Source organism: Anomaloglossus baeobatrachus, chromosome 8 (genome assembly GCF_048569485.1).
Source record: "Anomaloglossus baeobatrachus isolate aAnoBae1 chromosome 8, aAnoBae1.hap1, whole genome shotgun sequence".
Lineage (NCBI taxonomy): Eukaryota > Metazoa > Chordata > Amphibia > Anura > Aromobatidae > Anomaloglossus > Anomaloglossus baeobatrachus.
Window position 1 is genome coordinate 17,273,608 of NC_134360.1, and position 72,089 is coordinate 17,345,696.

A 72,089-nucleotide genomic window follows, 5' to 3' on the forward strand; every position below is an offset into this window, starting at 1 on the left:
TTACCTCACAGTAAGATTGTTCTGGTTGTTTATAGCCACTGCAAAAGTAACTGGGGCTTCATTTATGAAGATTACCTCACAGTAAGATTGTTCTGGTTGTTTATAGCCACTGCAAAAGTAACTGGGGCTTCATTTATGAAGATTACCTCACAGTAAGATCGTTCTGGTTGCCTATAGCCACTGTACAAGTAACTGGGGCCTCATTTGTGAGTGTTGCCTCACAGTAAGATCTGCAAGTTAAAAAAAAATGCTTATTTTGTGTGTTGGATGAAACTCGCCAATTCAAGTCTATGGTGTCCCCAAAAAAATCAGCCACAGTATAACTGTGTTTAGTCTTGTATATTTTTAATAACGGCTGATATATAAAACTTGACTGCACACGGATGACAAACGAGAAAAAACAATCGCCTGAGTTTTCTGGATGGAAAGCGGACCATCTTTGCATTTGCTCATTTATACTTATAATAATAATACTTTTGTTATATAGTGCCAACATATTCCGGAGCGCTTTACAATGAAGCAGAGACATGTACCAGCAAAAAAAACCCCCAAAAAATAAAAAACAAGTAACAAATAGTTCAATAGTTATAGGAGCGAGGGTCCTGCTCGTAGGCTACGGTCTATGGGGGAAAGCGGGGGGACACGATGGGTATATGCTCGCCATGTATGGTCCGGACATCAGTATGATAAATAGGGGTATTCATCTGAAGCTGCAGGACCCGGTCATCAGCCAGGAGGTGCACGGAGGACGTGGAGAAAGAGGAAGAGGAGGGAGCAGATTATGATTAACATCTCAAAAGAGATGTGTTTTTAGAGCACACTTTAAGACATGGTGGTTGGATATTAGTTGGATCGTTTGGGGTAGTGCATTCCAGAAGACTGGAGCAGCACGAGAGGCGTCTTGAAAACGGAGATGCGAGGTTCGGAGTATAGATGATGTGTCAGTCTTAGATCAGTTGCAGAACAAAGGGCACAGGTTGAGTGACAGATGAGGGAGGGATCATCCTTTAGAACTGATTCGTTGGCAAAAAGTTCTGCAGACACTTTTTTGTCCGTTTTGAAAATAATTGATTTTTGCAGGATACGTTTTGGTTTTTTTAACAATGGAATCCAGATCTGTTACCTGATTGTTATGGCTGCTTTCACACATCAGTTTTTTGCCATCAGGCACAATACGGCAAAAACCTGAAAAAACAGATCCGGCGTCTGTTGCCGCCGGATCCGTTTTTTCCCCCGATTGTGCCGTATGGCCTTGCGTTCCTTCCGGAAAATTTGCTTGTCCGGCAGCCGTATAGAACGCTGAGGGGAACGTTTTTTGTCTCCGGCGAAAAACCGTACGGTGTATTTTATAATGGAAGCCTATGGATGTTGGATCCGGCGTAATGCGGCAAAAAAACAGATATGGCTCCGGATCTGGTTATTTGAACTGAGCATGCTCAGTATCACAACGGATTCGTCAAAAAACTGAAGGAACTGATAGAAAAAACTGATGCAACTTTTTTATTTTTCCGTCAATATTGCCATATGAGGGCTTGTTTTTTGCGGGACAAGTTGTACTTTTAAATGAAACCATAGGTTTTACCATATATTGTACTGGAAAATAGCAAAAAAATTCCAAGTGTGGAAAAACTGCAAAAAAGTGTGATGGCACAATAGTTTTTGGGATGTTTTATTCACGGTGTTCACTATATGGTAAAACCGATGTGTGGATATGATGCCTGAGGTTGGTGCGAGCTTGTAGTCACCAAACATGTATAGGTTTACTTATATCTAAGGGGTTAAAAAAAATTCACAAGTTTGTCCAATAAAAGTGGCGTACGTTTTGTGCCATATTCCGAAACACGTAGAGTTCTCATTTTTTGGGATCTATGGCTCAGTGATGGCTTATTTTTTGCGTCTCGAGCTGACGTTTCTAAAGTTACTATTTTTGCGCAGATGCTACGTTTTGATCGCCTGTTATTGCATTTTGCGTAAAACTTGCGGTGACCAAAAAACGTAATTTTGGCGTTTGGAATTTTTTTGCCACTACGCCGTTTATCAATCAGATTAATTGATTTTATATTTTGATAGATTGGGCATTTCTGAACGCGGCGATACCAAATATGTGTATATTTATTTATTTTTTAACCCTTTAATTTTCAATGGGGGAAAGGGGGGTGATTTGAACTTTTAGGTTTTTTGTTTTTTTTTATTTTTTAAAACTTTTTTTTTACTTTTTTTTTTTAATGTTACTAGTTCCCCTAGGGGGCTATAGCGATCAGCAATCCGATCGCTCTTATCTATCTGCTGATCACAGCTATACAGCTGTAAACCGCAGATACAGTCACTTCCTGCTTCCCTGGCCTCCGGGCCGGATGAAAACGAAAGTGAAACGTCATAGCTGCAGCCGTCATCACATGACCCTGTGCTACGATGGCAACCACCGAAAGTCACGTGATCACTCACGTGACTTCCGGTGGGGGCGGCAGTAAGTGAAAATCTTCACCGTGCGTATATACATCTCGCTGCCAGACTTTGGTAGCGAGATGTAAGGGGTTAATGTTATGGGTGGAAGCGATTCCACTCGTACGGCTGGAAACACATCTATGCGAGTAAAATCGGTCCGAGTTGGCTGAAAAAAACTCGGCTGATTTTAGTTCACGTTAGGTCAGAGTGCAATGCTATTTCTGAATAAATGATTGATTTTGCTCGCGTGTGTGTCGCGTTAGAGATGCATGTTTCCTGCAACATCTTAACTGAATAAAAATGATTACACGTGTCAGTTAATTTACCTTTGGGAATGTGATGTCACATTCATCTGTTGAATATTTAATGAGCGAAGTTCCTGCCACACTCGCAAATGTGAACGCTGGTGCGCGTGTGTGATCCTACTTTTAATCCCCTTTCATAGGAAATCATTGGGACAAATGGTGCGAGAAACTCGCAAGTGAGAAGCCGCCCTAACATGTAGGCACACGTCAGCTGTTGAAAACAGCTGATATGTGTGCCGATCAAAGCCGCCTGCCCGCGGCAGGGGGCGGGGCTTAACGGGACACGCTCCATGACGGATATAACCGTCCATGGTCGTGAAGGGGTTAAAAACGGATCCGGCAAAAATCAATTTTTTGAAAATGGACAAAGAAGTTGTGTTTGCAGAATGGATCACTGCTGGATCTGCTCTAATGTGTGAACGGAACGTGAAATGTTCCATTTAGCGGCTACGATCTCTGCCGATTTTCCGAGCACAAATATTGAGGGAAACGAGCCGAAGTTTGATAGAAGTTGCACGTCTGGTTAGAAAAGAGTTAATCCGGTGAAATCCTCCTCCCCGCACTGTGTCGCCTCCGCCTCCCACCAACCGCAGTTACAATGCACAGGACAAACCCTTTTAGCTGTTTGTGATCTCTGCCATTAATCAGCAGCTGAGACTTCTCCTGCACTTTCTCCTGGAGAGACTTCTGTGCAAAGTCACAGATCAACCAGTGCAAGACAAGCAGGCAGACAAGCAGGCAGACAAGCAGGCAGACAAGCAGGCAGACAAGCAGGCAGACAAGCAGGCAGACAGACAGACAAGCAGGCAGACAAGCAAGCCCCAGCACACAATGGCCTGGTGGAAAGTGAGCTCTGCAGGGAGAGACGTCAACCCCGACCTCGCCAGTGAGAGGCAGAGCCCCTCCTTCAATGTGGAGACCCTCACCAACATTCTGGATGAAGGCGCGGAGAAGACCCGGATAAAAAGAGCAGTGGGTAAGAGCTCACTTATTCGGCTCAGTTCACATGAGTATTTAGTGCGGATTTTCCGTGCATTAAATCCGCAGGGTTTTCCAGTATCTGCAAAGTGATTTTTTTTTTTTTTATTTATTTTTTTTTTTGCTTATGGGGAGATTGTGCAAAATCCACTCCATTCTGTTGCAGAGAAAAAACTTTTTTTTATGCAAATGTTACACCTACATTTCAACGGAGACCTTAAATCCGAAGGTTCTTTTGTTCCTGTGGAATTGTTTCTGCAACAAAAGAAATGCACAGTACATGCAAGAGAAAACAAAATTGTTTTATACACCCTCCCCAGGTCCAGCACTCAATCCCAGTCAGCTGCTCTGAGCTGCAGGTGCTGTTAACTTGGCCAAAGCTGCTGAAGTTACTTATAGACCGTAGTATTTCAATGTGACATCAGAGCTTCAGACAATAAACAGCGCTTGACTCACTCTGCCCAGGTCCGGCACAAAGTCCCAGTCAGCTGCTCTGAGCTGCATGTGCTGTTAACTTGGATAAAGCTTCTGAAGTCACTTATTAGCGGCAGCGCTATTGATGTGACATTAGAACTGCAGTCAATAAACAGGGCCTGACTCACTCTGCCCAGGTCCAGCACTGAATCCCAGTCATCTGCCCTGAGCAGTAGGTACTGTCAACTTGACAAAAGCTGCTAAAGTCACTTATTAACTACAGCACTATCGATGTGACAGCAGAGCTTCAGACAATGAACAGTGCTTTACTCGCTCTGCCCAGGTCCGGCGCTGAATCTCCGCTGCTTTTGGTGTCTGTTATTGTCTGCAACGCTGCGGTCAATAAGGGAGTTGAGCAGCTTTGCTCAAGTTGGCAGTACGTGCTGCTGAGAGCTGCTGACTGGGACTCAGTGCTGGACCTGGGGAGGGTGAGTAAAGCGCAGCTTGTTTGTTTGTTTTTTTTTTTTTTTACATTTATGTAAATATAGCAGAACTGATTGTCGTTGGATAAAATTCACGGTGATGTGTTTTTCTATGGTTTTACATACACCAGACTGACCGGTAACCTGCGGAGTTGCCTCCAGCCATGTAGAAGCAAGCCAGTCACATAAGAGAAACGATTATCAGGTGGTTCCTGAACTGCAGGTTATAAATGTGCTGCAAAGACGAAGCCGCAGACTCAAAACAAGTGCAACGGTGCTGAAGTCCAGAGCGCCAAAGTCACCGATAATAACCACATGCACCAGATACAACACAAAGGAACGACACCGCGTACACACAGGAACGACACCGCGTACACAAAGGAACGACAGAATATTTATGACATTAAAACAAATCCCTACTAAAAAAATAATATATATATATATATATATATATATATATATATATATATATATATATATATATATATATATATATATTTATATTTTTTTTTTTTAAATTTATGTCCTCTATTCTATTTAATGGATCCCAGGTCATAACACATTTTGGTGGGGTAAATCATATTGCGCCCCCTGTGAATGAGAGTGGGTAAGGCAGCTGTGCCGGGTGCGGATACTTAAGGGGTTAGTTTAAAGATACTACCTTATCCTCAGTCCATAGATCCCGGCGTTGTAGACCCCCCAGTGATCAGTCAGTAATCTCCCATCCCACGGATAAAGGACCCCTTTCGATCCTGGGAATAAGGCACTAATATACAGAGGAAAGTCTGCGACGCAGGGGGCTGAATGTGGACACAACTGAATAATGATGTGTGTTTTGCTTTTAAGTATTTATACGTCTTGTTCCTTGATCTTGGTCACTAAACTCTCTTATTTTCTCCTCATTTTGTTTAGGTTGGAAAGCTATGAAACTTTGCTATTTACTTTATTGGGAGATTTGTTTTCATTTCTGTTTAAAAAAAAAAATAAAAAAAAAATGTAATGCTTTTTCTCGGGTCTATTTTCTGCCTTTAACTGCACTGATATCAGAACGGAGTACAGATGATGGCAGTGATGGGTCAGCACCAGTCTCTTCCTCTGAATGATCAGTAGTGACCCATCACTGCCATCATCTGTACTCCTGATTTAGTAGGTTCTGATACCTGGAAACTGTGAGTCCTCGCGGGCAGGGTTCTCTCTCCTCCTGTATCCTCACCCATCCCCTGTGACTGTGAGCCCTCGTGGGCGGGCTCCTGTAGACTGTGAGCCCTCGTGGGCTGCCTCCTGTAGATTGTGAGCCCTTGTGGGCGGGCTCCTCTTCCTGTATCGGTCGTCTCTTGTATTAGTCATGATTATTGTATAATAAATATATATAAATTTGTATAACTTCTTTTATTATGTACGCCCCTTTTCACATGCAATGCGCTATCAAGTAAATGGTATAACAATAATATCCGTGCAGGCAACTAACCAGGTGAAAAGTCGGAGGTTAAAAGCCACTTGTATGTAAAATTAATTTTTCATTTTTTATTTTTTTCCACAGAAATAAATTCCTCAAATAATTTTTCAATGTTTCATAACTCTCCCTGCTGGACACAATGATGATATAACATATGCACATATCCTCTCATTTCCTTAGTAAGCGTTATTCACAAGGACCCCGTCTTCAACCGAGAGTTCCTCTACTTCAAGACGCGCTCAGAGAGACATGAAGGAGCCGTCAGGAACAGTTTACACCTGAAGAGGAAGATGAAGGAAATGGGATGGGATGAGAACGGACCAGAGCTGCCGTATATATACAGGTAATATCTCCAGATCCTTAAAGGGACGGCGCAAAAGGAGTCTGTCCTCTAATGTACGGAGGAGCTGCGCCCACTGGACCGAACCGAAATGTGCTTAGGCCACTGACAACCAGAAACCCAAAAGTGACTTTAGGGACTTATATATTTTATTTATTTTCAGTTAAAATAAAAAATATATTTATTTTTTTAATTTATTTTTTTTTAACTGGAAAAAAATAAATAAAAATACAATTTATATATTTTCTTCCAGTTAAAAAAAAATATATATATATATATATATATATATTATAATATTTCTCATGCACACACTTTTTTGCAATTTTAATTAATACATTGTGCTGATATAGTTATAATGAGAAAATAAACATTTATATTTACAAATAACCGAATTAATTGGCAGGACCCTGTTCCAGCGGTCACATCAGTATCCACTTACCACCCTGCAGCCCGCCTCGAACCTGCCCAGCGTCCCTTACTCCTTTTCTGATTAGCCGGCCTGGCATGACTTCATTATTGCAGCGTGACTCACACATGATGTTGTGCCTGGCCGGCTATTCAGCAGAGATGGTTTATTACTGTCTCTGTCTTCTCAATTGCTGCATGCACTAACTGCACTTCCTCCTCCTGAGCCAACGGTTATGTGATCGCTGGTTGCAAAGAGGTAACAGCAGCTGCTGAGTCCTTGGAGAATCGGTCATCAGGAGGCTGCATTTCCACTGTAACTGGGCCTAATATACCAGCACCAGTTACAGGGAAATTTGGATACAAAAATAAAGTGTTGAAATCATCCTTTCCCCAAAAGGTCTTCTATGACATTATGGGGGCACAATGTGTGAAATGAAATTAAAACTAATAACTAACCCCGTCCCTGTTGAGGAGGAGCCTGTAATATAACTGTCCACTGGTGACGCTGTGTTGGTGCGAGGTGACTCTTGATCCTCAAAATTCCATCCTCGTGAAACATTATTTTATTTTATTTTTTTTTTTTTGATGATTTAGAGCGCTGGGAGGAGAAACTGGTTTTTATGTCCATGAGGTTTTCATTAAGACGATCAGTGCCCTGGGCACAGATGAGCAAATCTCTAAATGGCTGCCTCTTGCAAGTAATTATAAAATCATTGGGAGCTATGCACAAACTGAACTGGGACATGGTAAGTTCAAGAATGTCTAACTTTACAGTGTATTTATGCACACACATTATATATATATATATATATAATTTATATTAGTATAATATGTATTTGACCTTAAGAGGCTGGTGTACTTATTATGAAAATCTGTCAATGGCTGTAAAATTCTCATATCAAACTTGCTAAAACGTAAGAGCGCTCATAAGTTCACCAATATTCATTCTCTACCCACCCAACCTCACAGCTGCAGCTTGTACTGAGCAGAGGAAATCTCAGCAGCCGCAGGGAGGAGGAACGCTGAGGAGCTGACTGTTATCATGCATGGGCACATATTGCATTTCGAATAGGCCTTTGAGACATACATTGTAAATTTAAGTACACCAGCTTCATCAGGGTCATCAGGTCTATTAATTAATGTATGCAGTTTGCGATGTAAAATCTGGAGATACATAATGCACACCTTAGACAAAAAAGCCCACAGCAGATTACTAATCCTATTCTCTGCAGATTTCTGTAAATCTAGACTAAAAAGTTTGAAAATGACAAATGTATCACCGTGGCACATGATGGACAATGCATTTGGTGGATTTTTAATTAATGGGTTGTACTTCTTGTACCTAAAATTTGGTGCTTATTGACACATTGAAGCCAAACACGTTATCTGTCTGGAACACATGGATCTAAATCCTGAGAAATGAAGCAAAATGTGGCAAATTTTTACTCTTTTTTTTTTTTTTTTTTTTTTTTATTTAAAGGCTAGAATATAAGTGGGGATATTGGATAATGGTAAAAAATAAAGAAGGGCTTTAAAATATAAAATTTGCGCATCGACGCCTTTTTTTTTTTTCCCTTCCTGTTCAAAACTATAGAAATGTAACAAAATAGATCTATTTGGTGTAGATGGTTCCATAAAAGTCCAATTTATGAAAATATAAAACTAATGCATATTGTAAGCACTGCAAATACAAAAAAAAATGGAAAGACAGAATTTTTTTCTGAGGATCCTCAGCCTTCCCAAAAATGCAATTAAATGTGATCAAACATGACATGTATACAAAAATGATACACAAAAAACAAAGCACATGTTTAGCTTCATTGACAGAATATATATATGTGTGTGTGTATATATGTATATATATATATATATATATATATATATATATATATATATATAAATAATATATATATATATATTTCTCTTTAAAAAGAGTGCATGTATTTAATTATGCAGCATGTATGAGAAATAACTATTGATGCCTGTAAAATTCTATGGAACGTTCAGTAGAATGTCTGTGTTGGTCTCTAGCTCCTCCCCTTGTTCTCTCCATAGAATTTTACAAGCACCAACTGTCGTCTCCTATCTCAGTAATGAGAAAGAATGTCTTCTGTGAATACAGACATTCCCATTACTGACATGACTGATGACTAGTGGTGCTTGTAAAGTTCTATGTAAAGTTCAGTAGAATGTCTGTTTGTGCCTCTAGCTCCTCCGTAGAAGTTTACAAGCACCAACTGTCATCTCCTGTCTCAGGAATGTGTAAATGTCCTCCCTGAATACAGATGTTACCCATGATGAATTCAGAATTACATGATCAGCCCTGGAGGAGAAAGAAGCAGGTTTCTCTGATAAGATACATTATAAAAGTTTCTTCTTTTCACTATTAATGAGTATGACATAATAAAACAATAGCATCATTATTGTCAGAGAAGACAATGGCTGGATTTAAATAAATCCGGATCCTGTGAGGTGTCATGTGTTCCCGGCAGGGTCACAATCTTTGTTCTTTTTTTCCTATATAATAAATCTGTATAGAGCAGACACCTCTGATTAAAGTAAATGTTAACCCTATCAGTGCTGTATTTGCAGGCACATATCTGCGGGGTTTAGAAACCACAGCCACATACGACCCCGGCACCCAGGAATTTATAATGGACACTCCGCAGATAACAGCCACCAAGTGGTGGCCCGGAAACTGTAAGTAATATTTACATTTTAGTAATTGCTCCATTTATTTATTTGATTTTTAAAGTATTAAAAAAATGTTTTTTTCTGTATTTTTGATATGTACAGTAGGAAAAACTTGCACTCATTCGGTGGTGCTCGCCCAGCTATACAGCAACGGGAAGAAGCACGGCATGCATCCGTTCATAGTCCAGGTCCGAAGTCTGAAGGATCACGCTCCACTGCCAGGTAACATCACAAATCAATTTTTCAGTATATAGTTGAAACCAGAAGTTTACATAAACTATCTATAAAGACACATCTGCAGGTTTTTCCCTCTGCTCTCTATACAGACGCATCTGCAGATTTTCCCCTCCACTCTCTATACAGACACATCTGCAGGTTTTCCCCTCCGCTCTCTATATACAGACACATCTGCAGGTTTTCCCCTCTGCTTGCTATACAGAAGCATCTGCAGGTTTTTCCCTCCACTCTCTATACAGACACATCTGCAGATTTTTCCCTCCACTCTCTATATACAGACACATCTGCAGGTTTTCCCCTCCGCTCTCTATATACAGACACATCTGCAGGTTTTCCCCTCTGCTTGCTATACAGAAGCATCTGCAGGTTTTTCCCTCCACTCTCTATACAGACACATCTGCAGATTTTTCCCTCCACTCTCTATATACAGACACATCTGCAGGTTTTTCCCTCTGCTTGCTATACAGAAGCATCTGCAGGTTTTTCCCTCCGCTCTCTATATACAGACGCATCTGCAGATTTCTCCCTCCACTCTCTATATACAGACACATCTGCAGATTTTTCCCTCCACACTCTATATACAACAGACGCATCTGCAAGTTTTCTTAAAGCTTGGGTGGAAATGGGTCTTCCAAATGGACAATGACCAGAAGCTACTGCCAAACTGGTTAAACAGTGGCTTAAGGATAAGAGTCAATGTTTTGGAGTGGCCATCACAATGCCCTGATCTCAGTTCTATTAAAAAAATCCACAAACTATGGTGAGAAGCTTGTGGAAGGATCCATAACGTTTCCCCCAAATCACAGTGTAAGAGCAATGCTACCAAATACTAATAACATGGATGTAAAGACACGCCCCCAAGAATCCTGAGACACGCCCCCTTGAGAACTAAAAACGATTGAAATTAGTCCAAAAAATAAAATCACTAACCGTATGGGAGATTAAAAAAAAAAAAATCCAAAGGTAGCAAAATCTGGTCACGGTTGACCCGCCGACAGGTCATCTTTGAAATTGAAAACTTTTTTTTTTTTTTTGTTCCTCAAATTGCTGCTGCAAGGCTGAACCCGGAGCTGCCAAAGGCCATTTCCCGGATGGAACTACAGTGAAGCTGGCCGTACAGATCACGTCCGTTCGTCTTACGGGTTGCTTCTTCCATGGTGTATGTGGAAGAGCCCTCCCCCCCCCACCTCTTTTAAATTTCAGTAAGCACCAGGACAGATCATGTTACATCACCTGTTTTGCTTTTTTTTCCAGGAATATCTGTTGGGGACATTGGGCCTAAGATGTCCTTTGAGCACATTGACAATGGCTACCTCATCATGAGGAATGTTCGAATCCCAAGAGAAAACATGTTGTGCCGATACTCGCAGGTGAGACGCGGGGGTGGAATACCCCTCACCACATTCTCCGCCCGTCCTGAGCCCTCTATTCTGCTCTTCACCCCATCCATTGTCTTTATATGAGTATGCATCAACTGGAAATTATCTAATATTTACATCAAGTTTATGTTAATTATACCTTACAAATTCAGATTTTTCTTATTGTTAATATGAATATTACAAACAATAGATGGACTCTGACCTATCTGAATTATATCAAAGTATTTAGTGAGCATGCACTAATTGGGGTGAAGGTCGATGTGAAGCAAAGGGGAGGAGGTGAGCTGTGATATCTCCTATTGTGAATGGTGGATTCAGTGTTATGTACTGTATACAGAAGTGTTAGTCATTGTACAGGAGGGGGGAGGTGAGCTGTGACATCACCTATTTGAATGGTGGATCCTGGGTTATGTACTGTAAATAGCTATAATCCTGTCTGTGATGATAATGAAACAGCTAAAAAGCAATCTGTACAGAAAAGGGAGTGTGGGCCTAGTGGACAGTGTGAAAATTGCTAGGTTTGGTTGAAATTATTATTATTATTTATTATTATTATTATTATTTCATTTTTTTATTATAATTGTATCATTATAATTTTATTATATAATTTTTATTTTTTCACAATCTACAAAGAACCTTTCTTTTTTTCTTTTTTTTTTTTTTAGTCCCTTTTAATTGCACTAGTTTTTTTTGTATGTGAAAACATCTTTTAAAACTAAACCTGTCATCTGTTTCTTGCTTTCATTCTGAAGTATTATGGGGGGAGTAAACTGGGTAATTGCTCTGGGCCCATATCCCCAAAAGGGTCACTCCATAGCCTGAACCAGCCTGCAGTAATAACGCCAGTGCTGCGTTATCGGGGCAGGTTACAAGGACCTTTGGTGGTATCATGGTCATGTGACCAAAGGTCCTTCCCCCGGTATTTCACCTGCTGTACGCATGGGATAAGAGGTTCTTTGCTTCTACCCCATCATTTATTGTGAACCTGCAGCAGATGTGACTAAGATGGGGCAATATTTTAGCATTTGGAGCCCCTCTATTTTAATATTTGCTCAGTGCCTCATTTTGCCTAAACCTCCCCTGCCGGCAGTATAAGGCGTTCCAGATTGTGCAGGACGCTGCATTTCCAGGTCTGGAGCTTCCGAGCTGCTCGCTGGATTCATCTATATATCCCTCTGTCGTATTGGAGCTACTGGTGATCTGACAATTACCATGCTTGCTGACTGTTTCCAGGAGCAGCCGGTGCAGACCAGTATAACGATTCATGTAGAATGTTGTGTGATTCGTAATGAAGAGCAAACGTTGTATTGTAAGATAAATATTTGAGTGCAAACTAAATTCTCGTTTCCTCGGGTGTCACAAGGAAACCACCTGTCAGTTCCCCTCCTTGCTGACAGTTTCTATCACTGTAGTGTCACATTGTGAGGCTAATGAAGATCACATGGACGTCCTGTCCTTTCATGACACCATTCTCAATTATGTTCTCCCTCTGGGTGTCACACGGACATTTTTACGAACTTCACCAACTGTCATGGTGGCGTCGGGTTCTGCTCAAACTACAGACTCTGACACTCCGCCCGATAACTTCTCTGCTGTCTGTAATCCGCACAGCCTGACTTGGGCATCAACCATCAAATTGGTAGTTCATAGGCCGGCTAACAAGAGTTAATCTCTGCTAGTCTGCTTGTTAGTCTTTTGATCACATTTTGTGGGGGAACCAATCACATCTGCTCTCTCCTATTTATGCTGGCTGGACACTTCCATCTATGCCAGCTATAGTTAATCTTAGTCGGGATTCCCAAACCTCCACAGACCATCCGGTGTGATACCTGTTGCTGTGTGTGTGGTTGTGATCCCCCTCCTGCTCTTGCTTTTCTCCTGAGTCTCTTTGTCTATTCCTGGGTGTATGTGGTGTGTGAGTTTTGATTTTCCCTTGTCTCTCCTTATCTGTTTATCATCTCACTCCTGCTTTGTCCCTCCCTGGGGGAGGGGGGTATTAGCATAGTATTTCTTTGTCGCTCCTAATTGGGAGACCCAGACAATTGGGTGTATAGCTACTGCCTCCGGAGGCCACACAAAGTATTACACTTAAAAGTGTAAGGCCCCTCCCCTTCTGGCTATACACCCTCCCGTGGGATCACGGGCTCCTCAGTTTTCATGCTTTGTGCGAAGGAGGCACACATACACGCATAGCTCCACTGTTTAGTCAGCAGCAGCTGCTGACTATGTCGGATGGAAGAAAAGAGGGCCCATATAGGGCCCCCAGCATGCTCCCTTCTCACCCCACTTTTGTCGGCGGTGTTTGTTAAGGTTGAGGTACCCATTGCGGGTACGGAGGCTGGAGCCCACATGCTGCTTCCTTCCCCATCCCCCTTCGGGCTCTGGGTGAAGTGGGATTTTACCGGTCTCCAGGCACTGAGACCGTGCTCCATCCACAGCCCCTGGAGAATCTGCTGGAATGGAGCTGAGTATCGTCAGGGACAGGCCCTGCTACGTCAAGGTACTCTGTGTCCCCGTACATATCGCGCGCACACCGCAGCATTGCTGGGTGTGTTAGTGCGCCGGGGACAACAGCGCTGCGCGCTGGTGCCATTCCTATCTACAGCTCTGCTGAGAGGGGACATGTATTTGAAACTGCCGCGCCGGCCGCTGTTGTCAGTTTTTTCGCTGCGGCGCGGCTGGGACTTGTGGTGCGCCGGGGACTTCCGCGCTGGCCGTGCATATATGACGGCCGCGCTTATTACTCGAGTCCCCGGCTTTTTGCGGCCTAGTTTCGTTTTCCTTCCCGCCCCCAGGCCTGCCAGTCAGGGGAAGGGCGGGACGCTGTACAGAACGTCAGCGCAGAGGGCTGGAGTCTGCTTTGCATACTCCAGCCCTCACACTGGGCACAGTGGGACGCCAGTTTCCCGCACTTTGTTTGAGGCACGCCCACGGTCCGCCCCTCTTCACAGGACGCCGGCAGCCATTCCTGTGTGCAGTCTGAGCTGGAGAGAGGAGACTGGGAGACCCAGACACGGGATTCTGGTGCCCACACACCCGCTTTTCAGCGGGCGGTAAGCTGCCCTCAAGGGCTGACCCCCACTGGTGCCGAAGTGTATATTTGTATTTTATGCTTGCAGCTATACATTGCACTGTACGGTCGCGGTGATTCTCTCCTATATACCCTCCTAGATTACTCAGAGGACACAACAGCATGTCGACCGCAAAAAGCAAAGGTGCCAAGGCACAGGCTTTCTATGCTGCTTGTACCGCATGTGGGGCTGTTCTACCGGCAGGTTCCACTGACCCCCACTGTGTGCAGTGCTCGGCCCCTGTGGCACTTGCTCAGCCGGGGCCTCTGCTGGAGGTGACCCAGGCAGAACCTCCTGTGAATACTGTCCAGGTGACAGGGACGAAGTTTGCAGTTTTTGCAGACAGATTGTCTGTGACTATGACTAAAATTCTTGAAACATTGCAGTCTAGACCAGTAACTCAGGCCATGGGCACTGTTAACTCATGGCTCCCTGGTCCCCCTCAGTTGGAACAGCTCCGGGATCCGGGGGTGTCACTTGCATCCCAGGGTGATGGCTCTGACACGGACGACAGTCCCAGACAGCCTAAGCGAGCTCGCTATGAGCGGCCCTCGACTTCATCACACTGGTCAGGGTCCCAGCAGGACTCTCTGTATGATGAGGCGGAGGTAGCTGATCAGGATTCTGATCCTGAGACCGCTCTCAATTTGGATACACCTGATGGTGACGCCATAGTGAATGATCTCATAGCGTCCATCAATAAAATGTTGGACATTTCTCCCCCTGCTCCTCCTGTGGAGGAGACAGCTTCACAGCAGGAGAAATTCCATTTCAGGTATCCCAAGCGTAAATTAAGTGTATTTCTAGACCACTCTGACTTTAGAGAGGCAATCCAGAAACACCACGCTTATCCGGATAAGCGTTTTTCCAAACGGCTTAAGGATACACGTTATCCTTTTCCCCCTGACGTGGTCAAGGGCTGGACCCAGTGTCCCAAGGTGGATCCTCCAATCTCCAGGCTTGCAGCTAGATCCTTAGTTGCAGTGGAAGATGGAGCGGCACTTAAGGATGCCACTGACAGGCAGATGGAGCTCTGGTTGAAATCCATCTATGAGGCTATTGGCGCGTCATTGGCTCCGGCATTCGCAGCCGTATGGGCACTCCAAGCTATTTCAGCTGGTCTTACACAGATTGACACGGTCACACGTACATCTGCTCCGCAGGTGGCACCCTTAACCTCTCAAATGTCTGCATTTGCGTCTTACGCGATTAATGCTGTCCTAGACTCTACGAGCCGTACGGCAGTGGCGTCCGCCAACTCCGTGGTTTTACGCAGAGCCTTGTGGTTAAGAGAATGGAAGGCAGATTCTGCTTCCAAAAAGTGTTTAACCAGTTTGCCATTTTCTCGTGACCGACTGTTTGGTGAGCGCTTGGATGAAATCATTAAACACTCCAAGGGTAAAGATTCATCCTTACCTCAGCCCAGACAAAACAAACCCCAACAGAGGAGAGGACAGTCGGGGTTTCGGTCCTTTTGAGGCTCAGGCAGGTCCCAATTCTCCTCGTCCAAAAGGACTCAAAAGGATCAGAGGAGCTCAGATTCTTGGCGGACTCAGTCACGCCCAAAAAAGACAGCCGGAAGACCCGCTACCAAGGCGGCTTCCTCATGACTTTCGGCCTCCTCTCTCCGCATCCTCGGTCGGTGGCAGGCTCTCCCGCTTTGGCGACATTTGGCTGCCACAGGTCACAGACCGTTGGGTGAGAGACATTCTGTCTCACGGGTACAGGATAGAGTTCAGCTCTCGTCCTCCAACTCGCTTCTTCAGAACTTCTCCACCTCCCGACCGAGCCGATGCTCTGCTGCTAGCGGTGTCCACTCTAAAAGCGGAAGGAGTGGTGACCCCCGTTCCTCTTCAGGAACAAGGTCACGGTTTTTACTCCAACTTGTTTGTGGTGCCAAAAAAGGACGGGTCATTCCGTCCCGTTCTGGATCTAAAACTGCTCAACAAGCACGTAAAAACCAGGCGGTTCCGAATGGAATCCCTTCGCTCCGTCATCGCCTCAATGTCTCAAGGAGATTTCCTAGCATCTATAGACATCAAGGATGCTTATCTCCACGTGCCGATTGCTCCAGAGCACCAGCGTTTTCTACGCTTCGTTATAGGAGACGAACACCTTCAGTTCGTAGCTCTGCCTTTCGGGCTGGCGACAGCCCCACGTGTCTTCACCAAGGTCATGGCAGCAGTAGTAGCAGTCCTGCACTCTCAAGGTCACTCTGTGATCCCGTATTTGGACGATCTACTTTTCAAGGCACCCTCTCAAGAGGCATGCCAACACAGCCTGAACGTTGCGCTAGAGACTCTCCAGAGTTTCGGGTGGATCATCAACTTTTCAAAGTCAAATCTAACCCCGACCCAATCGCTAACATATCTTGGCATGGAGTTTCATACTCTCTCAGCGATAGTGAAGCTTCCGCTGGACAAACAGCGTTCACTACAGACAGGGGTGCAATCTCTCCTTCAAGGCCAGTCACACCCCTTGAGACGCCTCATGCACTTCCTAGGGAAGATGGTAGCAGCAATGGAAGCAGTCCCTTTCGCGCAGTTTCATCTCCGTCCACTACAATGGGACATTCTCCGCCAATGGGACGGGAAGTCGACGTCCCTCGACAGAGACGTCTCCCTTTCTCAGGCGGCCAAGGAATCTCTTCGGTGGTGGCTTCTTCCCACCGCTTTGTCGAAAGGAAAGTCCTTTCTACCCCCATCCTGGGAGGTAGTCACGACAGACGCGAGTCTATCGGGGTGGGGAGCAGTGTTTCTCCACCACAGGGCTCAAGGGACGTGGACTCAGGAAGAGTCCACCCTTCAGATCAATGTTCTGGAAATCAGAGCAGTGTATCTTGCCCTACAAGCCTTCCAGCAGTGGCTGGAAGGCAAGCAGATCCGAATTCAGTCGGACAACTCCACAGCGGTAGCGTACATCAACCACCAAGGTGGAACACGCAGTCGGCAAGCCTTCCAGGAAGTCCGACGGATTCTGACGTGGGTGGAAGACACGGCATCCACCATATCCGCAGTTCACATCCCAGGCGTGGAAAACTGGGAAGCAGACTTCCTCAGTCGCCAGGGTATGGACGCAGGGGAATGGTCCCTTCACCCGGACGTGTTTCAGGAGATCTGTCGCCGCTGGGGGATGCCGGACGTCGACCTGATGGCGTCACGGCACAACAACAAGGTCCCGGCTTTCATGGCACGGTCTCACGATCACCGAGCTCTGGCGGCAGACGCCTTAGTTCAAGATTGGTCACAGTTCCGGCTACCTTATGTGTTCCCACCTCTGGCATTGTTACCCAGAGTGCTGCGCAAGATCAGGGCCGACTGCCGCCGCGCCATCCTCGTCGCCCCAGACTGGCCGAGGAGATCGTGGTACCCAGATCTGTGGCACCTCACGGTAGGCCAACCATGGGCACTACCAGAACGACCAGACTTGCTGTCTCAAGGGCCGTTTTTCCATCTGAATTCTGCGGCCCTGAACCTGACTGTGTGGCCATTGAGTCCTGGATCCTAGCGTCTTCAGGATTATCTCGAAAGGTTATTGCCACCATGAGACAGGCTAGAAAACCATCCTCCGCCAAAATCTACCACAGGACGTGGAAGATATTCTTATCTTGGTGCGCTGCTCAGGGAGTTTCTCCCTGGCCTTTTGCATTGCCTACTTTTCTTTCCTTCCTGCAATCCGGGTTGGAAAAAGGTTTGTCGCTCAGCTCCCTTAAAGGACAAGTCTCAGCGCTATCTGTATTTTTTCAGAAACGCCTAGCACGACTTCCTCAGGTACGCACGTTCCTGCAAGGGGTTTGTCATATCGTCCCTCCTTACAAGCGGCCGTTAGAGCCCTGGGATCTGAACAAGGTTCTAATTGCTCTCCAGAAGCCGCCTTTCGAGCCTATGAAGGATGTTTCCCTTTCTCGTCTTTCACAGAAAGTGGCCTTTCTAGTAGCGGTCACGTCTCTTCGGAGAGTGTCCGAGCTAGCGGCGTTGTCATGCAAATCTCCCTTCCTGGTGTTTCACCAGGACAAGGTGGTTCTACGTCCGATTCCTGAGTTTCTCCCTAAGGTGGTATCCCCCTTTCATCTCAATCAGGATGTCACATTACCTTCCTTGTGTCCTCATCCAGTTCATCAATTTGAGAAAGGTTTGCATTTGTTGGATCTGGTCAGAGCACTCAGGATCTACATTTCCCGCACGGCGCCCTTACGCCGCTCGGATGCACTCTTTGTCCTTGTCGCTGGTCAGCGTAAAGGGTCGCAAGCTTCCAAATCCACCCTGGCTCGGTGGATCAAGGAACCTATTCTTGAAACCTACCGTTCTGCGGGGCTTCCGGTTCCTTCAGGGCTGAAGGCCCATTTTACCAGAGCCGTGGGTGCGTCCTGGGCATTACGGCACCAGGCTACGGCTCAGCAGGTGTGCCAGGCGGCTACCTGGTCGAGTCTGCACACCTTTACCAAGCATTATCAGGTGCATACCTACGCTTCGGCGGACGCCAGCCTAGGTAGACAAGTCCTTCAGGCGGCGGTTGCCCACCTGTAGGACAGGGCTGTTTGACGGCCCTATCACGAGGTATTCTTTTACCCACCCAGGGACTGCTTTTGGACGTCCCAATTGTCTGGGTCTCCCAATTAGGAGCGACAAAGAAGAAGGGAATTTTGTTTACTTACCGTAAATTCCTTTTCTTCTAGCTCCAATTGGGAGACCCAGCACCCGCCCTGTTTTCTTAGGGATTTTTGGTTTTTCCGGGTGCACATGTTGTTCATGTTGAATGGTTTCAGTTCTCCGATGTTTCTTCGGATTGAATTTGTCTTTAAACCTGTTAATGGCTTTCCTCCTTCTTGCTTTTGCACTAAAACTGAGGAGCCCGTGATCCCACGGGAGGGTGTATAGCCAGAAGGGGAGGGGCCTTACACTTTTAAGTGTAATACTTTGTGTGGCCTCCGGAGGCAGTAGCTATACACCCAATTGTCTGGGTCTCCCAATTGGAGCTAGAAGAAAAGGAATTTACGGTAAGTAAACAAAATTCCCTTCTTTTCAGTAGTATAGAAAGGCACAAGGCTCCAGCGTCTCCACCATTAGGAGTAATCCGGAGGTCAAAGATGGCCTATGGTCTCCTAGTATAAGGGACAACATAGGCGCTCCCTGTCCCTTTTATCCCAAAGTGATATTGGGAGAGATAGAGGGGTGCAGCCTTAAAATCCTCCATGTATGAAATACTCTAAAACACAGTCTTGTTGATTTCCTCCTTGACACCAGGTTCTGCCCGATGGCTCCTACATTAAAAGTGGATCTGACAAGATAAACTATTTCAGCATGATTTTGGTGCGGGTCAAGATGCTCCGGGATGAGGTGCTGGAGGCGCTGATGAAGGCCTGCACCATCTCCGTCCGATACTCGGCTGTCAGACGCCAGTCAGAGTTAAAGCCGGGGTAAGTTTACCAACACTAGAAGAGTCCGTCAGCGATCAGCCGTAATCTGTGGAGGGTACAATCTCCCTGCAGTGACTGAAAATTGTAGATTCACATTGAAGGCATCAAACTATGAAGTAACACATGTGGAATGAAATGCTTAAAGTGTGAAACAACTGAAAATATGTCTTATATTCTAGGCTCTTCACAGTAGCCACCTTTTGCTTTGATTACTGCTTTGCACACTCTTGGCATTCTCTTGATGAGCTTCAAGAGGTAGTCACCGGAAATGGTTTTCCAACAGTCTTGAAGGAGTTCCCAGAGATTGTTATGAACAGGCGGGGAAGTCACTCAGAAATCCGCAGCTGTTCACTTATTTGTTACACACGACTACTCTCTAGCGCCCCCCTTGTCTGCAGGCCACTTTTGGTACTGCAGGACAATGTATAAGATGAGGCTGCTGAGCTAATAATGCCAAATATTGGAGGTCTCACAGCAAGGGTAAATGTATATATCACCGATTCCCACTAATGGAATATATATATATATATATATATATATATATATATATATATATTACACCTCCGTACCCTTAATGATAGCACTCCAATAATTCTATGCAATAACAATTACGCTGCCACCACCCAGACTTTCTACAGGTAGCTGGGGACCCGTTTCAGATAGCAATAGGCCCTTTGGGTTTATTGGATTCGTATATAAAGCATGAGGAAGAAACTATTAAATGTTTATATATTTAATCCGAAAATAGGCAGTGTTTTTAAAAAAATTATACAAGAATTTACAAAAGGGAACAATACACATTACGGCATAGACAGTTACATTAAAATAAAAGGAATAAAAGTGAAACTTACTACACTCGTGCCCTAGAAGTGACGTCCAAGCTTAGGGAGGGAGGGAACTCCAAGATGGTAGAACGGCCAGCATCACCCTTTCTGATGCCCTCCAAGTGCTGACTGACTCCCCCCAGACAGGAGCTGTCTCTTATGCTCTTGATAGCCCCCCTTGCCTGTGACATCATTTTACAGTCGCTTGTGGGCTGGGTTTGAGATTGTCACAAAGTTCCATAATTCTAGGATTTTTCATATCTTTGCTCCTGGGCCACACATGTGAAAGATATTAGCGTCATATTTTATATCTCGATTTTACATTTACATTGATACCAAACACAACGCCTCTAGCACAATTTTACTGGCCAATACTAATTTGTCGTGATTCCGGCGATCTCCTAGTGGAACTAGACAGTGCGTTGGGTTCAGCACTCCACAGGGATTCTGGAAATATGTTTTTCATTTTTCTAGCATTAACACAGCACTTAAAACCTGCTTTGGAAGTTTTCCCGCCAATATAACATTAACAAGAATAGTCTTTCTCTGCATCTTTGGGCTTTAGTTCTCCCATCACCCATGTTGTAAATACCTTAAGCTTCCAGGCCGATCAGATAATCGTCATGACGATCTGTAGCTGATGGTGGAAACGAGGGGGGTGAAGAACCTTCAACAGTTTTACATGACAAAGATGCTTAGCACTTGTTGGCCCTTTTGCCTTCACTCTGCGGCCAAGCTCACCCCAAACCATTTCGATTGGGTTCAGGTCTGGTGACTGTGGAGGCCAGGTCATCTGGCGTAGCACCCAATCACCCTCCTTCTTAGTCAAATAGCCCTTACACAGCCTGGAGGTGTGTTTGGGGTCATTGTCCTGTTGAAAAATAAATGATGGTGCAACTAAACGCAAACCGGATGGAATAGCACGCCGCTGCAAGATGCTGTGGTAGCCATGCTGGTTCAGTATGCCTTCAATTTTGAATAAATCCCCAACAGTGTCGCCAGAAAAGCCCCCCCCCCCCCACACCATCACACCTCCTCCTCCATGCTTCACGGTGGGAACCAGGCATGTAGAGTCCATCCGTTCACCTTTTCTACAAAGACACGGTGGTTGGATCCAAAGATCTCAAATTTGGACTCCTCAGACTAAACCACAGATTTCCACTGGTCTAATGTCCATTCCTTGTGTTCTTTAGCCCAAACAAGTCTCTTCTGCTTGTTGCCTGTCCTTAGCAGTGGTTTCCCAGCAGCTATTTTACCATGAAGGCTGCTGCACAAAGTCTCCTCTTAACAGTTCTTCTAGAGCTGTCTGCTGCTAGAACTCTGTGTGGCATTGACCTGGTCTCTAATCTGAGCTGCTGTTAACCTGTGATTTCTGAGTCTGGTGACTCTGATAAACTTATCCTCCGCAGCAGAGGTGACTCTTGGTCTTCCTTTCCTGGGGCGGTCCTCATGTGCGCCAGTTTCTTTGTAGTGTTTGGTTTTTGCCACTGCACTCGGGGACACTTTCAAAGTTTTACCAATTTTTCAGACTGCCTGTCATTTCTTAAAGTAATGATGGCCACTCGTTTTTCTTTAGCTGCTTTTTTCTTGCCATAATACAAATTCTAACAGTCTATTCAGTAGGACTATCAGCTGTGTATCCACCAGACTTCTGCACAACACAAATGATAGTCCCAACCCCATTTATAAGGAAAGAAATCCCACTTATTAAACCTGACAGGGCACACCTGTGAAGTGACAACCATTTCCAGTGACTACGTCTTGAAGCTCATCAAGAGAATACTGCTTTGCACATTCTTGGCAATCAAAGCAAAAGGTGGCTACTTTGCAGAACCTAGAATATAAGACATATTTTCAGTTGTTTCACACTTTTTTGTCATGTATTTCATTCCACATGTGTTAATTCATAGTTTTGATGCCATCAACGTGAATCTACAATTTTCAGAGTCATGAAAACAAAGAAAACTCTTGGAATGAAGTGTGTCCAAACTTTTGGTCTGTACTGTGTGTAATATATAACTATAGATATATATATATAATATCTCACAATCTGTATTTTAAAAATAAGTTAGAAATCTTGATTTTTTTTGAGGCTTCACACAGGCTTTAATCTTCGGTTTCAGTAACTTCACATGTACATGAGCAGCAATGAGTAGACTCAGATCCCATCTTGTTCTGTATTGAAGCATCTAATCAGTGTGTGCAAAGATAACTGGAGAGGGGGAGCAGGTGAGCTGTGACATTGGTGGTGGAGACTAAGGCGGGCTTTGCACATTGCGACATCGCAAGGCGATGCTGCGATGTCGCACGCGATAGTCCCCGCCCCCGTCGCAGGTACAATATCTTGTGATAGCTGGCGTAGCGAAAATTATCACTACGCCAGCTTCACATGCATTCACCTGCCCTGCGACCGTCGCTCTGGCCGGCGACCCGCCTCCTTCCTAAGGGGACGGGTCGTACAACGTCACACGGTAGGCGGCCAATCAAAGCGGAGGGGCGGAGATGAGCAGGATGTAAACATCCCACCCACCTCCTTCCTTCCGTATAGCCGCCGGCGGCAGGTAGATGTTCCTCGCTCCTGCGGCTTTACACACAGCGACGTGTGCTGCCGCAGGAACGAGAAACAACGTCGTACCAGTCGCGGCAGCATAATTATGAAAAAATCGGAGCCTGAAACAATGATACGATTACGACGCTTTTGCGCTCGTTAATCGTATAATCTATGATTTACACAGTACGATGTCGAAAGTGACGCCGGAAGTGCGATGCGGAAGCCGCCCTAAGGGCCACGTTGAACCAGAAACGCATAACCTGTACCGGTCTTATATCAGTTTATATTTTTTATTTTTATGCCTTTTTTGCATTGAATAAATTGGAACTTTTTTTATGGATTTGTGCTGGTACCATTTCTATTTTTGAGCTGTGACATTGCCTCCCGTGATTGGTGGATCCTGTGCAATCAGCAGTGTACCTGTCATTATTGCTGCCTCTGATGATAATGAAACTACTGAAAAGTCTTCCTGAAGCAACAAAGTTAGTTCCAAATGAGTGAAAATTGCAAGATTTCTAATTTATTTTTTTAAGTTCCGTATTAAAAAACAAAATCCTGATTTTTAAGAATAGGTCTTTTTCTGATGACCTCTTCCTTTTCCCTAAATAGTGCCCTTTCTGCAATTAAATAACAAGTTCTATGTTGGTGTGTTATAAAAAAAATCAAGTCACTTTTGTGTGTGTATATGTGTGTGTATATATATTAAAAATTAGTTTTATATTTTATAAATTTTATTTTATTTTCCAAACCCCTCCAGGGGCAAAGAATCAAAAATCCTTGATTACCAAACTCAGCAACAAAAGCTCTTACCGCTGGTGGCAACTTGTTATTCCATCGATTTTACATCCAAATACGTGGCTAAATTTTACAACGACGTATACGACGAGCTACGGAAGGGGAACTTCAGCTCCCTGCCTGAGGTACCATGATTTCTGGTATTTTCAGGAATATATATGCAAGAGAATAGGAATAAAGATCTGGTATTTACTGATAGACCACAACCCAAAACTTGCGTGACTTAAGGTTTAAAACCCTGTATCCACACTACATGGAGCATATACCTCGCTGCTGGTCCCTCGTGGGCTGCAGAAGGGGATGATTTCTCCGCCCCTGCAGAACAAAAGGACACAACTAATCAAATATATATCCTGGGATGTGCGGACCTCTGTATTCTTAGCCATGAGCTGAGGTCTCGGCTGATATAATAACAAACCACAACCCATATCTCCGCTTCCGAGCTCCATGTGGGGCGTTATAAGCAGATGGGGAAGATTTGGAGTAGGACTGAGCAACAAAGATTTGCACATCATGGCAGCCGGACCAGGGCGGTGGTCACTTTGGCACAGACGTGAAGACTGTCCTGGTCCGGCTGCCATGAAGGACAGTGCAAATATTGTTGCTCAACTCTAGTTTTGCATAAATTGACATGTTTCATGCTTGCAAAAATAGAATAGGAAAAGGTCCTTGGTTTTAAAGGGAACCTGTCAGGTGCAGTTCTGGGTGCATATTGCTAATACCTGCATCTAGTAGCATACATAGAGATCTTTAGAGAGAGTATTTCTAAAGATCCTTTATAATATGCAAATGAGGCCAAGGACCAGTCCAGAGGGTGTTACTTCCCCTGACTAGTCTGCCCACTTAGCATATTCACAGGGGTGTACGAACATGATATTCAATGCAGCATCACCAGCTGTGACGCGCATACGTATGTATGTCCGATGACCAGAAGTCCTGGCACTTCCGGTCATGCGCACTATGAAGCTGGGTGTATGCATCCTGGCTTCAGTGAGGTCTACTGCACATGACCGGAAGTGCCGGGGACATCTGAACAGCGGACAAAGGTACGCGCATCCCCGCTGATGATGCTGCATTGAATAGTATGTTAACACACCCATAGGGGTGTACTAACATGCTAAGAGGACTGACTAGTTGGGGGAAGTAACGCCCTTGTGACTAGTCCCCCTCACTCATTAGCATATCATAAAGGATCTTTAGAAATTCTCTTTCTAATGATCTCTTTATCTATGTTAGTGTATACAGGGAAGGTTAGGCAGGGATTAGCAATATGCACCGAGAACTGCTTGTGGTCCTGGGTACATAAAGCACCTAATAGGTTCCCTTTAAACTTTGTGCATCGGAGTTCCTATTGCAGACGCCGCCTTATGACTGTGCATAATTCGGGACCTGTGGGGTCCTGGTCCCCAGTTGAAGGCGTCTTATGTTCTTTCTATACTTCTTCTTAGCTCCACGTTCTCACAGCCGGAATTAAGGCTTTTGCGACGGAGATCTGTTCGAACGGCGTGGAGGTGTGCCGCAAAGCGTGTGGGGGCCACGGCTACTCCCTGTACAGCGGTATACCCTCGCTCTACACCAAGGTTACCGCCTCATGTACTTATGAAGGGGAGAATACCGTCCTGCACTTGCAGGTGGCAAGGTAATAATATCCGATATTCACAAGTTACTTTTCTGCTTTTCATTTTCACATTTGTTTATATTTTTCTTCTAGATTTTTGATGAAATGTTTTACTGGCGCCCAATCAGGGACGCCCTTACCAAGCAGCACAGCTTACCTCTCCTCACCTCCTGCCGGTGGCTGCCAGGCGAAGACGCCCGCTGATTTTCTGAATCCAGAGGTGTACTTGAAGGTGTACGAGTACAGGGCGTACAGGTAAATGACAGATGTCCCACAACTTTACAGACTTTTTAGACTTTTTTTTTTTTTTTTTTCGGGGTGGAGATCTTTATCCTATCCTAAAAAAAAGTACAAGAGGGTCAATAATAACAATAATAATAACAAACATTGCAGGTAAAGGAACCCAAAATATTCAGGGTAATCAGTGAGGTTATAAGTGGAGGGGGACAGGACAAATATTCCCTCCAAACGGTGAATTGCAGCAATGCCTCCCCAAAAATTCCCTCAAAATACGTCATCTATAGGATCGCTGGGGGTCTGACTGCTCGGCTCCCCACCAATCACAAACAGGAGAGGGTATCACAATGTTCCGTACCGGAGTGGAGCGGTACTGAGCATGTGCGACTTCTGCTCCTTTTACAAGGGTTGCACATGCTCAATTTTTATTCTATCCACTTAGCAAATTTTGCCCCCTCATTTCTCATTTTCGGGGCTCAGGGGGGTCTCTGCTGTACAGTTATCATACATCCCATAAATTAATTGTTTATGGGTCGACTTTTCTGAAAACAAGCAATCATTCAAAAAACATAATGTGAAGCCAAATCGCTTTCAAGTCCCATCAGTCATCGCTCGCCATTAACATTGGTGCCGCGCTCTTCTGCGGCAGAGGGGCTGTTGTGCCATCCGAGGTGCGACCCCCTCCCCCTTTCCTTTCCCAGTCTCCAGGAGGGTACAGGACCTCCATACAATGCTGGGGGTTGCCCTACCCAGAGATGATGCTTAAGGCTCCTGTGTCCCAATGCACAATGTGTACAGGGTCCTCCGGTTACCATGTGCCATACTGATGCCTGTGCCGCAGAAGTGCAGTACCGATTGCTGAGTCTATGGCAGATCACATATTATGCACCGGCCATTATAGTTCTTTCTCCCACAATATCTTCTACTGTAGAAATACTTTAAATTCACCTGTATTTTAATATTTTATTATGTTTTTTGTTTTTGTTTTTTCCAGCCTCGTCACATCTGCAGCAAAGAAAATGCAGAATCTAATGCAGTCTGGATCTGAGCAATATCTGGCGTGGAACGGCACCGCGGTGGAGCTTGTAAAAACCTCAATAGTAAGAGATTACATCGGGAGGGAGGACACAAATCCCACAGGGGGCGCCACTGTGCACTCACAGGGAACATTCCCCGGTGGCACAGATGCAGCAGATATTCTAACCGGATTTTACTTGCAGGGAGAATCCGATGTCTTCCGTTATCAGTGTTGTGTATCACTTTTTAGAAATCCAATGCATGAACTGCGGAGAATATTCACATTGTAAATCGACTTTTGCAGCATGGTAACCTTCGTCCAGCTGAGTAGGTACAATTGTAACTATTCCGTTTTAAAATTGCAATAACTTTTTTTTTCGAAAAGCCGTAGAGGGCTGAAATTTCGTGACATCTCTGCAGTCTTGGTCCAGAATATATTGGCCAAATTTCAATAAAATATCTCCACCCCCTTCCGAGATAAGGGGTCGAGATATTTTTGCATCCATAACAAGCTGCACAGGTACAAATGTACCCTTGTATATTTTGAGAGAAGATAATGCAAGGAAAAAAGAATATTTTTAATGATAATGCTATTTAATATTATTATAAACAAGTAAAACAACTGTTCATTTACATTATAAAAGAAAATGTAACACTTTTTTTTTTTTATTTTTTATTGATTTTCTTCGCAAGTAATGCATGTTGTCTTTGCTACCGAGTGTTCATCGCAAATGGGTTTCACACAAACCACACAAGACTTTCTAGTCTTACGTTGTTTTTGCCTCAGGTCTCGGCAGACATAGCAACTATCAACAACAGGGGAGGGTCCACGACTACCATGAGGTATTTGAGGGCCAGCTGCTGCTTGCGATGCTACCAGAATGCATCATTTCTACTGCACCTCGAAGAAAATAGTTTCTCATCATCATTCGGTTTGTACTACGATCTTCAATTGCAGGCATACACAGCTGATTTGCGAGATCTTTCAGGAACTTTCTTCATTGATCCTTTGTCCTGAAGCTTGGATTGTGTTCTCTGTAGATGATGTAGGATGCTAATCCAGTGACGTCAATCATATTGTAGAAAAATGCCAGAGGCCAACGAAATGTTCGTCGTTTCACAGTGTACTCTCCCAACATTTTATCCATAACATCAACTCCGCCTTTTGTTTTGTTGTAGTATTTTATTATCTCTGGCTTGGCTGCTAGTGTCTCTTCAACTTCTCCTGTCATGTGCATAGATGATAGAAGCACGACTGATTTGTTCTTCTTTGGTACATATGATTAGACTGTTGCATCATGATTGTAGGCAAAATTTGTCGAGTTTACAGGCCTTTCTTTGGCAGGCTGCATGTTGCTAGGTAGGAACCTTTTGTTTTTCTCACTGTACCAACTAGTGTCATGTTCCAGGAGTTCAATACCTTAGCTAGTTCCATGGTTGTAAAGAAGTTATCGGTGGTGACATTTCTTCCAGAGCCTTTTATACGAGCTCACTAGGTCCAATACTGTTTGTTGTCGAGGACCATCAGTTGGTTTCCCAGTGTAGAGCTGACCTTGCAATGGTTAGGCGTTTGACGAGTTGTAGTGGCCCGGTCCAGATTGTGTCTGTTTCTTTAAGTACATTTACTTATATGTAATATTATGTTATATGTTATAAGTAAAGCATTTTTCATTTGCTGTGTTCTAGCACCATCTACTGGTGAAAACTGTAAGAATCTGAAGTGTGCATTGGGTGTTTTCCTATTGGCCAGTTCTTGGTCACATGGCTCAATAGGTGGAGCTATTCTCCAGCCTCTGTCTGGAAAGAACTGGAATGTTCTGGTTCTGGCTGAGTCTCCTCTGAGGGAAGACATTATGTGGAGTTTCTCTTCACCACAAGACTCCTGCTAGGCCCGAGGCCTAGAATTTCACCATTTACTGATTTTTACAGCCAATATACTGAAGGCTTCCTATCCTGAATCCTCACTGGCCAGATATACATCTCTTCAGACAGTAGGGCATACTGAGTATATACCAGACCCTACTGCATGCAGATTGGGAAGTTTGAGGGTCTCCCACCCCACTGCAATATTAGTGGCTTTCATGCCATTGTCCACGCACCAGCCGTCCGGTCCCCGTAGCGCGCTGGGCAACTTTCTACAATTGCTTACATGTACTGCACGTGTCTGAACTAGCAGTGAAATCAACTCCAGGTCTGTACAATCTTATTACTGTATCATATCTACCCTCTAAGCTCAAGAGACTCTGAACCTGCTAAAAGCATACCAGAATTAAATCTGAAACAAATCGTGCTCTTAAAGCTCCAGAACCCTAATTGCACTTCAGCATTCAACTCCAAGCTGTATTTGCCGTGGCCTACCCAAAAAAGACTGAAACATACAGTATATTCCGGGTTGTTTTCCTTTTGTTCCCGCTGTATTAAAGCAACTGTTATCCCCAAGACCGTGTCTGTGGACTGTCCATCAGCTGTGGATACTGTGTGGGGGTGGATAGCAGGGAACATCGGGGCCTTGTAGACCACCCAGGGAACACGGCCCCGGCACCCTCATGCCAGAATAGCAACTGTGACATATAGAACATTTGAGGTCCTCTGTCCCTGGGCCCTTACAGAGTCACAAGCCCAGAAAATCTTTATGGCATATTTAGCTGGTTTTGAAGGTATATACTGTGTAAATTTAGTATTGCCTCTAAATGGAAATAATTGCTTGTCGACGGTGATACAGTTATATGGCTTGTAGGCTCTCTTCAGATTTCTGTTCAGCGTTGTTCAGATGTCCCGTATTGGTGCAGCTTTATCTGTTTCCACACGTTCTGCACGTGTATTTTCGTTGTCAAATCTGAAAAATCTGAGTATCATCTTGAAGCGGTCACGAGACATGGCTGCACATCTAAGAGGCAGAGCAGCAACATTCCACATTTCCTCCAGATTCTCTTTGTGGTCTCTGTGCACACCAGCAGCAATCAGTAATAAGCAATCAGTAATAAGCAATCAGTATGCCCAAAAATGCATGGAGTTCAGTTTCAGTAAATTGCTTGAATGTTTTTTTGTGGTGGCCGTTCAGAAGAATCAGGAAAACGTTGTACCAGTTCATTGTTGTAAGCATCACAAACTCTCTTGGGCTTTCGATTCGTTTCTCGTAATATGATGTCACACATCTCGGGAGTCCTGATTGACTTGAATAGCTCTTTTGCTGTACACAGGTTGCTGATTGCTGCAGGGCCACCTCTTTGTCGTAGGACATTACGAGATTTTGTTTGTGCATTTGGTAGTGGATCACTACACCATTGAGTTTTATCCTTAGCAGTCCAAATGTCGCCTGCACTTTGAAGCACAGACTCCTCCTCAACACTTTTCGTCTGAGTCGTATTCTTTTTCCTGCTCTATGACCATTTCTTGTTCAATGTCTGAATCTTCTTCAGTAACATCCACTTGTGGTGCATAGTTTTCATCATCAGATGCAACATATGGTTCTTCCTCATGCTCAGAATCAGATTCTTCTAGCATTCGCATTATTTTGTCAGATGTAAATCTGTAAATATGAAAAATAATTTTCCGAAATACTACATGACTTAGGAACGTCTGACTGGCGGCCCTATCTTGCCGTACTGACCCAAACCAGTTATCCACCTATTACCGCTTCTCAACCCAAAATAAGACACAGACTGCGTGACATTGGATGTAAAGGCCACAGCAGCCTCGTTTATTATCACCAAAATAATCAATAACATATTTTATTCATAAATATAGTAATAACTCCATAAAACATAACCACCAACAAAGGAGGGGGGGGGGGGTAAGTGAAGAGTCCCGTTGTACATGATTGCAACACCAGCTCCACCATGTGCCCTCAGCCGCACCACACCGGCTCGAGGACACCCAGCATATTAACATGCCCTGCTGTGACCGAGCACAGCAGGGACCCACTAACCATACCATTGCACCACCAAGGGTAACCCGTTCCTGCACTGGGTTCACCCCGCTCTTTGTGCAATACACAGACTTCAAATACCCCCCTCCTTTACGCCGACTGCTGCGACAAGGTCAATCCTCTTCGTCTCTCCAGGTCTATCTCCAGAAATCTTGAAGAGGGCGGGTGGGCGGGACAATTCCGGACGTCTTCCAGGTAGTGAATGAACCTCCCACCTCATACTTCGGCCCTATATATACTATCCTACAACTGACAACCCCATGACCAATTACATGGCCCCACAGCACTTATAACTCTACCTCCCACTTTTCCCGCACAAAATGCCTTACACCTTAACCCCTTGCTAACCCTCAGGCCTAGCATCCCTCCTCAGTCATGTTGCCCTCCCTTGAGCCCCTTCAGGGCAGGCGTCCGGGCTTTTCTTTTATTGGCTTTTCACAAAATGATACTAACCTGCAAACACGTTTTCTTGGATTATGGCGGAAACTAGATCCAGCATCACTATCACTCATGATGACTTGGTAGATGAATTTTGGCTTCGTAATTTAGTTCAGTAACATGTGGCAAGTAGAATGAAACTCTATTCTAAAGTGCAGATAAAAAAGTAAATTATTTCTAGTGATTATTTTATAAATGTCATTTATATATTACCGTATACGGTTTCAGAATTTTCATTCCATCTTCGACTGTTTTTTCGACCAATAGGAAAATTGTAACAGAGCCACCATCTTTATTTTGTGCTGAACATAAGAAAAACATCGTAAAACAATATGTAGATACTAATTATTATCCATTTTTCGTATAAAAATCATACCTATAGTGATGTTTCATACAAAATATATGTAAGCCAAGTCCAGGCTCAAACAGTTTCTGTGGGTTTCCTCCTTGAGAAAGCAATAGTACCTCCGTGAAACACGCGTTGGTGGTGATCCTGCTCCCCTTTGGGTATGTACATTTGGTATTGAACATGTTTCAGATTTTTTTCCTCTGTCACATCTTGACCGTAGCACTCCATGATGACTTGTGCATTCCATATGCATGATGCCACTTGGACCTGAGCCTAGCTTGAATGCACTTTAACTTTACTTATAAGCTGCTATGATGGACCTAGGGATCCTTGTGGTATCATACCTGTCAATTTAGGCCTTTTTACAGTAATTTTGCATTTTATGACCTTTCTCTGAAGCATGTATGTCGCGGGCGGGGAGGAGGGTGTCAGCACACCGCGCTCACCCCTTCTGCTCGGGTCCGGCAGCTGCTCCTGGTGGCTCGAGCCGTAGGCCGGATCCCGGGGTTTCTCGAGCGACACTCCTCGCCCGTGAGTGAAAGGGGGGTGTTTGTTGGGTGTGGGGATTGTGATAGTTCGTGACGCCACCCACGGTTGTGGTGATTGCACCACCGCTGCTCAGTGTGGGGGTCCCGGGGATGGTGATGCGGAGCAGCCAGGTGTTGTGTTGCCCCTCCGTGGGTAGGGGTTGGTGATCCCGGGGCCCAGTGAAGAGATGTAAAGTGTAGGGCCTGGAGGGCGCAGGGACGCGGGGGCAGCGCTGTGCCTTGCGGCACTGTGGTACTCACTCAGCCTGAGACTTGGACACAGTTTGTACGGTAAACCAAACGGCTGGTAGGACGGTCCCACAGACGGCTGCACCTGCACTCCCGGTAGGTGACGGTGATGTCTCTCTTCCTTGCACCTGTGTTGACTGATGGTAGCGGTGGATTCCCTCCCGGTTACCCGCTCCCCGACTGCAATCTGGGCCGGGGGAGCTCTACACTTTGCCCGCAGGCGCTGGCCCTGGGGAAACTGGTGCCCTGGCGGTGGCGGTGTCTCCCCGGTAATGGTCGGGCTGTTGCCGTCAATCGGGACTTGGTTGCTGGGGGATCTACGTCCCCTTCACTGACGGATTCGGCAAATTTGGCGGCTCCTAGCCTTGCCGGGGTCCGAGAGGCCCCTGCCCTGGTGCTGACTGTCCTTCGGAACACTGCTCCAGACCACCGGGCACACAGCCAACGGGGTCCTTCCAGGAACTTCCAAACGGTCCCCCTCCGGACAGTCACCGCCGTCGCTGACCTTGCTGTTCTAGCCCTACACACAGCTGGGCTCTCAGGCTTTGCACACTCTCTGCTCTGTCACCACTTCTTGCTTTCCTCCTTTTCCACTTTTCTTACTTTCACTTCTCTGTTGTTTACTCCTTTCTAGCCCTGAGCTAGACTTCACTCTTCCCCTGCCCGGGGCTATCTGCCTGGTAACTTCCTGCCTCCAGAGCTGTGAGCTCCTTGGTGGGCGGAGCCAACCGCCTGGCCCACCCCCTGGTGTGCATCAACAGACTCCTGGAGGAAGGCAACAAGGATTTCTGGTTAGCAGATGTGCCTACCTGGAGTGTGGGGTGTGGTGGTATGTGATCTGTGTCCCCTGGCTTGCCCAGGGCGACACATTCCCCCTTAGCAAAATGCAGACCGTCCGCGGGCTGCCGTCCTACACCGGTTTTATTTTTCTGTAAAAAGGGGATAACAGGGTTAAACATAACATCAATAACATTTTTAATAAATTCTTCCCAAGACGGGAGGCACATTTACTTTTAACGTTTCAACGGTATACGGTCACGGTTTCCGCTCTCTCCCACCCAAGTAACCTGGCCCTGATGCTGCCCCTAAAACCCAGGCAGCACCCCTTGACCCACAGTCCAGCACACGGTACCCGAGCGGGATCTGTCCTTCCCTCCAGAGGGTAGCCACCGGTTCCTTTGGTGGCTGGGCCCTGGCCTGCTCTGCTCAGGGCCCTCCCTCCAACCTGCCTCTCCGGAGGCGGCATTGCGGAAACGGTAACGGTACCCAACATATTTACAAGCCACTAACGTTTGTGGTTGCCCTGCAGAGTTCACGGGCTTGTCCATGGATAGTTCCCATGCATTTTTAAACGGTCCCCGCGGGGACAACGGTGCTGGCTCCAGCCGGTTGCAAATCAACAAACAAATCAGGTGACTTCTTCGGATCATTTTCATTATTGGCAAAACTTTCAAACTTTTAAACTTTTTCAAACTGACAACAAACTTCTGGTGGTCCCCACGGGGACGGTGCTGCGGGCATCCATTGCCCTACTCCGGTCTTCCTGCTGCTTCATCCGAGGGAGGGGGTGCAGAGCTCACCTTGCTCTCCGGGCTGCCCCTAAGCTTCACATCCAGGGCAAACCACCCCCTCTCTCCGCAGTGCCGAGTATACCGCACCATATCTCCCGGTATTAGATTGCGGCCAGGATGCTCCTCGGGCAGATGGGCATTCACGTCCCGCCGGGCCACAAACACCTCGGCCTCCAGGCCCGGTTCGTATATGAATCCATAGCCCCGGCGGACATCAAAGCGCCGCACCTGCCCCTCGTAGAACGGGCCCCGGACACGGAAGGTCGCTTGCCGCAGGTTCTCCTTTTCCCGAATGGCTCGGGCCACCAGCTCGGCTTTCCTTCGCTCCCTCTCCGCGATCTCCAGGCCCAGCTTTGTCGGCTCCCTGTCCCAGTATGGCGCTGCTGCCAGCTCCGGCGCACGGGTTGAGCCCCGCGGGACATCCAGCACTTTACCCACTGTCAGGAAGGTGGGCAGCGTGTCCCGCGGTGTCATGGCCTTGGGCGCTGCCTTGCATAAGCAACCCGGCGCCACCTCAGCCGAGGTGTGGGGGATGGACACAGGGGCTTTCCGCAACTGGACCTTCGGCTCGGAGCGGGTCATCGGCTCCGGCTCGGGAAACTGCTCGGGGACTGTCTCTGGCACAATCTTCGGGGCCTTCCAAGGCAATGCCTCCGGTTTGCTACGGGCTCCGGCTACAGGTCGGTCCGCTGGGGCGGACGGGCTGGGTATCGCTACCGGTTGCGGTGGCAGCGGGCCTAGTGGCGGGGTCACAGCCTCCGAGACGGGTGGCGAGGGAGGCAACGGGGGGAGAGGGCTTGGACCGGGTCCCTCAGCCGCAGCGACCGGTCCCTCCGGGACATAGGGGCGTGGGTCACTCACCCTCCCTTCCTCCGCTTCATCCTCGCGTCTCCGCACGGTGGCTATAACGTCCGCCATGTCAGTCTCCCACTCCTCCAAGAGGAGCTGCATCTTGACCTGCAGCCTTAGATGGAGCTGCGCGGTCCGGATTTCCACCCACGCTGCGGTTCCCGGTGCGGGGGCCACGGTGTTTCGGGACGGCATCCACATGGTGTCTTTGCTGTTTGCTTCCAGGAACGGTTTTCTGGCAAGGTCCTGGCGTCCCTGCTTTTATAGCGGCGACTACATGCCGCCAGCCGCCATCGCGTCCCCCTTAGCTCTTTCCGGCCCCTCCTCTCTCGGGGCGGGGTTTTGGCCTTCGCGCCTCTACTGCTCGAGAAGACGCTCGAGCGGGAACTTTTCGCGCCAAAGATGGCGGCTTCTGAAATTTTTCTGCCGGATACCTCCGGCGGTAACAAGGCGCACCTCTACCAGACGGCAGAGCGGTAAGATCCTGTTCGTGACGCCAAGTTGTCGCGGGCGGGGAGGAGGGTGTCAGCACACCGCGCTCACCCCTTCTGCTCGGGTCCGGCAGCTGCTCCTGGTGGCTCGAGCCGTAGGCCGGATCCCGGGGGTTCTCGAGCGACACTCCTCGCCCGTGAGTGAAAGGGGGGTGTTTGTTGGGTGTGGGGATTGTGATAGTTCGTGACGCCACCCACGGTTGTGGTGATTGCACCACCGCTGCTCAGTGTGGGGGTCCCGGGGATGGTGATGCGGAGCAGCCAGGTGTTGTGTTGCCCCTCCGTGGGTAGGGGTTGGTGATCCCGGGGCCCAGTGAAGAGATGTAAAGTGTAGGGCCTGGAGGGCGCAGGGACGCGGGGGCAGCGCTGTGCCTTGCGGCACTGTGGTACTCACTCAGCCTGAGACTTGGACACAGTTTGTACGGTAAACCAAACGGCTGGTAGGACGGTCCCACAGACGGCTGCACCTGCACTCCCGGTAGGTGACGGTGATGTCTCTCTTCCTTGCACCTGTGTTGACTGATGGTAGCGGTGGATTCCCTCCGGTTACCCGCTCCCCGACTGCAATCTGGGCCGGAGGAGCTCTACACTTTGCCCGCAGGCGCTGGCCCTGGGGAAACTGGTGCCCTGGCGGTGGCGGTGTCTCCCCGGTAATGGTCGGGCTGTTGCCGTCAATCGGGACTTGGTTGCTGGGGGATCTACGTCCCCTTCACTGACGGATTCGGCAAATTTGGCGACTCCTAGCCTTGCCGGGGTCCGAGAGGCCCCTGCCCTGGTGCTGACTGTCCTTCGGAACACTGCTCCAGACCACCGGGCACACAGCCAACGGGGTCCTTCCAGGAACTTCCAAACGGTCCCCCTCCGGACAGTCACCGCCGTCGCTGACCTTGCTGTTCTAGCCCTACACACAGCTGGGCTCTCAGGCTTTGCACACTCTCTGCTCTGTCACCACTTCTTGCTTTCCTCCTTTTCCACTTTTCTTACTTTCACTTCTCTGTTGTTTACTCCTTTCTAGCCCTCAGCTAGACTTCACTCTTCCCCTGCCCGGGGCTATCTGCCTGGTAACTTCCTGCCTCCAGAGCTGTGAGCTCCTTGGTGGGCGGAGCCAACCGCCTGGCCCACCCCCTGGTGTGCATCAACAGACTCCTGGAGGAAGGCAACAAGGATTTCTGGTTAGCAGATGTGCCTACCTGGAGTGTGGGGTGTGGTGGTATGTGATCTGTGTCCCCTGGCTTGCCCAGGGCGACACATGTACAATGTTTTTGATATGCTAATGATTGTGGTTTAACTCCCCCGACACTCCAGTCTCCTCAGACAACTTTTTTTGAGTTGACTGGAGATTTTTCCCTCTTGTTGCACCCGGTCAGTCTGTGGTCCCTTATTTTTTTGATAAATTCATCACATGAAATTTACCGTGCAGTACTTTACTTGTATTTGTTATCTGGGTTCCTTCTGGCTATACGGGTGCCTTCACATCTTATCACATATACAGGTGGAGTTTGACCATATCATTACGTCTCTGCCTCACGCTTTGCTAATTACCATTTGTGTGGCTTAAGGGTGCTTTACACGCTACGACATCGCTAATGCGAAGTCGTTGGGGTCTCGGATTTGGTGACGCACATCCGGCCGCATTAGCGATGCCGTTGCGTGTGACACCTATGAGCAATTTTGCATCGTTGCAAAAACGTGCAAAATCGCTCATCTGTGATATGGGGGTCCATTCTCGATTATCGTTACTGCAGCAGTAACGAAGTTGTTCCTCATTCCTGCGGCAGCACACATCGCTATGTGTGACACCGCAGAAACGAGGAACCTCTCCTTACCTGCCTCCCGGCCGCTATGCGGAAGGAAGGAGGTGGGCGGGATGTTACGTCCCGCTCATCTCCGCCCCTCCGCTTCTATTGGGCGGCGGTTCAGTGACGTCGCTGTGACGCTGAACGAACCGCCCCCTTAGAAAGGAGGCGGTTCGCCGGTCACAGCGACGTCGCCGGGCAGGTATGTATGTGTGACAGGTCTGGGCGATGTTGTGCGGCAGGGCAGCGATTTGCCTGTGTCGTACAACAGATGAGGGCGGGTACGCACACTAGCGATATCTGTACCGATATCGCAGCGTGTAAAGCCCGCTTAACTGTCACCTCTCCCACGGCTACTTGAGACAGATAATATTTCATTACATCCCGGTCTCATATTTTGCCAATTTACTACATACCATTCTTCCTTTTTTGGTTTGTGTCACCTCTCACGGCTATTTGAGACAGACAGATAATGTCATCCTATTTCTGCCTCATGTTTTGCTAAATTACTATATACTATTCTCTTGTGGTTTGTGTCACCTCTCCCACGGCTATCTGAGACGGAAAATACCCCACTGTTTTCAATGCCATATGCCCCCATGATTAACTGGTAGTTGTTTTTAAATTTTGATTAATTGCTGTTGTTTACGTGTGCACCTTTCTAATTAATAAAGAATTTTCATTATTGCATATATACTCACCTTCCTCCTGTTTTTTTGTGGTAAATGTGAGTAGTGCATACACGCTGCCGGTATACATATGTCAGCAGCGTGGTCTACCTCGTGGCTCTTCTACCGTGTTTCCCCGATAGTAAGACGTAGTGGGGGGTTTTGGGGGGGGTCGGCTAATTTAAGACGTACCCCGAAAGTAAGACGTAGTAAACTGTACGTTGCAAAAAATGTATTTTTTTTTTTTTCTTCTTTACATTACAGTTACAGCGGCCGAGCGCTCAGCTGAGCGCCCTGACATGCCGGCGGCCGAGTGCTCAGCTGAGAGCTGTCATATGCCGGCGGTCGGGCGCTCAGCTGAATGCTCGGTCACCGAGAAATGTTGCAGTAATGTTGTCCGTGGTCCATCAGGACCATGGACAACATACAAAAACACGCAGCCTCAGTGCCCTCATGTGCAGCCGCTGGTGGTTAAGTTTCCTTAACTTGCGGTACACTTACGGCGCAATCGCGGCAAGTCCCCATATGGTACATTGCATGGAGACTTGCTGCGATTGCTGTGGGATTTTTTCCAATATAAGACATACCCCGAAAGTAAGACATAGTGGGACTTTTGGGGGTAAAAAGAATGTAAGACACTGTCTTGCTTTCGGGGAAACACTATTGGGAAATAATCTCATCAAAGACGGTTTCTGACTGTTCTGTCCCCACATAAGGCGAATGAAGGTATAACTGGCTGTTAGATGCTGTGAGACTTTCCTACCTTCGTATCCAAGAAATTGAAGACTTCACAAGCCTAGAAATGTGTGTGCTCACAGCAATGAGATGAACAGCAAAATGGCTACTGAGAGGAGGGAGGCAGGAAGAGAAGTAGAAGCCCCTCCAAGTTTGAATCAACTTAATTGACAGCAACATAAGTGAGCAGTAACAACACTGGCCAATAGATATCAGCATAACATTTGTAGCTGAATGAACTTTAGTCTTCCCACAGTGGAGGTATATATGAAGGTACAATTGTACCTCTGCAGCCTGTTAACGTTGTAAAATTATGCAGCCTGACGAAGGTTAATATAGATGCATTGCAAATGGTGAAATCTGCAGTTAGTGTGACCGGAGTGGTTTACCTTTGTCACGTTGTGGATTTGCTGCAGCAGAAGTGTCCAGCGGCATCGGGAAACAAATATCACCTCCCGCAGAATAGGCGATCACTTATAGATTAATCGTGCACTTTTATACCTTCCAATGGAGCGGCAGTCACATGGTTCATGCTCTATGGGGCGGCTGAGCTCTGCTTTTCTCGACAGCTCCATGGGGAATGAATGATGCGGAGGTCGGGCATCTGACCTCCTTCTCCACTTTGGGATAATATTTTCCCCCTTCTGTTGATCAGTACCAGTCCCAGCGATTGGACCCCCACTAACCGAAAAGTGACCTATACTGTGGATAGGTGATAACTTATTCTGATTAAAGACTTCCCCCCACCAATTCCGGGGACGTTTGTCCCATTCTTCCTATACGTGTACTTACAAGATGACTGTAAGAATGGCGGGGTCTCTGATACGATAGTCTTGTCTTCTAGGCGCACTCACATCTATGGACCGTGAAGATTTTTGTCTCCGCTGTGAACTCTGTCTCCAGTGATCCGGAGATTACGGCCGTCCTGAAGCGGCTGTGTGACCTGTATGCGCTGCACGGGATATTCACCAGCGCTGGGGACTTCCTCCAACATGGCTACCTCTCAGGGAAACAGCTGGACATGGCCACCACCGCTTACCTGGGACTATTGGCCCAGCTGCGGTGAGGGGGATATCTGGTGTAGAGTTGTAAGTTCCACACTGAGACTGTGAAACTACATGGTAAATCTTTTCCCTTTTATCTGCAGGAAAGACGCCGTTCTGCTCGTCGATGCATTTGATTACACGGATGAACAGTTGTTATCGGCCATCGGGACTTATGACGGAAACGTGTACCACAACCTGCTGGAGTGGGCGCAGAAAAACCCCGAGAACAAGAAGGTGAGGCCTAAACACCAAGGCTAAATGGGGCAGGTCATGAGCCCATCAACCACGACAAGGCTCTGTCTGTGTGTGTGTCGGGTCTGTGTGTGTGTCGGGTCTGTGTGTGTGTGTGTGTGTGTCGGTCGGTCTAAAAATATATGGGCCGGTATGATCCAGCATTAATCAAAAAAATAGCCTTAGGCTGATGGGAGGAGGAGACCCTTCACAGTGTGTCCCCTATATGTATCTGGAGGTGCGTTGGGGCACAACTACAAGGGATCAATGTCCACATTGTCCTTTTAGAGACCAAATTTAATTTTTTTCATGAAAATTTACAATTTTTTTTTTTTTATTTTTTAGGGACCTATTCAGTTTTGAGGCAGCTTTGGGGGATCTTTATATTGTAAATCACCCCCGAAAGTGATACCATTTTAAAAACCGCACCCCCCAACATATGCAAAACTGCTGTCAGGTAATTTTATTAACCTAGGAATTAATGCAAAGTGGCCTGACAGGAAAGAAAAATGTTATATTTACCACCTAATTGTTGGTATCTTCTGATCAGGTCCGGGCCGGCAGTTTGAGGACGTTATTTGGGCGTGAATTACCATCAGGACCCCACAATTATGATCTCGGGGTCTCAATGGGGGTTAAAGTGGAGCCTCTACATTCAGTTAACCATCTAGATGCCTCCTGCACTCTAACTATCTAGATGCTGTAGTTACTGTTCACAACAGCATCTATGGAGTTAAAAAGCTGACACCGATCGTGACTGATGCAGCCGGGTGTCAGCTGTAGTGTACAGCTGACAGCGGTTGTACTTTCACCTGTGGGGGGCGCTATTCCTATATCTCAGGTCAGCTTTAAGTTGTATTGGAGGTCACCAAGGGCTGCGTTCACATGTTGAGGGTGCTGTCCTCATATTCCTCGTGACCGAAAAAGAAAAACAACCCTCACCATTTGCTGCTATTCTTTAAAAAAAAAAACAAAAAAAATTACAGCTGTTGTGGGTTAAAAAAAAGCATTATGTGAATGCAGCCTGACTGGTCGGGCAAAGCTCCTGATGGAAAAACGTATGTGAATTGATAGGAAGAAAACCCTCAATGCGTCACTGCGCCATTGTCACCTAGAAGTTGATGTCTGACCCTTTTAATGAGTCTCGCCACAATCCAAAAGTCTCCTCCCAAAAAAAAAAGTAGTGGCAGTGTGCTGCAGATTTATCTGATGGTGGTGGTCCCGCAGGGGTCCGGACATTCTCCCGGCCGCCTGTATGTTGCTGGTTTTCTTCCGCTATGTGTGAACCCCTAGTCTGGTGCCTTTTTTTTTTTTTCCCGCAGGTGAATCCAATTTTTGAGAACTACCTGAAGCCGTACATTCACGGCAATCCCTCCAAATTATGAAGCGGACGGCCGGACGCCCCCACCGGACCCAGATGCTGCATAAAGTGATTGTAAAGATATGAACTTCTTACCATCCTCGGGTACTGACGGCTTAGATACACCTCAGGGGTACCTTATACACTGTAATACATGAAGGCGTAAGAGAAACTGAGACCTGCGGGCATCTGCAAATGTCTGGAAGGCGAAAATTAATCCACATGGACTTGATTAGAAGATAAAGATGTGATATATAGAGACCATTGGTGAAAGATTTGCCGAAAGAGGCGAAAATGGAGCCTCATAGTGCGAGGTGGAGGATACGACCGGCTCCACTTTACACCAGTTGTGTTAAATCTCAAGGTAACGTATTAATCGTTTTTATGTATAATGGATGATTCCGGGGTCTTTCGAGCCTCAGAACGACCCTCTTTGTGACAAAGTGCACAAATGTCCCACAGCATCGTGCACAGAAGGAAAATATAATGTGAAAACTAAATACATAATGTGTCCTGAATGTCTACTGTGATCTAATCTTGGATTATATAAAAATAAATTAATAAAAAAACCTAAAAGATGAAAGGTTTATTTCTTTCTTCCACTTTTGCAATTTACTACTTTTATTAATTTGCTGTCGTTCTTGAGATTAATAAAGGGAATTTGTCAGCTTTTTTTTTTTCATGTGATGTAGGGGCTGGGATCCCAATTCCAACGATGTCACTTACTGAGCTGTGTGTTTTGTAGATTTCTTACAATGAGTGTTTTATCAGCAGGAGATTATCACTGCCGGACTAGCTGTCCATGTGCTGCTTGGTCGAACTGCCGCCCCCACCACTGAAGAGCTAGCAAAAACCTGGTGACAATTCCCATTTTTGTTTACAGCTTGTTGCCTAGGAGACCGACCACCACTGCTGTACTGCCGTGAAGTGTGGCGGGATTAGGCGGTAAGCGGTAATCCTGGCGGGCTCCACGCCATTGATTACAAATTCAATAGAAAGAGCTTGACCACTTTTCAGCCTGGCTGCCGCACGTAATGTCCTCAGAATTACCAACCCTTATCCTAGGAGACTTTAACATCCCCATGAACAGCCCGAGATCCCCATCTGCATCCCAGCTTCTAGCTCTCACCACCTCCCTTGGCCTCTCACAGCTCTCATCCTCTGAGACACATGAAGATGGTAACGGCCTTGACCTGGTCTTCGCCCGCCTCTGCTCCATGTCTCATTTTGACAACTCACCTCTTCTTCCTCTCTGACCACAACATCCTCTCCTTCAAGCTCACAAACCCTCGTCCCCCCCACCCCCAGCACACTCCCGCCTATCACACATTCAGAAACCTACAGGCCCTTGACCCTCAGACACTTACAGTCTACACTCATCACTGTCCCCCATCTCCTCACTTTCCTGTCCTGATCTGGCTGTAAACCACTACAATGACACTCAGAAGAACCCTGGACCAAGTAGCGCCCCTCACCCTCCAAACACCGAGTAAAACAACCTTGGCTCACATCGCAAACTCTATTTCTCCAGCGATGCTCTAGGAATGCTGAACGCCAATGGAGGAAAACCCGCACACCAGAAAACTTCATCCACTACAAATTCATGTTAAGAACCTAAAACACCGCCCTTCACCTCGCCAAACAGACCTACTTCACCACCTCCTCACTATCCAACAATCCAAGAAATCTCTTTGATAGGGGTCTGTGGTTTGGGACTAAGGAGGGAATGAAAGGTGTCACAGACCTTCATGCTGATGACCTGGCCCCGTATTTCACAGAGAAAATAGAAAACATCCGACACAAGAGAGCATCGGGATTCCCATCCCTCCCCACATCCGGTCCAGCTGACTTTCCATATTTGACCCAGTCACAGAGGAGGATGTCTCCAGGCTCCTCTCCTCTCCTCTTCCTACCACTTGCCCTACTGATCCCTTTCCCTCACACCTACTCCAGTCCTTCTCTCCGATTACCACTCACCTAAAATCTTCAATTTCTCGCTCTTTCTGGTATCTTCAGTTCCTCCCTCAAACACTCTATTATTACTCCATTATTAAAAAAACCCCTACTCTTGACCCATCTTGCGCAAACTACAGACCAGTCTCCAATCTCCTCTTCATTTCCAAACTCTTGGAGCGCCTGGTCTACTCTCGCCTCACCCGCTACCTCTCCACTCACTCTCTTCTAGATCCTTTACAGTCTGGCTCTAACCCTTTACACACAACAGAAACTGCCCTTGTCAAAATGACCAATGACCTTCTGACAGCAAAACGTAACTGTGACCACTCTCTGCTTATCCTTCTTGACCTCTCTACCACCATCTCCTTCTCTCTATGCTCCATTTTATCGGCCTAAAGGACACTGTTCTTTTTTCACTGCGCATGCTCACTTTTATTTATTTATTTTTTTTTTTAATCACAAACTTTTTGTATTTCAGTGGCCGAACGATCAGCTGAGCGCCCGACAGCCGGCTTTTGAGAGCGCTCAGCTGATCGTTCACAACAGTCTGCCGCCGGTAAAACTGTAAAGAAAAAAAAAAAAGCTTTTGTTTTGTATGATCCGTTGTGCCACTAAATGCAACACATCCGTTGCATCAGTCACACAACGCAATGCAACGGATGCCGTTCAACACAAGTGTAAACTAGCCTTACGTTCCGTTCACACATTAGAGCCGATCCATTCTGCAAACACAACTTTTTTGTCCATTTTCAAAAAATTAGTTTTTTTTTCAGGATACGTTTATTTAAACATTGGAATCTATGGAAAACGATCAGTTACCGGATCCGTTATTTAGTCATCTGTTTTTCTTCCATCTATAAAGGATCCGTCTTTCTTACTGGATCAGTTTCAAATCGAAGATAAACAATCAGTCAGATCCATTTTCCATAGACTCCATTGTTAAAAAAAACCCTGCAAAAATCAATTATTTTCAAAACAGACAAGTGTCTGCAGAACTTTTTTGCCAACAGATCAGTTGTAAGGCTATGTGCGCACATTGCTATTTTTAAACGCTGCGTTTGTGCGTGTTTTTGCTGTTAAAAACGCACAAAAATGCACCCGCGGCAAAAACGCAGCAGTAAAAATGCATTGCGTTCTATCGCGTCTTTGGCTGCGTTTTGGATCCCTGCGTTTTTCACATGCATTGGATTGGTGGAGAAACGCAGGAAAGAATGGACATGCTCATTTTTTAAATGTCACTACAAAAACGCAGCCAAACAAAACTGCAGTGTTCGGACAACAAAAATGAAATGTCATAGGCTTTGGTGGGGAAGCAAAGTCATGCAATTCTAAGCCAAAAAACGCACAAACGTGATAAAAAACGCTGTGTGCGTCCTTATTTCTATAGCGCCAACATATTCCGCAGCGCTTTACAAATCAGGAGGAACATATACAAACAAGTAACAGTTATAGAAAATACAATATTTAGAGGCGGGGGGGGGAAGACAACCCTTCTCGTGAGAGCTTACATTCTACAATGAGATGAGGGGGGGGCGAGGTACAAGTGCTTATTTACAATGACAATCCAGCCATCTCAAGGAAGTTGGGAATAGATAATGGCTTCCTGGAACAATTGGCCTGAACCTTGAGATGCATTTGGGTGGCATGGAGTTTGACATGGGGTTATGTTGTGAGAAGTTGTAGAGGGACTATGGGAATTGGATTTGATTTGGGAGTGTGATAGGCCGCCCTAAAAAGATGCGTTTTTAGGGTGCATCTGGAGCTGAGTAAGTTGTTATTCGTCCTAACTTCTAGGGGTAGAGCGTTCCAGAGGATTAGTGCAGCTCGGAAGAAGTCTTGGATATGGGAGTGGGAGGTTCGAATTAGTGTGGATGTTAGTCGAAAGTCATTTGCAGAGCGTAGAGAATGGGTGGGGTGATAGACAGAGAGGAGAGTGGAGATGTATGGGGGTGCCGCACTGTGGAGAGCTTTGTGGTGATAGAGAGGAGGATGGAGATGTAGGGGGTGCCGCACTGTGGAGAGCTTTGTGGTGATAGACAGAGAGGAGGGTGGAGATGTAGGGGGTGCTGCACTGTGGAGAGCTTTGTGGTGATAGAGAGGAGGGTGGAGATGTAGGGGGTGCCGCACTGTGGAGAGCTTTGTGGTGATAGACAGAGAGGAGGGTGGAGATGTAGGGGGTGCCGCACTGTGGAGAGCTTTGTGGGTGAGAACAAGCAGTTTGAATTGGATCCTGTGATATATGGGCAGCCAGTGCAATGACTGGCACAGAGCAGAGGCATCCGAGTAGCGGTTAGCCAGATAGGTGACCCTGGCTGCTGCATTAAGGATGGACTGTAGAGGAGAAAGTCTAGTTAGGGGGAGACCAATTAATAGAGAGTTACAGTAGTCGAGGCGGGAGTGGATCAGGGCCACGGTGAGGGGTTTTGTCGTTTCCATTGTGAGAAAGGGGCGGATTCTAGAGATGTGAGGTGCAAGCGGCAGGAGCGGGCCAGAGATTGTATGTGGGAGGTGAAGGAGAGATCAGTGTCAAGTATAACCCCCAGACAGCGGCCTGCAGCCTAGGACTTATCGTTGTGCCACACAGAGAGGGAGATGTCAGTGACTCGCCCACCCCAGGGCTATGGGACACCCGGTGCCGGGCCGGACTAGTCCGGTGGTAGTCAGTGGTGGCTGGGCCCGGCTCCGTGGCCCTGGTGGGTGTCAGTATAATATGTGGCTTGAAGAATAAAGTTTGTGTTCGTGACGCCACCTGTGGTATGCGGCTATTAAGCCGCCGCTGCTGTGTGAGGCCTCCGGGGTGATGATATAGCAGCAATGGTGGTACTACTCCCCACAGGTGGAGCGGAGCCCCGGGGACACTGTTAGTGCTCGTGAAAGTCTATGGTGTTATGTGGCTAACACGGTGCAGGGCCGACAGGCAATGAAAGAACCAGGCACAAACAACAGTCTCTTTACCTTTTCCTCTTTTACTTTGGAAACAGTCCAGTCCTGGGAGACCGTTACAGGTGGTGATGGGGATCCGGTCGGCCTGGAAGTACTTGGGGTGATCTTTCTGACCAGCTGAGTATGAGGCCTACTCCTGTGCTTTTCTTTGTTATGATAGGACCCTGCTTCTCTGAATCCAGCAATGGCCCTCTTTGCTGCTGGGACCGATGGTACGTCCCTTTCCCTCTGTAGCAGGCCCTCTCTGGTGCTTCTCTGCTGGAGTCCACACCGGGCCCTGATGCTGCAGCTGTGTGTTCGGGATGTATATGGGCCAGGTGCTTGCAGCTCTCCTGCCCTTCGGATTCGGCTACCAGGGGTATTTCAAGCCCTGGTGGCCACAGACTCCGATGTCCGAGTCTCTTCTGTGCCTCTCTGCTGCTCCTGCTTCCCTGGGCCAAGCTACTCTAGCTCTAGGCCCCAGATCCACAGGACAGCTCACTCTGCGTCTGCTCACTAGTACCTCTCTCTACAGACTGACCACTACTTCCTCCCTCTGGTCAGATTTGAGGAAGGCTCCCTGGAATTCCAGGTTCAGAGCTCCCCCTGCTGGCCGGAGGGAGAACTGCGTTGGATGTTAAACTTGCTGGCCAATGGACCTCCCAATTACCTCCAGGCTCAGCATTAACCCTTTTGGAAGGGCAATGCTGTTGTGGCGACCAGGTCCTGGGGCGCCACACTCCCCCTTAGTTAAATTCAGTACTCCCGGACTGTAGAGACAAAACAAAACAGGTTACAACATTTCATCCCATTATGGGAGGCGCATTACTTAACGTTACCAACTTAAACACTACTATAAGAGTCCAGTGTGGCTCCCTGCCAGGTGTCCATTACACTGCTCCATGGGGGACCCGCCGCGATCAAACCCCCAACGTAGGCTCTGGGCGTGCGTCAGAGCATTGATGACCCCACTCTATGCACGCCGGACGGGTTTTTCTTCAGGGGTGTTGAGCACACAGGTGCTAACTATGAACAATTTAGGTGTTGGCCACCCATAGTCCAGTGGCCCAGTTGTCCATTTACTTAATCACCTAAGACAAAAAGCATTTTATACACAACATTACAGACATTTCACATAACTATTTACATTCTGTTAGGCATTTTATTTTCTATGTTCTATACCTTGGAGGGGGCTGTCCCCGGGTGCTACGTTGGGACCGGCGTAGCTCTGGGGTTTGTCCCTGACTACTTGGAGTGTCTGCCCCCCCGTGTTATTGGTAGGCCTAACCCTGACGGGGATGCACGTTGGTTGCCTACGGGAGCTCAGATTCGCCAAGGGTACGGCAGGTTCGCCACTGGCAGGGGGTTGAACCTCCGGTTCCACTGCTGGCGTGTCATCTTGTGTTGAAGCGGACGGTTCTTTAGGTGGATCTGGAACCTCCTCTGTTTCTGGCTCGACCAACTGCGGGAACGTCAAAACTGGCACCACTATGGCATTGTTTATTCGGGTCCAAGTTTTGGGGAATTTTCCAAGGATTGTTTGGATCATCTCCTCCTCTTTTTCCTGATTTTGGGGACTTTCCTGTACTTCTTCCACTTCCCTTTGGATCCTGCACCGTTCAGGGCACGCTTTCAGGCGGTCTCGAGAAACTGCTTGATAGGTCTTGCCTTCATCCTTGCTTATGAGGCATACCTTACTGTTATCAAAGTTGGAGGGGATAATGGTGTAGGGTTCCTTCTCCCACTGATCATCCAATTTATGCGCCCTCCGCTTCTTCTTGAGGACTTGTTCTCCAGGTGCTAAGGGAGTTGCTGTGGCTGTTTGATTGTAATGCTGCTCTTGTCTCGTTCTTGCTTGAGACAGGCTCCTTTCTACGCATTCCTGGATCTTACGGTACTGCTGCTGCCATTCGGTATCCCAATCCTCTATTTCCTGAACCGCCTCAGGTGACACAGTCCCCATCTCAAAGTCTACAGGTAACTTGCCAGGTCTGGCTCGCATCAGGTAAGCAGGGCTGCAGTTGGTCGAATTTACCGGGATATGGTTGTACAAGTCTACCAGATCTGGTAACTTCTCTGGCCATTGGTTCCTTTCTTCCAAAGGTAGAGTCTTGAGCATATCAATAACCACATGGTTCATCTTCTCGCACAATCCATTGGTTTGAGGGTGGTACAGTGTGGTTCTGATTTTCTTACAACCGTACATGTTACAGAACTCTTGGAACACTTCTGCCTCGAATGCAGGACCCTGATCAGTCAGTACCCTTTCAGGGTAACCGTGAGGTCGGCAAAAGTATGCCTGAAATGCTCTTGCTTCTGTTATGGCTGTCTGGTCCTTCACGGGCACTACTACCAGGAAACGAGAGTAATGGTCCACAATGGTGAGGGCGTACACATAGCCTGACCGGCTTGGTGTTAACGTCACGTGGTCCAGGGCCACCAACTCCAGGGGCTGCTTCGTGACAATTGGCTGTAGGGGAGACCTCTGGCTGGCATCATCTTTCCGCCTCAGGTTACACGGACCACAGTCTCGGCACCACTTCTCGACTGTCTTTCTCATGTGCACCCAGTAGAACCGATCACGGAGTAGGGTCTCCAACTTCTTCCACCCGAAGTGTCCTGCGTTATCATGATAAGCTGCTAGGACCATTGGAGCATCCCTCTGCGGGACCACTATCTGCCAGACGAGTTCATTCGTTCGCCAGTTGACATATCTCTTGCAGAGCTTGCCTTGGTAGGTGAACAGTCGTCCCCTCTCCTTCCACAGCTGCTGGGCTTCTTCTGGAGCATCTGGGCCAAGATGGGTCTCAGCTTGTGCTAGCTTTTCTTTGACCAACCGCACGGCCGGGTCACCGTTCTGTGTCTCTTCCCAATTATGGTGGAGTAATGGGTTGACTGAGACCTCGTGCTGGCTCGAGCGCTTCACTCCCACAGTATGCTCACACTGGGAAATACCCTGATGATGGAAAGCCGGTAACTCTATCTCTTCGAGTTCATCCAGGTCTTCTCCAGACTTGGGTAAGTGAGGCATTCTGGACAGCGCATCAGCATTGTTATTCTTCTTGCCAGCCCGGTACTTGATGGTAAAGTCAAAGTTAGACAGCCGGGCCATCCATCGCTGTTCCAACGCACCTAACTTGGCTGTTGCCAGATGTGTCAACGGATTGTTGTCCGTGAAGATGGTGAACTTGGCCGATGCCAGATAGTGCTTGAAGCATTCAGTCACTGCCCAAACAATAGCGAGGAACTCCAGCTTGAAAGAACTGTAGTTTTCTGGATTCCTTTCTGTGGGCCGAAGCTTCCTACTGGCGTAAGCTATCACCTTCTCTCTGCCTCCCTGCACCTGGGACAGAACTGCTCCCAGTCCCACGTTGCTGGCGTCTGTATACAGTACAAACGGCTGGCTGTAGTCAGGGTAGGCCAGAATTTCTTCTCCCGTGAGAGCCCCTTTCAGCCGGACAAAGGATGTTTCTATTTGGCTGCTCCATTCAAACGGAGGGCTCTGCTTCTTAGCCTGCTTTGGCTGGCCCACCAGGAGATCTTGAAGGGGCGCTGCTATCTTTGTGAAACCATCAATGAACCTTCGGTAGTAGCCCACCAGCCCAAGGAACTGCCGCACCTCCTTTACCGTGGTGGGTCTTGGCCAGTCCTTGATTACGGTGACTTTCTCCGGATCAGGTGCCACACCTTCTGCGCTGACCACATGACCCAGGTACTGTACCTTTGGCTTCAAGAGGTGACATTTGGACGGCTTTATCTTCAGGCCATATTTCGACAAGGACTCAAACACTTCTGCTAAGTGCCTCAGGTGGTCTTCATAAGTCTTGGAGTAAACTATGACGTCATCCAGGTACAACAGCACGGTTTCAAAGTTGTGGTGGCCCAAGCAGCACTCCATCAACCTTTGGAATGTCCCTGGGGCGTTGCAGAGCCCGAATGGCATACAGTTGAACTCGCAGAGGCCCATTGGTGTCGTGAATGCAGTCTTCTCCTTGTCCGCCTCTGCCACGGGAACCTGCCAATACCCACTGGTGAGATCCAAGGTGGAGAAATAGTTAGCTGACTTTAAGGCTTTTAGTGACTCCTCTATTCTGGGTAGTGGATAAGCATCTTTATGTGTAATGCGGTTAATTTGTCTGTAATCTACGCACATTCTCATTGTACCATCTTTTTTCTTTACGAGCACTAGTGGAGCTGCCCAGGGGCTACAACTATCTCTGATAACCCCAGCCTCCTTCATTTCCCGTAACATTTCTTTGGCACGCTGATACTGTGCGGGGGGTACAGGGCGGTATCTCTCTTTAATGGGATGATGATCACCCGTGGGGATTTGATGTTTAACCCCTTTCACCTGCCCAAAATCTAGGGGGTGTTTGCTGAAGACCCGCTCGTACTCCTGTACCACTCGGTAAACCCTATGCTTTTGGTGTGAGGGGGTGGAGTCGGTGCCTACATGTAATTTTTGGCACCAGTCTTCCAGCTGTCCCTTGGAGCCATTGTCTTCCGCCTGGTCGGACGGGATCAAGGGTTCCACTGCTTTGATGGTATTGTTACTGACAGTGTACAGTTTTGCTACAGTGGCGTACCGGGGCAATTTGGCTTCCTCCTCCCCACAATTCAGGACGCGGACGGGCACTCTTCCCTTGCGGACGTCTGCTACCCCTCTGGCTATCAGGACACCAGGCCTACTTTCTGAATACAAAGGTTCCACCAGGGCCGGGTAATCTTGACCCTTGAGGCGTATTGCTGCCCGACAACATATCAACATTTCACTTTTGGGGGGAATTGCAATGGGGAGAGGGTCACTTACCCTTACACTGCCAATTTCTCCTCCGGCCAGCTCTACCTGCTGCCTCCTCATCAGGGCTCTGATCTCCCTCTGTAGGGCACGCTGCTGCCCGGAGCTGGCACCTTCAGACGCCTGCTGCAACAAAACTATCACTTCGGCAATACAATTTTCTATCACATTTGTACCAATGGTTAGCAGTGGGTCAGATTCTTTGCGATCAATATCTACAATTATCATCCCCTGACATGGCAATTCTACCCGCCCCACTTTAATGGTTACTTCCTTATACCCAATCTGAGGCAAGGGCTGACCATTACTGGCCACAATTGTTAAATCATCATCTGGGCCGTGGTCAATGTCTGAATCAGCCCAATATCTTTTGTACAATTTATAAGGGATGGTTGTTACCTGGGACCCCGTATCCAGGAGGGCATTCAACGGGATCCCATCCAGCACAATAGGAAGGACCGGTCGTCCTCCCACATACTTGCTGCAGCTGGGGGTTGAGTCGGGCTTCCTTACACCTGGGGGTTGGCTCCTGGCCCCAGGCTCGGCCCATTTAAAGGACAGTGTCTTGCAATGTGGCCCGCCTGGCTGCAGCGGCGGCAGATCGGTTGTCCAATTGAATCATACCGGTCTGTGTCTTTTCCTCGGGTCGGCGGAATCCTCCTCTGTTGCATCCATGGGACGTCATCTGGGCTGGAGGCCAACTCGATTCTTGCAGGCGATGGGGTCACTTGTAGAGACTGCACGGTCTTGGCAAGGGCAGCTACAGTCTTGGTCAGCTCCTGGACCTGCTGTCTGAGCTCTGCAGCGGGATCCTTATCCAGGGACTGCGCCTCAGCTCCCGCAGCGGCTCGTGTTGCAGGCACCATCCCGGGGTACGTGATAGTAAGAGGCCGGAGGGGTACTGGGTCACTCGGTGTAGATTCTCTCAGTACCCGGATGGCCTGGTCTTTAAACTTTGCAAAGTCCAGAGCAGGGTTCTGCAGGACCATGATACGCAGCTGGGTCCTGTGGGCGTCTGACAGGAGCCCCTCTATGAACTGCTCGGTTAGGAGTTTGTGTTCTTCACGTACACTCTCTGGGTCCACCTGTTTAACTGCTTTCAGGGCCTCCTGCAAGTTTAAGGCATAGTCCCTTATGCTGTCTGTGGCCCGTTGTTTGCACCCAAAGAATCTCATCTTTATTTCTGCTGCAGTGCGGGTGTCAAAAGTACTATTTAACTTGGCCAGTATCTGGGTTGCTGTCCCTTTATCTGTATCAGGCCAGGACTTCACTTCACGCTGGGCTGCGCCGGCTAGCTGCCCCATTAATATGCCCACCTTCTGGCTCTCAGTCAGAGGATACACCCGGAACAAGCTGTGCAGCCTTTCTCTGAAGTCGCTCAAGGTATGGGACTCCCCGGAGTACTGCGGCAGCCATTCTGCTCCCGGGATGTACGGCATTGTGATCGGCATTACCGGCGCTACAGCGGGGGCTGGGGCGACGGCGACTGGGATTACATCGGCCGGTGCTGCTGCGTCTTGAGCTACCACAGCCACCTGCTCTCCCTCTGTGTCGGACATCTTCCTCCCCCTTAGTGAACCTCACCAGGCTCCGTTCACTTTTCAAAATCTCTTCCGGGTAGCGCGGGGTTAACGACCCTCCGCTCTGATGGCGCGCTCCCTTCGCGCTCTTTGTCAGGCACGCCCCCCTTCTTCCTGCGCTCAGCGAGGCTAATGGCGGCGGCAGTTTTCAAACAGTAACACAGTCTTTTAGGCACAGTTTCTGCAGGCGCACAGTACCCGGTGGGACCGGGCACGAAATCCTGTTCGTGACGCCAAAGTTGACTCGCCCACCCCAGGGCTATGGGACACCCGGTGCCGGGCCGGACTAGTCCGGGGGTAATCAGTGGTGGCGGGGCCCGACTCTGTGGCCCTGGTGGGTGTCAGTTAAATATGGCTGGTGACTTGGGGTTTGTGTTCGTAACGCCACCTGTGGTATGCGGCTATTAAGCCGCCGCTGCTGTGTAAGGCCTCCGGGGTGATGATATGGCAGCAATGGTGGTACTGCTCCCCACAGGTGGAGCGGTGCCCCGGGGACACTGTTGGTGCTCGTGAGAGTCTATGGTGTGGTGTAGAAAACACGGTGCAGGGCCGACAGGCAATGAAAGAAACAGGCACAAACAACAGTCTCTTTACCTTCTCCTCTTTTACTTCACAAACGGTTAGTCCTGGGAGACCGTTACAGGTGGTAGAGGGCTCCGGCCGGCCTAGAAGTAACTGAGATGTCGTTTTGGCCAGATCAGTATGAGGCCTACTCCTGTTCTTTTCCTTACTGTGATAGGACCCTGCTCTCTGGATTTAGCAATGGCCCTCTTGCTGCTGGGACCGGTGGTACGTCCCTTTCCCTCTGTGGTAGGCTGCACAGGCCCTCTCTGGTGCTTCTCTGCTGGAGTCCACACCGGGCCTTGATGATGCAGCTGTACCTTCGGGCTGTTTATGGGCCAGGTGCTTGCAGCTCTCCTGCCCTTCGGATTCGGCTACCAGGGAGTATTTTAGGCCCTGGTGGCCACAGACTCCGATGTCCGAGTCTCTTCTGTGCCTCTCTGCTCCTCCTGTTTCACTGGGCCAAGCTGCTCCAGCTCTAGGCCCCAGTTCCACAGGACAGCTCACTCTGCGTCTGCACTCTCTGCTTTCTCTCTACAGACTGAACACTAACTCCTCCCTCAGGCCAGACTTAAGGAATGCTCCCTGGAACTCCAGGTTCAGAGCTCCCCCTGCTGGCCTGAGGGAGAACTGCGTTGGATGTTAAACTTACTGGCCAATAAGACCTCCCAATTACCTCCAGGCTTAGCATTAACCCTTTGGAGGGGCAATGCTGTTGTGGCGACCAGGTCCTGGGGCGCCACACTTGCTTGTATCACGACTTTCCGAGAGTTATATCGGCTTAAATTTCTGGGTTCTGGGGCTGCGTGAGCGCTTGTTTTTTGCACCGTGAGCTGATCTTTTCATTGATATTTTGTTTTTTGAAGTATATATGATGGTTTGATCACCTTTTTTAACATCTCTCTCTGTTGTTGCAGCAGCCAAAAAAATTATTGATTTTTTTTTTCACGTTTACCGATCAGATTTATTTATATTTTATTTTGATAGATTGGACATTTTTGAACTCAGCGATACCAAATATGTGTATATATTGTTTTAATGGGTTAATTTTCAATGGGGTAAAAGAGAGGTGATTTGAGCTTTAATTTTTTTCATATTTTTAAAAACTTTTTTTTTCTTTTTACTGTTTTTCTTAGTCCCCTCAAGGGGACTGCAATCGTCTCTTGTGCAGTACAGAGCACATAGCATCAGGGTCAGTGTCCGTGTCATTATCAGCGTCATTATCAGCGTTGTCATCAGCGTCAGTGTCATCATCAGCACCAGCATCAGTGCCGGTGTCATCAGCGTCACCATCAGCTTCAGTGTCAGCCTCAGGCTCAGTCTCAGCTTCAGCATCAGTGTCGGTGTCACAGTGTCATCATCAGCCTCAGCTTCATCATCAGCATCACAGTGTCATCATCAGCATTAGCTTAATCATCAGCATCCGAGTCAGCATCAGCTTCATCATCAGCATCACAGTGTCATCATCAGCATTAGCTTAATCATCAGCATCCGTGTCAGCATCAGCTTCATCATCAGCGTCAGTGTTATCATCAGCCTCATCATCAGCGTCAGTGTCAGCATCAGTCTCATCATCAGCGTCAGTGTCAGCATCAGTCTCATCATCAGCATCAGCCTCATCATCAGTGTCAGTTTGTTATCATCAGCTTCATCATCAGCGTCAGTGTTAGCATCAGTCTCATCATCAGCGTCAGTGTTAGCATCAGTCTCATCATCAGCGTCAGTGTCAGCATCAGTCTCATCATCAGCGTCAGTGCTAGCATCAGTCTCATCATCAGCATCAGTGTGAGCATCAGCCTCATCATCAGTGTCAGTTTGTTATCATCAGCTTCATCATCAGCGTCAGTGTCAGCATCAGCTTCATCATCAGCATCAGCACCGCTCTGTACAGCAGAAACCAAAATCTCCTATGAATGCCGCTCGCAGCCGGCGTCTACAGAATTATCATCATGACAAACAAAAGGAGTCATCAGTTGACCCCTGAGTGTCATGACAACTCATCGGCGCCCCACGATCACGTAACAAGGCCGCCGATCGGGGTGGGGAAAGAAGTGCTCTCCGCCGACACCTTAACAGCGGGATTTAACTGGTTAACAGCCGCAGGCATCTCATCTCTCCACCCATGGCTATTAGAAGCACAAGATGGCTGATCAGATCAGTTGACATATGGAGAAAAATGTGGGCTCGGCTTGCGGGTCCGCATTAAAGACAGGAACATGACCCCTGATGGACATACTACGTCATGTGTCGTTAATGGGTTAAGGCCACGTGCACACGTTGAGTTTTTTACCTCAGTATTTGTAGCCAAAACCAGGAGTAGATCAATCAGAGAAAAAGTATACTAGAAACACGAGCACCACTTCTGCATTTATCACCCACTCCTGGTTTTGGCAAAAAATACGGAGGTAAAAACTCACCAAATAACATGTGAACGTGGCCTTATACCTACCCACAGGAAATCCCCAGCTAACTATGTTTAGGCCACGTCCACATGTTGAGTATTTGGTGGGCCTTTTTACCTCAGAATTTGTAGCCAAAACCAAGAATGGGTAAAAAATGCAGACGTGGTGCCCATGTTTCTATTACTGAGGTAAAAACCTCACCAAATACTCAACATGTGCACAGGGCCTAAAAGTTCTCAGAGTAAAGGTTTTTCACCTTGTTTTCTATTGCTGGCAGCACATATTCTCTGCTATATGACCTGTTATGGCTGTCGCTTCTTGTCAGACACATGTAATGGAGGTGAGGAGTCATAGATAAGACACCGGTGCTGGTATTTTATCCTCTGATAATCTGACTGTAGACGAGGTTATGTCTGTAAATGAATAATCGCGTCCTCTTATGGATAAACGGCAAAATTCAACTTTGCTCTAAACAACAAAAACTCAGTAAAACGTTTTTCCAATTAGGGGAGACATAATGGAGAAGGGGCGCAAAATATCAACTAGGCCTTCCTGCTACTTCTGCATCATGTCACCTCAATCCAGGACAGGAGGGCCTAGTACTTGTCATAGTTCCCATGTTCTCTGGATGAGAAATGGATGCCATGACCCTCCGGCCACAATCATATCATTTTTTTTGCTATCATTGCAGCAGTGCTACTTGAGAAAGCCATGAAAACAGTTGGGTCTGACATATCTAGGTCTCTCATAGTCTCTATCTGAGCAGGGTGAGCAGCTTTTGTTGCAGACAAACGCTAACTTTCCAGGAGGATAACGATTATACCCCCAAAATGCCCCCCCCCCCCCCATAGTTATGTTCCATTTTTCCATTCATGTCTCTTTGACTATGTTCACACAAAGATTTTTTGAGGCGTTCAACTACGATAAGTTTTTTAAGTGGAACCTGCAACATTATTTAGGAGGTTTTGGAGGAGGTTTTCTTTTCCTGAAGTCATTTTAGAAATTGATTTTTATTTTAAGGATTTTTTTGAAGCCTTTGATTGGATAAGACCAATTTCCATAAAAAAAAGGGATGTGCAGTTTTTTTCCTATAAAGTCTTTCTCAAAACTTCAGGAAATCAAGTGCAAAAAAAAAAAATCTGTGAATGAACAGAAAAATAGGATATACCTTAGAAAAGAATGGGAAGAATTTTTTTTCATTTAAGGGATTTTTGAGAAAAACTTTTTGGAACCAATGTTCTCTAGTAGTGATGAGCGAGTACTAAAAAGCTCGGGTGCTCGAGGCTCGGGCCGAGCATCCCAAGATACTCGTGTACTCGGCCCGAGCAACGAGCCCAATGTTATCCTATGGGAGACCCGAGTATTTTTGTGAAATGACCCCCCGGCAGCATGTAGAAACCCTAAAAATGTCACAAAAGTCTCAGAAGAGTGCTCAAATGACATGGCAACAGCATGGGGAAGACCCCTTGAAGCATTTATCACTCAAAAGTCACAGCTGTGAACAATTTTGTCCGCGTTTTACGCCATTTTTACGGACTCACCAGAAAACCTTGCAAAATGACCCCAAAATGAATTTTCATGGCGGAAATGTTAAGGGCACATACACAATAGTGAGATAGAGCTGGTGTATGTTACTTTTTGAGATTAATACATGAAAGATTTTACATAAACATTGTGTGGCACTCCGATGTCCAAAACGCACGTTTTGTGCTTTTTACTAGCGATGTCGGTCATTTTTTTTTTCATTCTATCTCCCGTCGGTCGGTCTCGCTCTGTCGGTCTCTCTCTGTCTTGTCTGTCCCCCTCTCACAGTCTGTCGGTCATTCTCCCCCCTCTCTCTTACTCACCGTTCCCCGATCACTGCTGCGGCACTGCACGGCATTCACACTGCTCCTGCGGCTTTTCCTCTTTTGAAAAAGCCGGCCGCTCATTAATCAATCTCGTATTCTCTGCTTTCCTGCTTTTCGGCGCCTATGATTGGTTGCAGTGAGACACGCCCCCACTCTGAGTGACAGGTGTCACACTGCACCCAATCACAGAAGCCGGTGTGTGTGTGTATACTGTGCAGTGAAATAAATAATTAAATAATTAAAAAAAACGGCGTGCGGTCTTTAATACCAGCCAGATAAAGCCATACGGCTGAAGGCTGGTATTCTCAGGATGGGGAGCTCCACGTTATGGGGAGCCCCCCACCCTAACAATAACAGTCAGCAGCCGCCCAGAATTGCCGCATACATTAGATGCAACAGTTCTGGGACTGTACCCGGCTCTTCCCGATTTACCCTGGTGCGTTGGCAAATCGGGGTAATAAGGAGTTATTGGCAGCCCATAGCTGCCAATAAGTCCTAGATTAATCATGTCAGGCGTCTCCCCGAGATTCCTTCCATGATTAATCTGTAAATTACAGTTAAAAAACACACACACCCGAAAAATCCTTTATTAGAAATAAAAAACAATAACAAAGTCCCTCATCACCAATTAATTACCCACAACAAAGCCCTCCATGTCCGGTGTAATCCACGGTCCTCCAGCGTCGCGTCCAGCTGTGCTGCATGCAGGTGACAGGAGCTGCAGAATACACCGCCGCTCCGGTCACCTCCACGCAGCTAATGAGGTGAGTATAGCGATCAGCTGCTGTCACTGAGGTTACCTGGATCCAGCGGTGGATGCAGCGGTGGCCGCGGGTAACCTCAGTGACAGCTCAGCTGATCATGCTACTCACCGCCGCTCCGGTCAGCTCCCTCAGAATTACCAACCCTTATCCTAGGAGACTTTAACATCCCCATGAACAGCCCGAGATCCCCATCTGCATCCCAGCTTCTAGCTCTCACCACCTCCCTTGGCCTCTCACAGCTCTCATCCTCTGAGACACATGAAGATGGTAACGGCCTTGACCTGGTCTTCGCCCGCCTCTGCTCCATGTCTCATTTTGACAACTCACCTCTTCTTCCTCTCTGACCACAACATCCTCTCCTTCAAGCTCACAAACCCTCGTCCCCCCCACCCCCAGCACACTCCCGCCTATCACACATTCAGAAACCTACAGGCCCTTGACCCTCAGACACTTACAGTCTACACTCATCACTGTCCCCCATCTCCTCACTTTCCTGTCCTGATCTGGCTGTAAACCACTACAATGACACTCAGAAGAACCCTGGACCAAGTAGCGCCCCTCACCCTCCAAACACCGAGTAAAACAACCTTGGCTCACATCGCAAACTCTATTTCTCCAGCGATGCTCTAGGAATGCTGAACGCCAATGGAGGAAAACCCGCACACCAGAAAACTTCATCTACTACAAATTCATGTTAAGAACCTAAAACACCGCCCTTCACCTCGCCAAACAGACCTACTTCACCACCTCCTCACTATCCAACAATCCAAGAAATCTCTTTGATAGGGGTCTGTGGTTTGGGACTAAGGAGGGAATGAAAGGTGTCACAGACCTTCATGCTGATGACCTGGCCCCGTATTTCACAGAGAAAATAGAAAACATCCGACACAAGAGAGCATCGGGATTCCCATCCCTCCCCACATCCGGTCCAGCTGACTTTCCATATTTGACCCAGTCACAGAGGAGGATGTCTCCAGGCTCCTCTCCTCTCCTCTTCCTACCACTTGCCCTACTGATCCCTTTCCCTCACACCTACTCCAGTCCTTCTCTCCGATTACCACTCACCTAAAATCTTCAATTTCTCGCTCTTTCTGGTATCTTCAGTTCCTCCCTCAAACACTCTATTATTACTCCATTATTAAAAAAACCCCTACTCTTGACCCATCTTGCGCAAACTACAGACCAGTCTCCAATCTCCTCTTCATTTCCAAACTCTTGGAGCGCCTGGTCTACTCTCGCCTCACCCGCTACCTCTCCACTCACTCTCTTCTAGATCCTTTACAGTCTGGCTCTAACCCTTTACACACAACAGAAACTGCCCTTGTCAAAATGACCAATGACCTTCTGACAGCAAAACGTAACTGTGACCACTCTCTGCTTATCCTTCTTGACCTCTCTACCACCATCTCCTTCTCTCTATGCTCCATTTTATCGGCCTAAAGGACACTGTTCTTTTTTCACTGCGCATGCTCACTTTTATTTATTTATTTTTTTTTTTAATCACAAACTTTTTGTATTTCAGTGGCCGAACGATCAGCTGAGCGCCCGACAGCCGGCTTTTGAGAGCGCTCAGCTGATCGTTCACAACAGTCTGCCGCCGGTAAAACTGTAAAGAAAAAAAAAAAAGCTTTTGTTTTGTATGATCCGTTGTGCCACTAAATGCAACACATCCGTTGCATCAGTCACACAACGCAATGCAACGGATGCCGTTCAACACAAGTGTAAACTAGCCTTACGTTCCGTTCACACATTAGAGCCGATCCATTCTGCAAACACAACTTTTTTGTCCATTTTCAAAAAATTAGTTTTTTTTTCAGGATACGTTTATTTAAACATTGGAATCTATGGAAAACGATCAGTTACCGGATCCGTTATTTAGTCATCTGTTTTTCTTCCATCTATAAAGGATCCGTCTTTCTTACTGGATCAGTTTCAAATCGAAGATAAACAATCAGTCAGATCCATTTTCCATAGACTCCATTGTTAAAAAAAACCCTGCAAAAATCAATTATTTTCAAAACAGACAAGTGTCTGCAGAACTTTTTTGCCAACAGATCAGTTGTAAGGCTATGTGCGCACATTGCTATTTTTAAACGCTGCGTTTGTGCGTGTTTTTGCTGTTAAAAACGCACAAAAATGCACCCGCGGCAAAAACGCAGCAGTAAAAATGCATTGCGTTCTATCGCGTCTTTGGCTGCGTTTTGGATCCCTGCGTTTTTCACATGCATTGGATTGGTGGAGAAACGCAGGAAAGAATGGACATGCTCATTTTTTAAATGTCACTACAAAAACGCAGCCAAACAAAACTGCAGTGTTCGGACAACAAAAATGAAATGTCATAGGCTTTGGTGGGGAAGCAAAGTCATGCAATTCTAAGCCAAAAAACGCACAAACGTGATAAAAAACGCTGTGTGCGTCCTTATTTCTATAGCGCCAACATATTCCGCAGCGCTTTACAAATCAGGAGGAACATATACAAACAAGTAACAGTTATAGAAAATACAATATTTAGAGGCGGGGGGGGGAAGACAACCCTTCTCGTGAGAGCTTACATTCTACAATGAGATGAGGGGGGGGCGAGGTACAAGTGCTTATTTACAATGACAATCCAGCCATCTCAAGGAAGTTGGGAATAGATAATGGCTTCCTGGAACAATTGGCCTGAACCTTGAGATGCATTTGGGTGGCATGGAGTTTGACATGGGGTTATGTTGTGAGAAGTTGTAGAGGGACTATGGGAATTGGATTTGATTTGGGAGTGTGATAGGCCGCCCTAAAAAGATGCGTTTTTAGGGTGCATCTGGAGCTGAGTAAGTTGTTATTCGTCCTAACTTCTAGGGGTAGAGCGTTCCAGAGGATTAGTGCAGCTCGGAAGAAGTCTTGGATATGGGAGTGGGAGGTTCGAATTAGTGTGGATGTTAGTCGAAAGTCATTTGCAGAGCGTAGAGAATGGGTGGGGTGATAGACAGAGAGGAGAGTGGAGATGTATGGGGGTGCCGCACTGTGGAGAGCTTTGTGGTGATAGAGAGGAGGATGGAGATGTAGGGGGTGCCGCACTGTGGAGAGCTTTGTGGTGATAGACAGAGAGGAGGGTGGAGATGTAGGGGGTGCTGCACTGTGGAGAGCTTTGTGGTGATAGAGAGGAGGGTGGAGATGTAGGGGGTGCCGCACTGTGGAGAGCTTTGTGGTGATAGACAGAGAGGAGGGTGGAGATGTAGGGGGTGCCGCACTGTGGAGAGCTTTGTGGGTGAGAACAAGCAGTTTGAATTGGATCCTGTGATATATGGGCAGCCAGTGCAATGACTGGCACAGAGCAGAGGCATCCGAGTAGCGGTTAGCCAGATAGGTGACCCTGGCTGCTGCATTAAGGATGGACTGTAGAGGAGAAAGTCTAGTTAGGGGGAGACCAATTAATAGAGAGTTACAGTAGTCGAGGCGGGAGTGGATCAGGGCCACGGTGAGGGGTTTTGTCGTTTCCATTGTGAGAAAGGGGCGGATTCTAGAGATGTGAGGTGCAAGCGGCAGGAGCGGGCCAGAGATTGTATGTGGGAGGTGAAGGAGAGATCAGTGTCAAGTATAACCCCCAGACAGCGGCCTGCAGCCTAGGACTTATCGTTGTGCCACACAGAGAGGGAGATGTCAGTGACTCGCCCACCCCAGGGCTATGGGACACCCGGTGCCGGGCCGGACTAGTCCGGTGGTAGTCAGTGGTGGCTGGGCCCGGCTCCGTGGCCCTGGTGGGTGTCAGTATAATATGTGGCTTGAAGAATAAAGTTTGTGTTCGTGACGCCACCTGTGGTATGCGGCTATTAAGCCGCCGCTGCTGTGTGAGGCCTCCGGGGTGATGATATAGCAGCAATGGTGGTACTACTCCCCACAGGTGGAGCGGAGCCCCGGGGACACTGTTAGTGCTCGTGAAAGTCTATGGTGTTATGTGGCTAACACGGTGCAGGGCCGACAGGCAATGAAAGAACCAGGCACAAACAACAGTCTCTTTACCTTTTCCTCTTTTACTTTGGAAACAGTCCAGTCCTGGGAGACCGTTACAGGTGGTGATGGGGATCCGGTCGGCCTGGAAGTACTTGGGGTGATCTTTCTGACCAGCTGAGTATGAGGCCTACTCCTGTGCTTTTCTTTGTTATGATAGGACCCTGCTTCTCTGAATCCAGCAATGGCCCTCTTTGCTGCTGGGACCGATGGTACGTCCCTTTCCCTCTGTAGCAGGCCCTCTCTGGTGCTTCTCTGCTGGAGTCCACACCGGGCCCTGATGCTGCAGCTGTGTGTTCGGGATGTATATGGGCCAGGTGCTTGCAGCTCTCCTGCCCTTCGGATTCGGCTACCAGGGGTATTTCAAGCCCTGGTGGCCACAGACTCCGATGTCCGAGTCTCTTCTGTGCCTCTCTGCTGCTCCTGCTTCCCTGGGCCAAGCTACTCTAGCTCTAGGCCCCAGATCCACAGGACAGCTCACTCTGCGTCTGCTCACTAGTACCTCTCTCTACAGACTGACCACTACTTCCTCCCTCTGGTCAGATTTGAGGAAGGCTCCCTGGAATTCCAGGTTCAGAGCTCCCCCTGCTGGCCGGAGGGAGAACTGCGTTGGATGTTAAACTTGCTGGCCAATGGACCTCCCAATTACCTCCAGGCTCAGCATTAACCCTTTTGGAAGGGCAATGCTGTTGTGGCGACCAGGTCCTGGGGCGCCACACTCCCCCTTAGTTAAATTCAGTACTCCCGGACTGTAGAGACAAAACAAAACAGGTTACAACATTTCATCCCATTATGGGAGGCGCATTACTTAACGTTACCAACTTAAACACTACTATAAGAGTCCAGTGTGGCTCCCTGCCAGGTGTCCATTACACTGCTCCATGGGGGACCCGCCGCGATCAAACCCCCAACGTAGGCTCTGGGCGTGCGTCAGAGCATTGATGACCCCACTCTATGCACGCCGGACGGGTTTTTCTTCAGGGGTGTTGAGCACACAGGTGCTAACTATGAACAATTTAGGTGTTGGCCACCCATAGTCCAGTGGCCCAGTTGTCCATTTACTTAATCACCTAAGACAAAAAGCATTTTATACACAACATTACAGACATTTCACATAACTATTTACATTCTGTTAGGCATTTTATTTTCTATGTTCTATACCTTGGAGGGGGCTGTCCCCGGGTGCTACGTTGGGACCGGCGTAGCTCTGGGGTTTGTCCCTGACTACTTGGAGTGTCTGCCCCCCCGTGTTATTGGTAGGCCTAACCCTGACGGGGATGCACGTTGGTTGCCTACGGGAGCTCAGATTCGCCAAGGGTACGGCAGGTTCGCCACTGGCAGGGGGTTGAACCTCCGGTTCCACTGCTGGCGTGTCATCTTGTGTTGAAGCGGACGGTTCTTTAGGTGGATCTGGAACCTCCTCTGTTTCTGGCTCGACCAACTGCGGGAACGTCAAAACTGGCACCACTATGGCATTGTTTATTCGGGTCCAAGTTTTGGGGAATTTTCCAAGGATTGTTTGGATCATCTCCTCCTCTTTTTCCTGATTTTGGGGACTTTCCTGTACTTCTTCCACTTCCCTTTGGATCCTGCACCGTTCAGGGCACGCTTTCAGGCGGTCTCGAGAAACTGCTTGATAGGTCTTGCCTTCATCCTTGCTTATGAGGCATACCTTACTGTTATCAAAGTTGGAGGGGATAATGGTGTAGGGTTCCTTCTCCCACTGATCATCCAATTTATGCGCCCTCCGCTTCTTCTTGAGGACTTGTTCTCCAGGTGCTAAGGGAGTTGCTGTGGCTGTTTGATTGTAATGCTGCTCTTGTCTCGTTCTTGCTTGAGACAGGCTCCTTTCTACGCATTCCTGGATCTTACGGTACTGCTGCTGCCATTCGGTATCCCAATCCTCTATTTCCTGAACCGCCTCAGGTGACACAGTCCCCATCTCAAAGTCTACAGGTAACTTGCCAGGTCTGGCTCGCATCAGGTAAGCAGGGCTGCAGTTGGTCGAATTTACCGGGATATGGTTGTACAAGTCTACCAGATCTGGTAACTTCTCTGGCCATTGGTTCCTTTCTTCCAAAGGTAGAGTCTTGAGCATATCAATAACCACATGGTTCATCTTCTCGCACAATCCATTGGTTTGAGGGTGGTACAGTGTGGTTCTGATTTTCTTACAACCGTACATGTTACAGAACTCTTGGAACACTTCTGCCTCGAATGCAGGACCCTGATCAGTCAGTACCCTTTCAGGGTAACCGTGAGGTCGGCAAAAGTATGCCTGAAATGCTCTCGCTTCTGTTATGGCTGTCTGGTCCTTCACGGGCACTACTACCAGGAAACGAGAGTAATGGTCCACAATGGTGAGGGCGTACACATAGCCTGACCGGCTTGGTGTTAACGTCACGTGGTCCAGGGCCACCAACTCCAGGGGCTGCTTCGTGACAATTGGCTGTAGGGGAGACCTCTGGCTGGCATCATCTTTCCGCCTCAGGTTACACGGACCACAGTCTCGGCACCACTTCTCGACTGTCTTTCTCATGTGCACCCAGTAGAACCGATCACGGAGTAGGGTCTCCAACTTCTTCCACCCGAAGTGTCCTGCGTTATCATGATAAGCTGCTAGGACCATTGGAGCATCCCTCTGCGGGACCACTATCTGCCAGACGAGTTCATTCGTTCGCCAGTTGACATATCTCTTGCAGAGCTTGCCTTGGTAGGTGAACAGTCGTCCCCTCTCCTTCCACAGCTGCTGGGCTTCTTCTGGAGCATCTGGGCCAAGATGGGTCTCAGCTTGTGCTAGCTTTTCTTTGACCAACCGCACGGCCGGGTCACCGTTCTGTGTCTCTTCCCAATTATGGTGGAGTAATGGGTTGACTGAGACCTCGTGCTGGCTCGAGCGCTTCACTCCCACAGTATGCTCACACTGGGAAATACCCTGATGATGGAAAGCCGGTAACTCTATCTCTTCGAGTTCATCCAGGTCTTCTCCAGACTTGGGTAAGTGAGGCATTCTGGACAGCGCATCAGCATTGTTATTCTTCTTGCCAGCCCGGTACTTGATGGTAAAGTCAAAGTTAGACAGCCGGGCCATCCATCGCTGTTCCAACGCACCTAACTTGGCTGTTGCCAGATGTGTCAACGGATTGTTGTCCGTGAAGATGGTGAACTTGGCCGATGCCAGATAGTGCTTGAAGCATTCAGTCACTGCCCAAACAATAGCGAGGAACTCCAGCTTGAAAGAACTGTAGTTTTCTGGATTCCTTTCTGTGGGCCGAAGCTTCCTACTGGCGTAAGCTATCACCTTCTCTCTGCCTCCCTGCACCTGGGACAGAACTGCTCCCAGTCCCACGTTGCTGGCGTCTGTATACAGTACAAACGGCTGGCTGTAGTCAGGGTAGGCCAGAATTTCTTCTCCCGTGAGAGCCCCTTTCAGCCGGACAAAGGATGTTTCTATTTGGCTGCTCCATTCAAACGGAGGGCTCTGCTTCTTAGCCTGCTTTGGCTGGCCCACCAGGAGATCTTGAAGGGGCGCTGCTATCTTTGTGAAACCATCAATGAACCTTCGGTAGTAGCCCACCAGCCCAAGGAACTGCCGCACCTCCTTTACCGTGGTGGGTCTTGGCCAGTCCTTGATTACGGTGACTTTCTCCGGATCAGGTGCCACACCTTCTGCGCTGACCACATGACCCAGGTACTGTACCTTTGGCTTCAAGAGGTGACATTTGGACGGCTTTATCTTCAGGCCATATTTCGACAAGGACTCAAACACTTCTGCTAAGTGCCTCAGGTGGTCTTCATAAGTCTTGGAGTAAACTATGACGTCATCCAGGTACAACAGCACGGTTTCAAAGTTGTGGTGGCCCAAGCAGCACTCCATCAACCTTTGGAATGTCCCTGGGGCGTTGCAGAGCCCGAATGGCATACAGTTGAACTCGCAGAGGCCCATTGGTGTCGTGAATGCAGTCTTCTCCTTGTCCGCCTCTGCCACGGGAACCTGCCAATACCCACTGGTGAGATCCAAGGTGGAGAAATAGTTAGCTGACTTTAAGGCTTTTAGTGACTCCTCTATTCTGGGTAGTGGATAAGCATCTTTATGTGTAATGCGGTTAATTTGTCTGTAATCTACGCACATTCTCATTGTACCATCTTTTTTCTTTACGAGCACTAGTGGAGCTGCCCAGGGGCTACAACTATCTCTGATAACCCCAGCCTCCTTCATTTCCCGTAACATTTCTTTGGCACGCTGATACTGTGCGGGGGGTACAGGGCGGTATCTCTCTTTAATGGGATGATGATCACCCGTGGGGATTTGATGTTTAACCCCTTTCACCTGCCCAAAATCTAGGGGGTGTTTGCTGAAGACCCGCTCGTACTCCTGTACCACTCGGTAAACCCTATGCTTTTGGTGTGAGGGGGTGGAGTCGGTGCCTACATGTAATTTTTGGCACCAGTCTTCCAGCTGTCCCTTGGAGCCATTGTCTTCCGCCTGGTCGGACGGGATCAAGGGTTCCACTGCTTTGATGGTATTGTTACTGACAGTGTACAGTTTTGCTACAGTGGCGTACCGGGGCAATTTGGCTTCCTCCTCCCCACAATTCAGGACGCGGACGGGCACTCTTCCCTTGCGGACGTCTGCTACCCCTCTGGCTATCAGGACACCAGGCCTACTTTCTGAATACAAAGGTTCCACCAGGGCCGGGTAATCTTGACCCTTGAGGCGTATTGCTGCCTGACAACATATCAACATTTCACTTTTGGGGGGAATTGCAATGGGGAGAGGGTCACTTACCCTTACACTGCCAATTTCTCCTCCGGCCAGCTCTACCTGCTGCCTCCTCATCATTGCTTCTCTGAATCCAGCAATGGCCCTCTTTGCTGCTGGGACCGATGGTACGTCCCTTTCCCTCTGTAGCAGGCCCTCTCTGGTGCTTCTCTGCTGGAGTCCACACCGGGCCCTGATGCTGCAGCTGTGTGTTCGGGATGTATATGGGCCAGGTGCTTGCAGCTCTCCTGCCCTTCGGATTCGGCTACCAGGGGTATTTCAAGCCCTGGTGGCCACAGACTCCGATGTCCGAGTCTCTTCTGTGCCTCTCTGCTGCTCCTGCTTCCCTGGGCCAAGCTACTCTAGCTCTAGGCCCCAGATCCACAGGACAGCTCACTCTGCGTCTGCTCACTAGTACCTCTCTCTACAGACTGACCACTACTTCCTCCCTCTGGTCAGATTTGAGGAAGGCTCCCTGGAATTCCAGGTTCAGAGCTCCCCCTGCTGGCCGGAGGGAGAACTGCGTTGGATGTTAAACTTGCTGGCCAATGGACCTCCCAATTACCTCCAGGCTCAGCATTAACCCTTTTGGAAGGGCAATGCTGTTGTGGCGACAAGGTCCTGGGGCGCCACACTCCCCCTTAGTTAAATTCAGTACTCCCGGACTGTAGAGACAAAACAAAACAGGTTACAACATTTCATCCCATTATGGGAGGCGCATTACTTAACGTTACCAACTTAAACACTACTATAAGAGTCCAGTGTGGCTCCCTGCCAGGTGTCCATTACACTGCTCCATGGGGGACCCGCCGCGATCAAACCCCCAACGTAGGCTCTGGGCGTGCGTCAGAGCATTGATGACCCCACTCTATGCACGCCGGACGGGTTTTTCTTCAGGGGTGTTGAGCACACAGGTGCTAACTATGAACAATTTAGGTGTTGGCCACCCATAGTCCAGTGGCCCAGTTGTCCATTTACTTAATCACCTAAGACAAAAAGCATTTTATACACAACATTACAGACATTTCACATAACTATTTACATTCTGTTAGGCATTTTATTTTCTATGTTCTATACCTTGGAGGGGGCTGTCCCCGGGTGCTACGTTGGGACCGGCGTAGCTCTGGGGTTTGTCCCTGACTACTTGGAGTGTCTGCCCCCCCGTGTTATTGGTAGGCCTAACCCTGACGGGGATGCACGTTGGTTGCCTACGGGAGCTCAGATTCGCCAAGGGTACGGCAGGTTCGCCACTGGCAGGGGGTTGAACCTCCGGTTCCACTGCTGGCGTGTCATCTTGTGTTGAAGCGGACGGTTCTTTAGGTGGATCTGGAACCTCCTCTGTTTCTGGCTCGACCAACTGCGGGAACGTCAAAACTGGCACCACTATGGCATTGTTTATTCGGGTCCAAGTTTTGGGGAATTTTCCAAGGATTGTTTGGATCATCTCCTCCTCTTTTTCCTGATTTTGGGGACTTTCCTGTACTTCTTCCACTTCCCTTTGGATCCTGCACCGTTCAGGGCACGCTTTCAGGCGGTCTCGAGAAACTGCTTGATAGGTCTTGCCTTCATCCTTGCTTATGAGGCATACCTTACTGTTATCAAAGTTGGAGGGGATAATGGTGTAGGGTTCCTTCTCCCACTGATCATCCAATTTATGCGCCCTCCGCTTCTTCTTGAGGACTTGTTCTCCAGGTGCTAAGGGAGTTGCTGTGGCTGTTTGATTGTAATGCTGCTCTTGTCTCGTTCTTGCTTGAGACAGGCTCCTTTCTACGCATTCCTGGATCTTACGGTACTGCTGCTGCCATTCGGTATCCCAATCCTCTATTTCCTGAACCGCCTCAGGTGACACAGTCCCCATCTCAAAGTCTACAGGTAACTTGCCAGGTCTGGCTCGCATCAGGTAAGCAGGGCTGCAGTTGGTCGAATTTACCGGGATATGGTTGTACAAGTCTACCAGATCTGGTAACTTCTCTGGCCATTGGTTCCTTTCTTCCAAAGGTAGAGTCTTGAGCATATCAATAACCACATGGTTCATCTTCTCGCACAATCCATTGGTTTGAGGGTGGTACAGTGTGGTTCTGATTTTCTTACAACCGTACATGTTACAGAACTCTTGGAACACTTCTGCCTCGAATGCAGGACCCTGATCAGTCAGTACCCTTTCAGGGTAACCGTGAGGTCGGCAAAAGTATGCCTGAAATGCTCTCGCTTCTGTTATGGCTGTCTGGTCCTTCACGGGCACTACTACCAGGAAACGAGAGTAATGGTCCACAATGGTGAGGGCGTACACATAGCCTGACCGGCTTGGTGTTAACGTCACGTGGTCCAGGGCCACCAACTCCAGGGGCTGCTTCGTGACAATTGGCTGTAGGGGAGACCTCTGGCTGGCATCATCTTTCCGCCTCAGGTTACACGGACCACAGTCTCGGCACCACTTCTCGACTGTCTTTCTCATGTGCACCCAGTAGAACCGATCACGGAGTAGGGTCTCCAACTTCTTCCACCCGAAGTGTCCTGCGTTATCATGATAAGCTGCTAGGACCATTGGAGCATCCCTCTGCGGGACCACTATCTGCCAGACGAGTTCATTCGTTCGCCAGTTGACATATCTCTTGCAGAGCTTGCCTTGGTAGGTGAACAGTCGTCCCCTCTCCTTCCACAGCTGCTGGGCTTCTTCTGGAGCATCTGGGCCAAGATGGGTCTCAGCTTGTGCTAGCTTTTCTTTGACCAACCGCACGGCCGGGTCACCGTTCTGTGTCTCTTCCCAATTATGGTGGAGTAATGGGTTGACTGAGACCTCGTGCTGGCTCGAGCGCTTCACTCCCACAGTATGCTCACACTGGGAAATACCCTGATGATGGAAAGCCGGTAACTCTATCTCTTCGAGTTCATCCAGGTCTTCTCCAGACTTGGGTAAGTGAGGCATTCTGGACAGCGCATCAGCATTGTTATTCTTCTTGCCAGCCCGGTACTTGATGGTAAAGTCAAAGTTAGACAGCCGGGCCATCCATCGCTGTTCCAACGCACCTAACTTGGCTGTTGCCAGATGTGTCAACGGATTGTTGTCCGTGAAGATGGTGAACTTGGCCGATGCCAGATAGTGCTTGAAGCATTCAGTCACTGCCCAAACAATAGCGAGGAACTCCAGCTTGAAAGAACTGTAGTTTTCTGGATTCCTTTCTGTGGGCCGAAGCTTCCTACTGGCGTAAGCTATCACCTACTCTCTGCCTCCCTGCACCTGGGACAGAACTGCTCCCAGTCCCACGTTGCTGGCGTCTGTATACAGTACAAACGGCTGGCTGTAGTCAGGGTAGGCCAGAATTTCTTCTCCCGTGAGAGCCCCTTTCAGCCGGACAAAGGATGTTTCTATTTGGCTGCTCCATTCAAACGGAGGGCTCTGCTTCTTAGCCTGCTTTGGCTGGCCCACCAGGAGATCTTGAAGGGGCGCTGCTATCTTTGTGAAACCATCAATGAACCTTCGGTAGTAGCCCACCAGCCCAAGGAACTGCCGCACCTCCTTTACCGTGGTGGGTCTTGGCCAGTCCTTGATTACGGTGACTTTCTCCGGATCAGGTGCCACACCTTCTGCGCTGACCACATGACCCAGGTACTGTACCTTTGGCTTCAAGAGGTGACATTTGGACGGCTTTATCTTCAGGCCATATTTCGACAAGGACTCAAACACTTCTGCTAAGTGCCTCAGGTGGTCTTCATAAGTCTTGGAGTAAACTATGACGTCATCCAGGTACAACAGCACGGTTTCAAAGTTGTGGTGGCCCAAGCAGCACTCCATCAACCTTTGGAATGTCCCTGGGGCGTTGCAGAGCCCGAATGGCATACAGTTGAACTCGCAGAGGCCCATTGGTGTCGTGAATGCAGTCTTCTCCTTGTCCGCCTCTGCCACGGGAACCTGCCAATACCCACTGGTGAGATCCAAGGTGGAGAAATAGTTAGCTGACTTTAAGGCTTTTAGTGACTCCTCTATTCTGGGTAGTGGATAAGCATCTTTATGTGTAATGCGGTTAATTTGTCTGTAATCTACGCACATTCTCATTGTACCATCTTTTTTCTTTACGAGCACTAGTGGAGCTGCCCAGGGGCTACAACTATCTCTGATAACCCCAGCCTCCTTCATTTCCCGTAACATTTCTTTGGCACGCTGATACTGTGCGGGGGGTACAGGGCGGTATCTCTCTTTAATGGGATGATGATCACCCGTGGGGATTTGATGTTTAACCCCTTTCACCTGCCCAAAATCTAGGGGGTGTTTGCTGAAGACCCGCTCGTACTCCTGTACCACTCGGTAAACCCTATGCTTTTGGTGTGAGGGGGTGGAGTCGGTGCCTACATGTAATTTTTGGCACCAGTCTTCCAGCTGTCCCTTGGAGCCATTGTCTTCCGCCTGGTCGGACGGGATCAAGGGTTCCACTGCTTTGATGGTATTGTTACTGACAGTGTACAGTTTTGCTACAGTGGCGTACCGGGGCAATTTGGCTTCCTCCTCCCCACAATTCAGGACGCGGACGGGCACTCTTCCCTTGCGGACGTCTGCTACCCCTCTGGCTATCAGGACACCAGGCCTACTTTCTGAATACAAAGGTTCCACCAGGGCCGGGTAATCTTGACCCTTGAGGCGTATTGCTGCCCGACAACATATCAACATTTCACTTTTGGGGGGAATTGCAATGGGGAGAGGGTCACTTACCCTTACACTGCCAATTTCTCCTCCGGCCAGCTCTACCTGCTGCCTCCTCATCAGGGCTCTGATCTCCCTCTGTAGGGCACGCTGCTGCCCGGAGCTGGCACCTTCAGACGCCTGCTGCAACAAAACTATCACTTCGGCAATACAATTTTCTATCACATTTGTACCAATGGTTAGCAGTGGGTCAGATTCTTTGCGATCAATATCTACAATTATCATCCCCTGACATGGCAATTCTACCCGCCCCACTTTAATGGTTACTTCCTTATACCCAATCTGAGGCAAGGGCTGACCATTACTGGCCACAATTGTTAAATCATCATCTGGGCCGTGGTCAATGTCTGAATCAGCCCAATATCTTTTGTACAATTTATAAGGGATGGTTGTTACCTGGGACCCCGTATCCAGGAGGGCATTCAACGGGATCCCATCCAGCACAATAGGAAGGACCGGTCGTCCTCCCACATACTTGCTGCAGCTGGGGGTTGAGTCGGGCTTCCTTACACCTGGGGGTTGGCTCCTGGCCCCAGGCTCGGCCCATTTAAAGGACAGTGTCTTGCAATGTGGCCCGCCTGGCTGCAGCGGCGGCAGATCGGTTGTCCAGTTGAATCATACCGGTCTGTGTCTTTTCCTCGGGTCGGCGGAATCCTCCTCTGTTGCATCCATGGGACGTCATCTGGGCTGGAGGCCAACTCGATTCTTGCAGGCGATGGGGTCACTTGTAGAGACTGCACGGTCTTGGCAAGGGCAGCTACAGTCTTGGTCAGCTCCTGGACCTGCTGTCTGAGCTCTGCAGCGGGATCCTTATCCAGGGACTGCGCCTCAGCTCCCGCAGCGGCTCGTGTTGCAGGCACCATCCCGGGGTACGTGATAGTAAGAGGCCGGAGGGGTACTGGGTCA

The 72,089-nt window shown here is 48.0% G+C and overlaps 1 protein-coding gene across 1 annotated transcript; it reads left to right on the forward strand.

Moving 5' to 3' along the window:
- The first annotated feature begins 3,512 nt into the window (after positions 1-3,512).
- LOC142249082 (peroxisomal acyl-coenzyme A oxidase 2-like) lies at positions 3,513-41,430 on the forward strand. Its single transcript, XM_075320674.1, has 14 exons — positions 3,513-3,726; positions 6,261-6,423; positions 7,423-7,574; positions 9,421-9,528; positions 9,625-9,744; positions 11,014-11,129; positions 19,453-19,625; positions 23,758-23,920; positions 25,244-25,434; positions 25,507-25,668; positions 26,645-26,750; positions 39,113-39,330; positions 39,416-39,548; positions 40,868-41,430. Exons 1-14 carry the CDS (start codon positions 3,582-3,584, stop codon positions 40,928-40,930), a joined length of 2,013 nt encoding a protein of 670 aa, XP_075176789.1. The 5' UTR covers positions 3,513-3,581; the 3' UTR covers positions 40,931-41,430.
- The last annotated feature ends 30,659 nt before the right edge of the window (positions 41,431-72,089 follow it).

Bases quoted from the DNA above. Each gene is read 5' to 3' on its own strand.
- LOC142249082 (XM_075320674.1), top strand. From the start codon at position 3,582: ATGGCCTGGTGGAAAGTGAGCTCTGCAGGGAGAGACGTCAACCCCGAC. The intron at 3,727-6,260 runs GTAAGAGCTCAC...TCATTTCCTTAG, and splicing joins CCGGATAAAAAGAGCAGTGG to TAAGCGTTATTCACAAGGAC. The intron at 11,130-19,452 runs GTGAGACGCGGG...CCTTGACACCAG, and splicing joins TGTTGTGCCGATACTCGCAG to GTTCTGCCCGATGGCTCCTA.